The sequence below is a fragment of the Lolium rigidum genome, chromosome 6, assembly GCF_022539505.1.
Source record: "Lolium rigidum isolate FL_2022 chromosome 6, APGP_CSIRO_Lrig_0.1, whole genome shotgun sequence".
Classification (NCBI taxonomy): Eukaryota; Viridiplantae; Streptophyta; class Magnoliopsida; order Poales; family Poaceae; genus Lolium; species Lolium rigidum.
The window spans coordinates 34,972,089-35,044,177 of record NC_061513.1 but is presented as its reverse complement, the minus strand read 5'-3'; the positions used below and the strand labels follow the sequence as shown (position 1 = coordinate 35,044,177).

Sequence of the window (72,089 nt, the reverse complement as noted above, 5' to 3'; positions counted from 1 at the left end):
GTAGGATTACACGAACCCTCAATGCCGGAGTTAACAAGCTCCACAATAATGTTCATGTTTTAAGTAACCTTATAGTGTAAGATAGATCAAAGGACTAAACCAAGTACTAACATAGCATGCACACTATCACCTTCATGCATATGTAGGAGGAATAGATCACATCAATACTATCATAGCAATAATTAACTTCATAATCTACAAGAGATCATGATCATAGCATAAACCAAGTACTAACACGGATGCACACACTGTCACCATTACATCGTGCAGGAGGAATAGAACTACTTTAATAACATTGCTAGAGTAGCACATAGATAAATTGTGATACAAATACATTGCAATCATAAAGAGATATAAATAAGCACCTCACTATGCCATTCAACAGTGAATAAGTATTCTCGTGAAATATAGCCTAAGAGACCCACACGGTGCACACACCTGTCACCTTTACACACGTGGGACAAGGAGTCTCCTGGAGATCACATAAGTAAAACTCACTTGACTAGCATAATGACATCTAGATTACAAGCATCATCATATGAATCTCAATCATGTAAGGCAGCTCATGAGATTATTGTATTGAAGCACATAGGAGAGAGATGAACCACATAGCTACCGGTACAGCCCCGAGCCTCGATGGAGAACTACTCCTCCTCATGGGAGCAAGCAGCGGTGATGAAGATGGCGGTGGAGATGGCAGCGGTGTCGATGGAGAAGCCTTCCGGGGGCACTTCCCCGCTCCGGCAGCGTGCCGGAACAGAGACTCCTGTCCCCCAGATCTTGGCGTCGCGATGGCGGCGGCTCTGGATGGTTTCTGTGGGTTTCGTCGAACGTATCAGGGTTTTCGATCCAGGGGCTTTATATAGGCGAAGAGGCGGCGTCAGAGGGTCGAAGGGGCGACCACACCATATGGCGGCGCGGCCAGGGCCTGGGCCGCGCCGGCCTATGGTCTGGGGGCCCAGTGCCCCCCCTCTGGTCCTTCTCGTGTGTTCCGGATGCTTCCGGTGAAAATAGGAACCCGGGCGTTGATTTCGTCCGATTCCGAGAATATTTCGTTACTAGGATTTCGAAACCAAAAACAGCAGAAAACAGGAACCGGCACTTCGGCATCTTGTTAATAGGTTAGTTCCGGAAAATGCACGAATATGACATAAAGTGTGCATAAAACATGTAGATAACATCAATAATGTGGCATGGAACATAAGAAATTATCGATACGTCGGAGACGTATCAGCATCCCCAAGCTTAGTTCTCGCTCGTCCCGAGCAGGTAAAATGATAACACAGATAATTTCTGGAGTGACATGCCATCATAACCTTGATCATACTATTTGTAAAGCATATGTAGTGAATGCAGCGATCAAAACAATGTATATGACATGAGTAAACAAGTGAATCATAAAGCAAAGACTTTTCATGAATAGCACTTCAAGACTAGCATCAATAAGTCTTGCATAAAAGTTAACTCATAAAGCAATAATTCATAGTAAAGGCATTGAAGCAACACAAAAGAAGATTAAGTTTCAGCGGTTGCTTTCAACTTATAACATGTATATCTCATTGATATTGTCAACATAGAGTAATATAATAAGTGCAATAAGCAAGTATGTAGGAATCAATGCACAGTTCACACAAGTGTTTGCTTCTTGAGGTGGAGAGAAATAGGTGAACTGACTCAACAATAAAAGTAAAAGAATGGTCCTTCATAGAGGAAAGCATCGATTGCTATATTTGTGCTAGAGCTTTGATTTTGAAAACATGAAGAGAGCATAAAAATAAAGTTTTGAGAGGTGTATGTTGTTGTCAACGAATGGTAGCGGGTACTCTAACCCCTTGCCGGACAAACCTTCAAAGAGCGGCTCCCATTTTATTTTATTTTGGGTGGCACTCCTTCCAACCTTTCTTTCACAAACCATGGCTAACCGAATCCTCGGGTGCCCGCCAACAATCTCATAGCATGAAGGAGTGCCTTTTTATTTTAGTTTTATTATGATGACACTCCTCCCAACCTTTGCTTACACAAGCCATGGCTAACCGAATCCTTCGGGTGCCGTCCAACAATCACATACCATGGAGGAGTGTCTATTTTTGTTAATTAATTTGGGACTAGGAATCCCATTGCCAGCTCTTTTTGCAAAATTATTGGATAAGCGGATGAAGCCACTAGTCCATTGGTGAAAGTTGCCCAACAAGATTGAAAGATAAACACCACATACTTCCTCATGAGCTATAAAACATTGACACAAATCAGAGGTGATAAATTTTGAATTGTTTAAAGGTAGCACTCAAGCAATTTACTTTGGAATGGCAGGAAATACCATGTAGTAGGTAGGTATGGTGGACACAAATGGCATAGTGTTGTTTGGCTCAAGGATTTGGATGCATGAGAAGTATTCCCTCTCGATACAAGGTTTTAGGCTAGCAAGGTTGTTTGAAACAAACACAAGGATGAACCGGTGCAGCAAAACTCACATAAAAGACATATTGAAAACATTATAAGACTCTACACCGTCTTCCTTGTTGTTCAAAGTCAATACTAGAAATTATCTAGACCTTAGAGAGACCAAATATGCAAACCAAATTTAAGCATGCTCTATGTATTTCTTCATTAATGGGTGCAAAGTATATGATGCAAGAGCTTAAACATGAGCACAACAATTGCCAAGTATCACATTACCCAAGACATTATAGCAATTACTACATGTATCATTTTCCAATTCCAACCATATAACAATTTAACGAAGAAGAAACTTCGCCATGAATATTAAAAGCTAAGAACACATGTGTTCATATGCAACAGCGGAGCGTGTCTCTCTCCCACACAAGCATGATGTAATCCAATTTATTCAAACACAAACAAAAATAAGAAACATACGGACGCTCCAAGCAAAGCACATAAGATGTGACCGAATAAAAATATAGTTTCAAGAGAAGGAACCCGATAATTTGTCGATGAAGAAGGGGATGCCTTGGGCATCCCCAAGCTTAGACGCTTGAGTCTTCTTGAAATATGCAGGGATGAACCACCGGGGCATCCCCAAGCTTAGAGCTTTCACTCTTCTTGATCATAGTATATCATCCTCCTCTCTTGACCCTTGAAAACTTCCTTCACACCAAACTTCTCATAAACTTCATTAGAGGGGTTAGTACATAATCAAAAACTCACATGTTCAGAGGTGACACAATCATTCTTAACACTTCTGGACATTGCTCAAAGCTACTGGAAGGTAATGGAACAAAGAAATCCACCCAACACAAGCGAAAGAAGCAATGCGAAATAAAAGGTAGAATCTGTCAAAACAGAACAGTCCGTAAAGACGAATTTTTAATAAATACTTCCGTTGCTCAGATCAGAAAACTCAAAACTAATGAAAGTTGCGTACATATCTGAGGAACACGCACGTAAATTGGCATATTTTTCTACAGAGAAAACAGCCCAGATTCGTGACAGATAGAAATCTGTTTCTCGCGCAGAAATCCAAATCTAGTATCAACCTTCGATTAGAGGCTTCACTTGGCACAACAAAACACAAAACTAAGATAAGGAGAGGTTGCTACAGTAGTAAACAACTTCCAAGACACAAATATAAAACAAAGTACTGTAGCAAAATAACACATGGGTTATCTCCCAAGAAGTTCTTTTCTTTATAGCCATTAAGATGGGCTCAGCAGTTTTAATGATGCACTCGCAAGAAATAGTATTTGAAGCAAAAGAGAGCATCAAGAGGCAAATTCAAAACACATTTAAGCCTAACATGCTTCCTATGAAAAGGAATCTTGTAAGTAAACAAGTTCAAGAAGAGCAAAGTAACAAGCATAAGAAGATAAAACAAGTGTAGCTTCAAAAATTTCAGCACATAGAGAGGCATTTTAGTAACATGAAAATTTCTACAACCATATTTTCCTCTCTCATAATAACTTTCAGTAGCATCATGAGAAAACTCAACAATATAACTATCACATAAAGCATTCTTATCATGAGTCTCATGCATAAAATTATTACTCTCCACATAAGCATAGTTATTCTTATTAATTGTAGTAGGAGCAAATTCAACAAAGTAGCTATCATTATTATTCTCATCAAGTGTTGGAGGCATAGTATAATCATAACGAAATTCACTCTCCATAGTAGGTGGCACCAAAAGACCACTATCATTATAATCATCATAAATAGGAGGCAAAGTATCATCAAAGAAAATTTTCTCCTCAATGCTTGGGGGACTAAAAAGATCATGCTCATCAAAACCAGCTTCCCCAAGCTTAGAACTTTCTATATCATTATCAACAGTGGTGTTCAAAGCGTTCATACTAATATTACTACCAGCATGCAAATAAGATTCCATAGGTTTTTTAATTTTCGCATCAAACAATCCATGTTTTAAATCAGGAAACAGAAATAGAAGCTCATTCTTGTCCATTATGCCAAACTAGTGTAAACAAGAAACAAAAAGATGCAATTGCAGGATCTAAAGGAAATAGCTTCGAGTACTTACAGCGCCGGAAAATAGCTTGGTAGCCGAGGTCCGGAGTGTGAGTACCTTTTACCTTTCCTCCCCGGCAACGGCGCCAGAAAATAGCTTGGTGTCTACTTCCCCCTCCTTTTCCTGTAGACAGTGTTGGGCCTCCAAGAGCAGAGGTTTGTAGAACAGCAGCAAGTTTTCCCTTAAGTGGATCACCCAAGGTTTATCGAACTCAGGGAGGAAGAGGTCAAAGATATCCCTCTCATGCAACCCTGCGACCACAAAGCAAGAAGTCTCTTGTGTCCCCAACACACCTAATAGGTGCACTAGTTCGGCGAAGAGATAGTGAAATACAGGTGGTATGAATAAGTATGAGCAAGTAGCAACGGTGCCGTAAAATAGCTTGTTGGCGTGTAGTTGATGGTGGTAGTATTGCAGCAGAGTAGTAACACGAAGAAACAAGAAACAAGCAGTAGTAACGCAGTATTTAGGAACAAGGCCTAGGGATTACACTTTCACTAGTGGACACTCTCAACATTGATCACATAACAGAATAGATAAATGCATACTCTACACTTTTGTTGGATGATGAACACATTGTGTAGGATTACACGAACCCTCAATGCCGGAGTTAACAAGCTCCACAATAATGTTCATGTTTTAAGTAACCTTATAGTGTAAGATAGATCAAAGGACTAAACCAAGTACTAACATAGCATGCACACTCGTCACCTTCATGCATATGTAGGAGGAATAGATCACATCAATACTATCATAGCAATAATTAACTTCATAATCTACAAGAGATCATGATCATAGCATAAACCAAGTACTAACACGGATGCACACACTGTCACCATTACATCGTGCAGGAGGAATAGAACTACTTTAATAACATTGCTAGAGTAGCACATAGATAAATTGTGATACAAATACATTGCAATCATAAAGAGATATAAATAAGCACCTCACTATGCCATTCAACAGTGAATAAGTATTCCGTGAAATATAGCCTAAGAGACCCACACGGTGCACACACTGTCACCTTTACACACGTGGGACAAGGAGTCTCCGGAGATCACATAAGTAAAACTCACTTGACTAGCATAATGACATCTAGATTACAAGCATCATCATATGAATCTCAATCATGTAAGGCAGCTCATGAGATTATTGTATTGAAGCACATAGGAGAGAGATGAACCACATAGCTACCGGTACAGCCCCGAGCCTCGATGGAGAACTACTCCCTCCTCATGGGAGCAGCAGCGGTGATGAAGATGGCGGTGGAGATGGCAGCGGTGTCGATGGAGAAGCCTTCCGGGGCACTTCCCGCTCCGGCAGCGTGCCGGAACAGAGACTCCTGTCCCCTGGATCTTGGCGTCGCGATGGCGGCGACTCGGATGGTTTCGTGGGTTTCGTCGAACGTATCGGGGTTTTCGATCCAGGGGCTTTATATAGGCGAAGAGGCGGCGTCGGAGGGTCGAAGGGGCGACCACACCATATGGCGGCGCGGCCGGGCCTCGGGCCGCGCCGGCCTATGGTCTGGGGGCCCAGGGCCCCCCTCTGGTCCTTCTCGTGTGTTCTGGATGCTTCCGGTGAAAATAGGAACCTAGGCGTTGATTTCGTCCGATTCCGAGAATATTTCGTTACTAGGATTTCTGAAACCAAAAACAGCAGAAAACAGGAACTGGCACTTCGGCATCTTGTTAATAGGTTAGTTCCAGAAAATGCACGAATATGACATAAAGTGTGCATAAAACATGTAGATAACATCAATAATGTGGCATGGAACATAAGAAATTATCGATACGTCGGAGACGTATCACGCATCGCCAACTCCTTCGTCTCGAGGGTTTCTACCGGTAAGCATCATGCTGCCTAGATCGCATCTTGCGATCTAGGCAGCACAAGCTTATGCTCGTTGTTCATGCGTTGCTCGTATCGAAGCCTTTTTGATGGCGAGCAACGTAGTTATCTTAGATATGTTAGGGTTAGCATTGTTCTTCGTATCATATGCTATCGTAGTGCAACCCTTGCATATCTAGCCGCCCTTACACCTATCTTAGGTGTAGGGGGCGGCACCCCGCTTGATCATTATTTAGTAGATCCGGTCCTTTACGGTTGCTCCTTGTTCTTCAAGGATTAGTTTAATATCTGCAATAGTTAGGCCTTACAAAGGGTTGGAGGATCCAGCGGCACGTAGGGTGTCGTTTGCTAGTCCTAGACAGGATGTTCCGGGGATCAACCTCGTGTTGGTTTTTAGGCCTTGTCTAGGATCGGCTTACGATCACCGTGCGTGGCCGCGAGGCCCAATCGTGAGTAGGATGATCCGATTATGCGGTGAAAACCCTAAATCGTCGTAGATCATTTTAGCTTTATCTTGATCAAGCAGGACCACCATATATTCGTGCACCCCGTACGAATCATGGGTGGATCGGCTCCTTGAGCCGATTCACAGGATAACCTGAGAGCCGATCGAGGCTCGTATTTAATGTTTACGTGTATGCCATGCAGGAAACTAAGCGAGGCATCTCCATCACCTTCCCGACCAGGTATAGGTCAGGTGGCACGCCCTTGCACCAAGCATCGGACGTGTGTACCGCAGGCTTTGCGGGCCATCGCTCGGAGGGACCAGGGCCAGCCGCAGCCCTAAGTTGTTCCCGGCTCTACTGTGTTGCCCGTCGCTGCTCGCCTGTGGGTTTTGACCGCAACCCATTCTGGCACGCCCGGTGGGACAAGCTTCGACATCAACCACATCGCCATCTACATCTGAGATGGCGGACGGCACTCCGGCTCACGTACGAGGATCTGACCGACGAGCTCAAGAAGAAGTATGACGAGGTCAAAGCCATCCTCGAAGCCGACCTCATTGGCTCTTTCCACAGAACCCGTTCACATGGCATCAGGTGGAAGGGGTTCTCGCCTGATGGTGCACTCGATGGGATAGACCTCTCTGCCCCGTCAGAAGAACGCACCAGGTCCCTACGTCAGGAGATCAACTACTTGTGGCTCACTCGCTGCACCGCCACTCTGAGAACCTGGTGAACACTTTGGAGCGTGTCGCTCTCCGTGTGATCCAGGAGATCATGAGGCACCAGTACTCTCCGTCAGGACCAGCTCTCGGGACACACCAAGGAGAGATGCCACTCCGAGCCCCGTCCACCGCTGCCATTTGCGTTGGCAGCACCGAAGTGCCGAATTCACCGGCATTCGTCGTCTACAAGATTGGTGGTGACCCTAGTGACCGCCGTTCTTGCATGAGGCGCCTAAGGAGATCCCTCACGGGTACATGTGCACGTATGTGCCGGATTGCGGTAATCGGGCGCTCACAAACCAGGCCGCGACAAGCAGGGACTTCGGGAAAGCGGGAGGAACGTCAGCAACGGATCTTGAGAAGCGGACGTGGCTAACTAAATATGCCACCCCGACGAACCTCCGCAGCTCAGCTCCTGCAGCTTGGCTCGGAGCTGGAAAAGCAAGCATGGCTGGCTAAGTACGCCACCCCGGCGAATCTTCGCAGTTCAACTCCCGCAGCCCAGCACAGCCGGATCAGATCAGTACCATACTGAGAGACCAGTTCGGCATGGTGCCGAAAAGGAGGGCAATCGGCTATTCCAAGCCGTACCCCGATGAGTACGAGTTGATCCCGCTACCACCTAAATATCGGCTCCCTGATTTCTCCAAATTCAGTAGATCAGATGGTTCCAGCTCCATCGAGCATGTGAGCCGATATTTGGCACAGCTAGGAACGGCCTCAGTGTCGGATCCACTACGCGTGAGGTTCTTCTCACAGTCCCTCACGGGATCGGCTTTCGGGTGGTACACCTCGTTGCCACCGGACTCGATCCGGACTTGGAAGCAGCTTGGAAGAACAGTTCCATATGCAGTACCACTCAGAGGCTTCCGAGTCTGGCCTTGCCGATCTAGCACAAATACGTCAGAAGCGTGGAGAAACTATGACAGAATACATCCAGCGCTTCAGGAATCTTAGGAACCGATGTTATTCGGTTCGTGTGACTGAGAAGGAAGCAGTCGAGTTGGCAGTGGCAGGCCTTGCAGCGCCGCTCAAGGACATGGCCTCCCAAGCAGAATACCCCTCACTGGCGCACATGGTTCAGAAACTGTCGGCATATGAACAGCGCCACCCGGACTTGTACCAGGACAAATTCAAGCGTGCAGTAGTCCTGGTCGAGGCAGAGGAAGACGAAGTTTCTGCGGGAGATCAAGAGGTAGAAGTGGCTGAATGGACTCGGGGGGCAACCCCCGTGTCCTGCAAATGGGTAAAGCCACCAGGCCCGCCCAGGGGGTTTGATTTTGACGTAACCAAAACTGAGCAAATCTTCGACCTCCTCGCTCAAGGAGAAGCAATTGAAGATACCCGAAGGTCTCAAATTCCCCACGGTACAGAGAGCTGAACGGAAAGCCATACCGCAAATGGCATAACTCGCTCTCCCATGCCACCAACGACCGCAGGGTGTGGCGTCGGCAGATCCAAATGGCGATAGAACAAGGACGTCCGATTTTCAACCAAGCACGCCATGAAGGTCGACACCCAACCCTTCCCCGCCGTTAACATGGTGGAATGCACTTACCCCCGAAGGTTGCCAGCCAGGATCCTCGTTCAGCATCAACATGGTAGGACTTGGACACCATGTCGGCAAGGATGGAGACGAGGGTAGCTGCTCTCGTAGCAAGGACACGAGGAGGCCGCTCCACGCGATCGGCTCCGTCATGATGGCAAGCGCTACGTCACGAGAGGGAGAAGTGAAGAACATAAGATATCGGTGACCCCTCTCCGATCACCTCCTCAACAAGTATGTGAGTCGGTATGACCAACGCCGACGATCCAGCGATGATGATGAAAGAGATCGTCCGGCTAGAGAAGCCGGAAGACATCGTCGGCATGATCGCGATGAGGAGGAGCACGAGCGCCGTGCCAAAGGAAAATCAAGGGAGCAAGACGACAACGATAGGCACCGGGACTGCCCCTTCTTCGTACACTCGCTGGGATTCAGGAATGAGCCGATTGCCCACAATCGGCAATTGCCCGTAATGCAACCGAGAAGAAGAAGGAGGCAGCCAACGTGTCCGTGTTCAAACGTCTAGGGCCTCTCCCACCACAAAGCAAACGCGCTGAGTCCCCTCGGCTGGAAGATCTCGAGGATTCAGAAGACGAGGGACAAGAAGAAGAAGACAGGTACCACCGGCCAAGGTGGTGCCCTGATGGACTCAGCCGTTCCCAAAAGCGTAGGGTTCAGCGATTGCGCGGCTTGGAGGAAGCCGAAAGGTTATACCTGCATACGCTAAGGAAGGCGCGACCTGATCTGGCTGCGAAAGTTCAGCGAACCCTGGATGAAGAGGGTCGACCGCAAAAGATGGTGTGGCGCCCTAAGCAAAGGAAAGCCGATGATGAAACATCGGCTGGCACAAACATGGTGCTCGTCCTTCCGACGGAGCTTAGTGCTCCAGGATTAAACGATGCACTCAAGGTGGACGACGGCGAGTGCATCGACATGACAAAGGATGAGGTTAGGTTGGTTTTATCCACCGGCCTGACCAAGTAGCAAGAGCAAAACAATGAGCAAACGTGGCGAGGCCGATCCTTGGGATCGGCTCCAGGGATATATGAAGGAAAATTACAAAACCTTCATTGAGCGCTTCAATCAATATGAAGGCCGATTCCAGCAATCGGCCAAAATTATCTTCACCACATGTTCTGCTTGTGTTCAACATCGATCTACTGGGCAGCGGTCACGTCGGCGGATGAAAGTCAACACGAATCCTAGCGGAGCCGACGTGCAAGTACAGTGCCTTGGCTAACCACAGAGCCGATATCTGCAGTCACCTGGCAGATTCGGCTCGGGGGGCATCTAATCATCAGATGAACAGGTGCAGATGAACATGTGTGCAGCGAAATATTGAGGGCCGATAGAAAAATCGGCCAATAGACAAAAAAAAAATCAGCATCACGATATACAGCCGATGCAAGGACATCGACTTTAGAACTAAGAAGCGAAGCCGATGCGCAATCATCGACTCTAGTACAATTACACAAGACCTACTGGCTATGTGCTCAAGGCCCAGTTTCTCGCCAAGAGGGTTTTCAGTTCGGCTTCAAGGGCTTCTGTTTCCTTGAAGGGAATGTACAATGAGAGCAGCCTTGGCTGCAATGAGCCGACAATCCTTTGCGCCAGTTAAGCTGTTGGTGTTTCATCTACAACATCGGCGTGCAGTGGAAGAAAGCTGATCAAGGGAGGCAAGTTTGGGTGACTCTTCATGGTGGCTGTCTTGGATTACCAGATTACCTGAGGTCAAAGCTTTTTTGTTTGACCTGTGCATCCTCGCCGGTATTCTCGCCTTGATTAAGGCTCGGGGGGCAACTAACTTGGTAGATGCCCTGTTTTTGGAGCCGATTGGAGTTGCATCGGCTGACCCTGCATCGTAATCTTCTCTGAAAGCAGTGAGATGTTGCAGAAGAAGACTGCTAAAGCCACGGAGAGGAGCCGGAAAAGGAAGCCGTCGGCTTTTACGGGGTTTGGACCGTCCTGTTGCTGCGAGAAAAGGAGAGAGACTGGATTCTCAAAATAGCCGATGAATAGTCATCGGCTATGGGATTGCGAAATTTTATGGTCAGGTATCAAATCACAGTCTGAATCTGAAAAGTGCTTGACTGACGGTCTAAGCGATATTTGAGTCCGGCTTCACGGGCGTCTAAGGAAAAAGAATCCGATACGTTGCTATCGGTCTTGGTGTGGCAAGCGGAAGGATTGGAATTGGATTAATTGAAAGATGAATTGGAAGAACATTTTTCATTAATTCAAAGGAGCGGCTTTACAGGAAAGAGCCGATGGCTCTCAAAAGGGGGATCTGGTGCCTAGTGCACTGCTACTACTAGTCCTACTCTACTAGTTGTCGCTGTCCTCATCGTCGCCGTCGTCGATGTCGTCGGTGCTGCTCCCAGGAAGTTCCTCGTCGCTGCTGCCCCAGCCCTCGGCCGGAGCTTCGTCTTCCTCGTCATCATCATCATCCTCGCTGTCCGCCCAGGAGCGGAAGCGCTTTGTCGGCGGGTACCCGATGGAGGAGGAGGATTCATCCTCCTCCTCCTCCTCCTCCTCGTCATCATCATCGTCTTCGCTGTCCGCCCAGGCGCGAAATCGCTTTGCCGGCAGAAGCTTAGTGGGGGAGGAGGGGCCGCCCTCTTCCTTTTCTTCTTCTTCCTCTACTTCTTCTTCTTCCCCCTTCCCGTCGGAGAAGGTGGGGTTCACCCAGGGATGAAGGTCGTCTTCGCTTTCACTTATCAGCTCCCCTTCGATGAGGAACTTGAGGTTGTCTTCCCCATCGGTCAGAGGCAGGTCACCGTCTGGTACGTGATCGGAGTTCCACTCCGGCTCGCTCGAGGAAAAAGATTGGAGGGAGAGGCCGGAGGAGACGGAGGAAGAGGAAGACATTGCTACAGGGGAAGAGGGTTTTTTGGTGCCGATAGCTAGAACAGAGGAAGGGGATGAAGAGGGCTAATCGATCGGCACGGTTAAATAATGAGGAGCCTGGTGGAGATTTAATGCCATTGCAGTTTCCGAGGAGGTGATGCTAAAGCTATCGAATTTTGCAGAGAAGCTGAGAAGACAGGGCATCATGATGAAGGATACTGCAACGGTTCTGCTCTGCCACGACATGACCCTTCGAAGGAAAAACAGAGTGGTTTTGAAATTATCATTACCAAAACCAGGGGGGCATGTGTTATCACCAGATTTTGGCCAAATCAGGAGGTGGGCCGTAAAGGAGATGGGCTTGGAAGATTACACATGGAAGATTTCTGAAGCGGCCTTGCACGAAGAGTTTGGGCTAGATTGCCCGTGTATCTGTAATATAGTAGATCGCATCTTAGATTAAGAGATAGAGTTTTACCCGTGCACGGTTAGGTGCACGCCTAAATTAGAAGGTCCCCTGGACTATAAATATGTATCTAGGGTTTATGAAATAAACAACAACCAACGTTCAACCACAAATCAATCTCGGTGCATCGCCAACTCCTTCGTCTCGAGGGTTTCTACCGGTAAGCATCATGCTGCCTAGATCACATCTTGCGATCTAGGCAGCACAAGCTTATGCTCGTTGTTCATGCGTTGCTCGTACTGAAGCCTTTTTGATGGCGAGCAACGTAGTTATCTTAGATATGTTAGGGTTAGCATTGTTCTTCGTATCATATGCTATCGTAGTGCAACCCTTGCATATCTAGCCGCCCTTACACCTATCTTAGGTGTAGGGGCGGCACCCCGCTTGATCATTATTTAGTAGATCCAGTCCGTTACGGTTGCTTCTTGTTCTTCAAGGATTAGTTTAATATCTGCAATAGTTAGGCCTTACAAAGGGTTGGAGGATCCAGCGGCACGTAGGATGTCGTTTGCTAGTCCTAGACAGGATGTTCCGGGGATCAACCTCGTGTTGGTTTTTAGGCCTTGTCTAGGATCGGCTTACGATCACCGTGCGTGGCCGCGAGGCCCAATCGTGAGTAGGATGATCCGATTATGCGGTGAAAACCCTAAATCGTCGTAGATCGTTTTAGCTTTATCTTGATCAAGCAGGACCACCATATATTCGTGCACCCCGTACGAATCATGGGTGGATCGGCTCCTTGAGCCGATTCACAGGATAACCTGAGAGCCGATCGAGGCTCGTATTTAATGTTTACGTGTATGCCATGCAGGAAACTAAGCGAGGCATCTCCATCACCTTCCCGACCGGTATAGGTCGGTGGCACGCCCTTGCACCAAGCATCGGACGTGTGTACCAGAGGCTTTGCGGGCCGTCGCTCGGAGGGACCAGGGCCAGCCGCAGCCCTAAGTTGTTCCCGGCTCTACTGTGTTGCCCGTCGCTGCTCGCCGGTGGGTTTTGACCGCAACAGAGGAACAAGTGGCGAGAGAAGCTGGCGCGTGGTGTGGTGTGGTGTCATGTGCTGGACATGACTCCAAAATTTCATCGACTAATGGCCTTAGGTACACATCAATGTCGTTGCCCGGTTGCTTTGGGCCTTGGATAAGCACTGGCATCATAATGAACTTCCGCTTCATGCACAACCAAGGAGGAAGGTTGTAGATACATAGAGTCACGGGCCAGGTGCTGTGACTGCAGCTCTGCTCCCCAAAAGGATTCATGCCATCTGTACTTAGACCGAAGTATAAGTTCCTTGCCTCACCTGCAAAATCCGGGAACTCTCTCCCGATGTTTCTCCACTACCGACCATCAGCGGGGTGCCTCAACATCGCGTCTTTCTTACGTTCTTCCTTGTGCCATCGCAACAACTTGGCATGCTCTTTGTTTCTGAACAAACGTCTCAACCGTGGTATTATGGGAGCATACCACATCACCTTCGCAGGAACCCTCTTCCTGGGTGGCTCACCCTCAACATCACCAGGGTCATCTTTTCTGATCTTATACCGCAAAGCACCGCATATCGGGCATTTATTCAAATTCTCGTACTTCTCACCGCGGTAGAGGATACAGTCATTAATGCATGCATGTATCTTCTGCACATCTAATCCTAGAGGGCAGACAAGTTTCTTTTCTTCATATGTACTGACGGGCAATTCGTTATTTCTTGGAAACAGCCTTCTTTAATATTATCATCAATTTTTCAAATCCCGAGTCAGCCACACCGACCTCTGCCTTCCATTTCAGCAATTCCAATATGCTACCCAGACTTTCCATGTCCATCTTCACAACCTGGGTACAACAATTTGTGGTGGTCCTCTAACATCTTGTCGAACCGCAACCTCTCCTTATCCGTGGCACAGCTCTCTTCTTGCATCGAAATGGCCCGACGAAGATCATCATCAACAGGATCATCTCGCTGCTCGTTCTTCACCTCCTTCTTCTTCATTGTCGTCCATTGCGGTATCATCGCATTCGGAGAACATAGATCGGTACTCGGTCATCGTTATCTTCTTCTTCATCGCCGTCTTCCATCATAACCCCTTCTTCTCCGTGCTTGGTCCAAACATTATAGCTAGACATGAATCCAAACCGAAGCGTGTGGCTCTTAATGTCTCTTGAGCAAGAGTAATCCTTCTCGTTCTTACATTTTAGACATGGACAGCACATAAAACCTTGCTTCGACTTGTTGGCCTCGGCCACAAGCAGAAAGAATTCACGCCCTCTCCGAAAGCGGGAGCACATCGGTTACCGTACATCCATGGATGACTCATCCGCATCATAAGTACAATTATATATGTATCGGATGCAATCACCTTGCTAAAATTAGTATTGTACGGACTATGTATATATATACGAGAAAATAGTTGCTAACCTTTTAGGATCAAAAAGAGGAGAAATCTTATCAAATAAAATCAAGTGGCATCCCTCTCACAAGCATTCCATCAAACACCTCTTGTGCACATGTAGAAAAAATGAGCTAGCATACACCTCCACCTTCACCACCAAGGAAAAAATGAGGTGGGGGGGGGCTGGCTGCGTGTGTATATATATAGGCATGGCCTTTTGTCGCGGGTCGTAATACGGCCCGCAACAAAAGGGGTGCCGACCCCTTTTGTCGCGGGTCGTATTACGGCCCGCGACAAAAGGGCGCGACAAAAGGCCCTGCCCGCTCCAAACCGCTTCAGAGCGACGTGGCCACCCCATTTGTCGCGGGTGCAGGCGTGCCCGCGACAAAAGGATCCCACGAAAGCCCTATTTTCCACTAGTGGAGACTCGGAGGTGATTGCTATTGATCGTCGGAGCCAGAGTCGGCAACCGTATGCTCCCATTGCAAGAAAAAAAAACCCAGGAGGCCAAAGACCGTATTCGTATAATGCCACATGGACATGACGGGCGCAGACCCACCTGTCAAAAATCTCTAAAATAGGGTAAAATTTGGCAAAACTTTTCCTAAATAGGGTAACTAAAATAAAAAATTCTTTAATGGGGTAACTAGTGTCGAAATCGTCAAAATAGGAGGTAAAAATCGAAACTCACGGACACGCAGCGACTATTTCGGACCACGCGGTCGAAATATGTGTATGCACCTAGCCCAACGGCGTGACGCATAGTGACCGGCATGTATGTCGAGACACAAACGCGGTCCAATTATGTGCCACATCCGCGTATACGCGGGCGATGCGCGGTCGCGCCGAGTGGCCTAGTATTTTAACCCGGCCCCGCACGTCAGGGACAACGAAATCGACCGTGCGGATTTACTTCCTCCTCCCCGTCTTTGCTACCCTAGGGCGACGCCGCCACTCCAACCCCACTCCACTGCACCGTCGTAGTACCCAATGTTTGTTCGGGCCTCTCCACGCAAGAGAACATGATCGGATCGGAGCCGAGCTGGGCCGGGGTAGAATCTTGACCGCATCTGTCACGTCTTTGGTGGCCACACATCTACCAATTGCATCGGCCGCCCTTGGCGGATATTTTCTGGCCAATTGTGCCGGTAGGTTTCCTAATTCATTTTTGGGCGCTATTGTAGGCCACCATTGATCCGCAGCTTCCTACCCACGCAGATGGATATGTGGAAGTCGCTCGACAAGTTCCGCAGTGAGGTCATTGACTCCTCTTCTGACGACGAGTCCGAGTAGACGACACAGACCATGGTTGTTGCTGCCTCCATCCTCCACGAGTACAATGCTAACCAGATGACGGTGTACCGGGCTCTGTGAAGGGACGCTAAAAAAACCTTCGCAAGCAGTATAGTGGGTGGGCACCTATGGCTCTACGAGAACTACTTCGACCGCACCAATTTGGTGTTCGCAGAGAAATTGTTCCGGCGGTGGTACCGAATGTAAAGGGACCTGTTCATGGTCATTCTATGTCAACACCCGGATTTTTAAGTCCAGATGCCTATTATGCCATTCATCGCAATCCCAGGAATATTGTTTTTGCGAGACATAATAGATTAATATCACAACACATCATTCATTACAACGCATAATTGTCTTACAACAAGGAATCACATGATCCAGTCTTATTACAATACTAGTTGATCTATTGATCAATTACAAAACACATAGCGGAAGCGAAGTAGCGTAGTAGTAGTCCATCTATTTCACAGTAACTCGTTGACGTCGAGAGTGATCCTAGTTGTCGTAGACGTCCTGCTGTCCTTCTTCCGGGTTCTGGTACTCCTCTTCATAGTCTGGCCATTTGAATAGCCAGGGACACAGCCATGAGTACTTTAAAGTACTCGCAAACTAATACTAATGTAAGTACTATCAACTATAGTAAGGGGTTCTAAGCTCTAGTTTCATTTGCATAAAGCCAGTTTTATTTCATAAACACTTTAATAATCAAAAACCTTCATTAGCTCGACTAACTCAAGTGGGAACATTAGTGTCATTCCCACAACTCAGTTGTGATTCAAAGTCAAAGTCACCTTTCAATTCAAAATCACAAGTCACCCTTCACATGTCACATTTTTGAAAATGGTCTGATGACGGAACAGTATGGCCTTTCCAACCGTCCATAACCGTGGACGCGGCTATTCGAATAGATCTACACTCGCGGAGGTCGTACACTTGTGCCACAACATTTGCAATAATCCGTCAGGGTTAACTGGCCCTGATTTACCACACTCCGTGTGCGGACTACCAACCATAACCTTTCACTTACATATCCTAGTATAGGCATCTCTCCCCATGAGCTTGGCCTCCCAGTGAAGACAAACCTGTCGACCGGGAACCGCACGAGGCTTGGGCCGGACATTCACCTCATTTCACGTCATTTCATATCACTTCACTTTTGTAGAGGCAGCCTCCAAGCATAACCCCGATGACGCTTGTTTAGAGGGAACCCATACTAAGATACATAAACTTCTAGTTAAGCCCTACCCATATCAGGTATTGTGGGGGTACTTGCAAAATTGGAAAGGTATCGCATCCAAACCCAACCATCAGTTTTGGTAAAATTCACCAAGTCATTCACCAGTCATATTCACCTTCAAAATCTTTCAATAGAATGCCTCAGCATTCCAAGGTTTTCAAAGTCATTTCATTTCACAAGTTCCCATCTAGAGTAGTCAATTTTATTCACTTAGCACTAGCAACTAGTCATGAGGGGTGCTAACTAGCTTTGATTGCTCTAGGCTAACTTTGATACTCTTGTAGTATTCTATCTCTAGACCAAAGTTAACTATAAAAGCAAGTTATAAATAATCAAAAACAAAAGCTTGTAAGAGTAAAACTGGGAAGTAGGATCATTAAGCATAAAGCAAAAGGTAGTGGTGCCTTGCTCTTGTAGAGCTTTGCACTTGCAAAGGTATTTTCTTGCAAGAAGATTAGCTTGCAATGGTGGTAGCTTGCATTGGTAAAAGCATGCAAGAATACTAGCTTGCCTTGGTTGGTGTATTGATCAAAGTGGTCTTCTTCTCCTTCTTCTTGGTAGAATACCTCCTCCTCTTGATAGTCTCCGGTACTAGCGTCTATAAACGAATACGAGGATACAATCACCAAACAATTCATTGGCTATTCCAAACCTCACATATATTCACACCAACTATTTTATTCCCACAATTAAAACAATTTGGTGCATGGGTGGTCTTGCTTTGAGGAAAAATAATTTCCTCTCATTTTATATGTAAATGATAGTTTCCATATAGTTCTTGAGGAATAATTTCCTCTCATTGAATCTTCTTAAGATTTAATTTCTCAAACCATCACACATGAATTTATGTTGACCTAAGTCAACCATCCATCATCATCATTTGAAAAAATGATTTAAATGAGGTAGGGATACCTCATACCATTTAATAAGGCCTATTATGATTTAAAATCTCCAAGTATTTCATGTGAGAGTATTTGACCAGGGGTTCAAACTTCATATGAAAATACTTGGGACAAGATTTAAATGAAGTGAAACACTTCATATAATTTACACAAGTAAACTAGCATCACTCATTACTATAAGTGGGTAAGTGTGTTGTTTTCTTATTTAGGAAGAAGAATTTCCTCTCATACTAATTAAGGGGTTACTTTTAATTACTTAGAGAAATAACTTCTTCTCATTGCCTTATTTAAGATTTAATTTCTCTTATGCATAATAGGTGACCTAGGTTGACCAAAGTCAACCTCTTCACACTTATCATTCAAGAAAATGATTTAAATGAGGTTCCATACCTCATGCTATTTAATCCCTATTAATAACCTCAAGGGAGCATATATGAGACCAAACCATAAGGGTCATCACATTACTTTAGGCCACTTGGTAAGCTGATTTAAATGAGGTGCTACACCTCATAGATTTGAATCCTAATTTTGAACAAACTTTAAATGAGGTGGTGCACCTTATGCACTTTTAAAATAACACAAGTAATAAATTAATATCCTCAACTAATTTAGTATGAGATTTAACTAACCATGGTATCTACCTCATGTTGAATTAGTTGGGTCAAGATTTAAATGAGAAGGAATTTCTCATACATTTTAATAAATTATCTTGCCTAAATTTAAATGATCTAGAACTAGCCATATGGCCAATCTTTAAACTAGGCCATGATCATACCCAGAACCTATATCATATTTTTACATAAACAATTAGAGTTTGTGAAATGTGAATTATGAGAGTTGGAAACACCTCAAAATCATTTATGGTTGATTTTTAATAATTATTCTTAGGCAGAAAAGTACCTGCCTTGTTTATTTTCTCACTTTAATTCTATAACAGATCTAGGTTTGAATCCAGTGGCATTGGATAGAGTTTTTGATGAGCTTTCCAAAAATATAAAGTTTGTTGAATTTGGCTCAGTAGATTTGGATCTATTAAATTTTGAATCTAGCATCAGATTGCAAAATAAATGAAAAAGAATTAAACCATTTTGAATTCAAACGGGGGCGGGAAACTAAATGGGCCGGCCCAGCTACGCTGGCGATGCGAGCGGGCCGCCTGATAGTGGGGTCCACTGTCAGGGCGTTTAAAACGCCGAAGCGGTAAGCTGTGTTGTGGACCGTAGGATTAGATGCCGATCGGACGCACGGCGTGCGTCGTCGTCTCCGACGAGAATGGAGGGCACGGGCGGCGCTGGCAGGGGGTCGGCGGCTTACCGGCGGCGCGGCGAGGGTCGGCGAGGCGCGGAGAAGACGTTGTCGAGGAAGGGGAGGCAGCCTGTAGCAGTTTCGTCGCCGGGGGTGCGCTGCAACGACGGCGCCCTTCTCACTACCTCCACGGGCTCCGGTGGTCAAATTGGACGGCGGCGGTGGTTAATCGAGCAAGGCGAGTAGACGAGGAGCTTGAGAAGAGGGAGGAGAGCAAGATTGATGTGGAGAGTTGAGCACGGGAAGGTCTGCTTTTATAGCGGGCGAGGGAGGGCAGCGCGGCATGGTTCGGTCGATCATGGTGACGACGGTAGGGGGTCGCAGGGGTACTGGCGATGATGCTCTCGTGCAGGCGACGTCATGGCGGAGCTGTAGAGCGTGATTGTGGTGAAAACGAGGGCCGATGGCGCTCGTCATCGTCTTCGCACCCTGGCGTCCGTGGCGGATGGTCGTCGTCCTTGGCGACGGTGACAGGGCTCTGGCGAGCCAATGGGGTTGTCTGGGAGGTAGAGGGTACCGTGGCGAGGCGACGGGTGCATGGGGAGAGTGAGGGGAGGTGTGAGGCGATGGGGCACAGCGGCGTCCTGTCGCGTCCAGGGTTGCCAGCGTGCGCGTCCTGGCGCGCGTGAGCGTCTCTGGGCGCGTCTGGGCACGGCTCGGGCCGGTCAATGCCGACGTCGTCTCGGTCAAGGGCGTGCAGGGTCAACATCAGGAGGGTCAGGGGAAGCTAGGTGACATGTTGAGGTGGCCTGGATGTGAGAGGAGAAGAGGTGAGCATGTGGGTGTCAATGGTGGCCGGCATGGGTTGGGTTTTGGTCATGGTGACCAAGAGAGAGGGGTGCAGTGGCCTGTACTGGTGCCCAGAGGTGTGGTGAGTCTCCAGAGCAGCAGGCAAGGGCCAGGGTTGGACCAAGTCCAACCAAAATTGCAGCATGGGCACAAATCTAAGTGCTGCCCACAAGGTGTTTGTTGATATGGCCGAAAGAGAAAAAGTTTCAAAATTTTGAAATTCCTTTGGTGGGTCTCAATCATATAATCTTGGAGATAGAATGGTGGTGGTGGGGTTCAATTTGGTGAAGGTTTGCAAGAATTCAAAAAGTGGAAGAATCTTCTCTTTATTTCAAAGTCATCACTTGGCAACACTATACTGGTCAACCTGGTCAACTTCAGCAGGGATGGTCAACATGGAAGTTGTTGACCTTGACATGGTCTTGGATGACATGGTCATAGTTGACTAAGTTTGGTTGAGGAATCAGAAGATAAAAGGGTGCAAAGTGGTGAAGATAATATAAAAGTGACATATGACCATTATCATATGTGAATTGAAATTGAGATTTCCTTTGATTGGATTCTTGTTTCTTTGATGCAATTGTGTTTGTTTATCATATATAAGAGTTTTACAAGCAATTGATCAAGCCATGGTGGCCTTGCTTGAAGATTTGCAACAATGGCTAAATGTGTATGTGAGTAAAAATGGGATTTTCTCCCTATTTGATTTCTCTCCCTTTGTTTTGACTTTGGTTGACTCTAATGTGATTCTTATTAGTTTAGAAACATTTTCAAACCATTGAATCCATTTCAAAAGTCTTGATCAAAGATTTGCAAAATTGGCCATAACACATAAGGGGTGATGTGTTAAGTTTTATTATTTTTGTAAATTGTTCACCATGCTTTACTTGGGCATGGGTTAGGGTCAATTTAGGGTTATATTAGGTTTGGAGATGGTCTCACACCATTTGGTCAAGGTTTAATGTCATAGGGCAAAAATTGGTGAAATGGCTATGTGTCTCATATGCCTCTATGCATATGTTGCATTTGATTTTTGATTTGAGTGTTCTTGGCCCAAAGGGTGTTGTTGAGGGTTGAAATGGTATATGGAAGTGATCCATCCATTCACAACAAGTCCTAGGGTCAATCTTCTCAAATTCCCAAATTTTGCTATTTTACTCTCATATGCCTCTATGGCATTTTTAGTTTCTTTTTAAATTTCTTTGGAAACCACTTGGAATTGGTTTGGTAGGTACTAGGTAAGGGGTATGAAGATTTTCCAAACCTCTAAGCAAAGTAGAAAGGCTTGGGGTAAAGTTTTATAAAAATAGCCATAGGCATATATACCTTTTTCTTATTAAAAACTTTTTATTTCATTTTAACTAGTAGTGGTGAAAAGAGGGGTGAGGTTTAGGGTTTAGTGGGGTTCACAATGGTTCACCACCATTGAGCATAAAGAATAAAGGTAGGATTCAAGATTTACCTATTAGGGCTATATGTTCCCATAGGTCTTTTATTGTATTTTGGGTTTCGCAAAATAGATCCAAATGATTGTTGGAGAGGATTAGGGTTTGAGGTTTTTCTTTCTCTTTTATTTTATTGGGTTGGGGATCTTCACTAGATCACTTTAGGGTTTTAGGGTTTAGCACAAAAGCATAATCACACTCATCATAGCAAAACACAAGATTTAAACAAGGTCTATATGTATCAATCTTATTTTAATAAAAGTTTTTGTTGGTTCCAAAATTTGGAACTAGGGAAATTCATTTTGTTTGTTTTGAAATTTTTGGGTTGTTACATTCTACTGGGCGTCAGAGACTATGACCCATACTTCCAATGCAGGCCCGATGCCACAGGTGCGCTAGGCTTCACCTCCTACCAAAAATGTTCTGCACCTATCGCATGCTATCGTATGGAATGGCTTCTGATATCTTTGGTGAGTATCTGCGAATGAGTGAGAGCACCTGCCTTAACGCCATGTACCGGTTTTGTCGAGCCATGATTCTCGTGTTCGGAAAATATTACTTGAGGGAGCCAACTGTTGAGGACACAAGATGGTTGTTGTCTATCAAAGAGTCTAGAGGGTTCCCTGGCATGATTGGTAGCACAGATTGCATGCACTGTGAGTGGAAGAACTGTCCATTTGGATGGCAGGGTCAGTTTAGCGGTTATTCTGAGGGATGCACTGGCATTCTTGAAGTAGTGATATTGCAAGATTTGTGGATTTGGCACTCGTCTTTGGCATGGCCAGTTCCAACAATGACATCAATGTGTTGCACCGCTCTCCGATTTTCAACCGGCTTGTGGAAGGCAAAGCTCCTCGATGTGAGCTAGGAGCTCAATGAAAATGAATATGACAAGCCATATTATTTTGTTGATGGTATCTATCCTAACTCGGGACACACTGGTGAAGACTGTCTCGTAATCCAAACACGAAATAAACAAAGAGATTTGCCAAGATGCAAGAAGCTACCAGGAAAGATGTGGAGCGGGGATTTGATGTGCTTCAAGCTCGGTGGGAAGTTGTTCGTCACCCGGCTAGAACATGGTCGCTGAAGACCATGCATGAGGTAATGATATGTTGTGTGATCATGCACAACATGATCGTTGAGGATGAGCGTCCCGATGGCCTCAATGAACACATATGGGATTTCCAAGGTGAGATGGTTGCACCAAGCCATGGGGCATAAAGCTAGCAGCAATATCTGCATATAAATATTGAAGTCACTAACCACAACATGTCCAAATGCCTACATAAGGATTTAATTGAGCATCAATGAGCATTGGCTGGCTATGAAGACATTGAGTAGTCGTCAGTATCACCTCATTTTCATGCAGACTTTGAAATATTTGGATGTAATAAATAAGTACTTTGAACCTGTTTATTTTGGTGTTTCAACAACCAAATTCGTGTCCGCAGGCCAAATGCGTCGGGCCGCTGGGGCACCCCCATGCGCAAACGGATGCGCGGTAAAAGTGACCATTTTTCGTGTCCGTGGACCGACGCAATCGGACGCGCGCAGCCACTTTGGGCGTCTGATTTGTGTTGCCCCGTTGGAGATGTCCTTAAAGGAGGAACAACTCCAAATCAGCCCTCAAATATATACGTAGGCAATGACAAGGAAGCGAGATCCCTTTCATGTGTGCTCGTTCTGAAGAGCATCTCCACCGGCGGCCCCAATAGCGAGCCCAATAGCTTTATTGGGGTCGACGTCTTGATTTGGGCTACACCGGCATGCCCCAAAAAGCATCGGTCAGATTTGGAGCCCAATAAAAGCGCCGGCAACCCTGTGTCGGCCCCTACGGAGAGGGCGTGGATCAGGCGCGCTAGTGCCTCAAGCAACGTCGGATTCCGCGTGTGGGCTCCACCTGTCATCCGCACGACCCCAAACCCTACAACATTCTCCCAAATCTCCCCCGCCCACCCGCCGCTCATTTTCTCCCGCCCACCACTCCATCTCTCGCACCCATCCAGCTCTCGCGACATAAAACCCTCGCCGTTGCCATGCCGGCGAAGAAGAAGGTTGAAGCCGCCGAAGGCGTCGGTAAAGCCGCGCACGGTAGCGCCGATGGAGAAGTCACCGACCATGCCGCAAGAGGAGTGGAACGAGGAGCAGCGGCACTGCATCATCTTGATGACGAACCGTAGAAGGCGCGGCCTCGCCAGTTAAGTGAACAAAGCAGCAGAGGCCGCGGCCGAGGTGTGCCTCGGCTTGGGTGGCGCGCCGTCCGAAGCTCACACCGACATCATGAAAGCCATGAATGAAGCGACACAGCTTTCAATGGCTAAGATGACTGAAGAATACAAGATCTTGATGGCGGACATAGCGACCATGGATCCATTGGTGAGGGTGTGGCACAAAATGTACCGTGAGCGAATCGGCAAGGAGGTGATGGCTGCGCACGCTGCGGCGGCGTCCATGCCAGCATCGACACACCATCGACGTACATGCTTGCGCAGGCCTCCCTGCCGACTGCGACACCGGCGTACAAGCCGACAGCGACATCGACATACATTCCTGCGTCGGCTTACATGCCTCCGCCGGCGTCCACAGAGCACGTCCCGGATATCGAGGTGTCGCAGGTGATCGTGAATGAGGAGGGCGTCGTTGAGGTGCAGCCGTCGTTGACGCCTTACATGTGATCATTTGGACTTGAAGCCCAACCTATTTTTTTGGCAGCCGTACTATGAATGACGGCGATTTGGTGGCCGGATGTTGTCCTAGACATTTTAAATTCGTATTCGAAAACCTAAATTCGAATTTCTATCCATGTTCGTGAGTTTTTTTTGTTTAATAATCTATTAGGCTTGCCGTATTGGGGCCGCCAGTGTGGGGAATCCTTCCCCAAACAGAGGAGAGACAGCATCCCCGATAGAGCACTGCCGACACCTATTTTTTGAGGGACGCCGATGGAGATGCTCTAATTCTAAGCACTCCACCAAGTGGGAGATAGTGCATTGAAGGAATCTTTAAATCTAAGGGATCTTCGCACACGATGGAATCCATTGTCTTTTTGAACTTGGGTAGGAAATTAAGTAACTCTATAATGCTGGTACACACATTAATTAGTACAACTAAAACAACGAGTTGGATGATAATCAACTTCACAAAACATAGCCAACTATTGTACCTACCTAAACCTAACTGCATCCATTGCACATGGACTGCTGCAGCTAACAAGCGCACGATACAAGGTTCTGTAAATGAAAATTAAAGAAATGCCTCAGAAGCAATTAACAACAGTAACTAGTACTACTAGTACTAGCAGAAGATGCATGGAGTGTCAAGAAACAAGAAAGAAAATCCAAAACATGAAAACAAGAAGAGACAAACAGCTTGTGGGCTTTGGCTGGTGCGTCCAATCTGGTGGAGGCGGGACAAGAGTTAACGCTGGCTGCTTCACCATAGTAGGTGGAGAATCTAAATTATTTATTGGAGGAGCATGCGATAATCAGGTAGTATCCATCAAAAAAACTCAGGTAGAAAAACAAGATTCCTGGTATACAGATTCTAGATTCTATTCAACGGGTTTGTGCTGTGAATCTAGGACCAGCATTGTAAAAAAAAAATGGAACCTTGGAGCCCGGAGTTTTGTTGTTTTGCGTGAGGTGTGTGGTTTGTCTCCATGCTTGGTTAAACCATAAAAGATTGGGAAAGTTTAATTAGTCTCCCTGTCAAGCATCAAGCAAACTCACTCAAGACTTGAAGAGAGATCGATCTACCTTTAGAAAAAGGGCTTGATAACCGACAACGGTTAATTGGTGTCAATTATTGACAACTTATGTATGGTCGATCGGATACATATGCTGATATGCTATGCCTCAGGTTGTGGAGACCGACGATGCATTCGTAGCAGTTCTACTCAACGCGATTGTCGTCCTCCACGGCCGTGGTGTGATGGGTGTTTTTATCGAAGATTGAAAGGGTTTGACGGCACTTATCATGGAGAGAGGGAGACTAGGTCACTAGGATCTCACATACAAAGAGAGGACATGTAATATAGCATTCTCTAGCGGTCGGCCGAGATAGGCCACCCGGCAATAGCGTTAGACAAGTCTTATTAGCTTTGGCGCACACATATTGCCAACGTTTAGAAGCCATATGCCCTTAAAAAGTGCTCCCAATATATTTTAAGAAAAATAAAATCTCTAAATTGAAACGAATCAACGAAATTTCATTCAAATATTTATGATTTATATGAATTTAAACAATCAAATAAAACTAAACCAGATTAAACCTAAACCTAGATCTAGTGGAGCAGGTTGAAGACGCTCATGTGGAGATTGTCATTGTTGATGTCCGCACAGCCATCCTCATCGTTGATGTTGGAGGCGTAGAGTACTATGTTGGTGGCGCCGGAGATGTTGATGATCCTGGAGTCCACCGCCGACCACCTCTCAGCGTACTCCTCCTTGGACGGGAGCACCTTATCCACAGACTCGGGCATGTTCTTGAGCCCTTGAGCCCCGAGCCCCCGACTACCTCGGCGGGGTCGTCGTGCAAAGTCACTTGCACCCGCAGATTTATCTAAAATTTATCTAAATGTGGATGTGTATAGATATTATTTAGTGACTGAATGCACTTAGATTTAGACAAAGTTGAGATGTGTTTCATGGTTGCATACGAGGCCAAGTTTACTCCCTCCATCCCATCAAAACACATCTCAAATTTATCTAAATGTGGATGCGTATAGATATTATTTAGTGACTGAATGCACTTAGATTTAGACAAGGTTGAGACATATTTTATGGAGTAGTAAAAAGGCATGCATGTGCATGAGCAGGAAAAAGGACCTTGATCGATCTATCCATCCATCCACCGAGCCACCGAGGCGATGGAGAGAAAGAAAACGTGCGCTCTGCCCAGTTACGACTGTTGATCGACGCTGTAGCAGCTAGCCTAGCCTGTCACTCCTGCATGCGACGGTGGAGGCCACCGCCGTACGTGCGGCGCTATTTGTGAACAGCCCGCGCCACGGCAGCAGTGCTGCGACTGGCGGCAGGGCGAGGCTTGCGCGCATATATACATCATGCATGTGATTCATGGATGATGCAAGCATGCGTGCATTAGTGAGACAGGCACGGACCAGGACCATACATGTACAACTGCTAGTTCCTTTGCGATGTTGATATGTTTATTTCCACGTTTTTGCACCATCATAAACCTAAATTTCAAACGGTCGACCGTGTCACAAGAATTTGATAAAATTCGACCAAAATGGCTTCAAAGGAAACATGAAATAGACATTTAAAAACTCGATGAAACTTCAAACTGGTTGTGAGAATGGAATTGCAACATCAAGACACATCTTTTTCATGTAGAACTCATCTCGATCAAAGCACCGTTATGTAGATCGGGGAAGGATTAAGATAAACTAGATAAGATGCAATGCTATTTATAAAGTGTGCGCTCGCTAGCGATGATCGGAAAGACAAAAATCGAGCCTGCATCGCAGGCCAGATTTTGGGCGTCAATGTACTGCTTTAAGAACTGTGTTGTGCATGGAAGAAATTTTCCATGGTCAAGCACTCGCACTACAGGAAACATACAAGGTGCCGACGGGCCATTCTCTATGCCGATGGCTAGTCGGCTCAGGGCCCGTTCCGACCAGGCTAGCAGGCAAACCATCGGCACAGGAATGTCGTCGGCACAGGAAGACATGTGCCGACGGCCGTCGGCACAGCCTCTCCGCCTTAACGGCAAGGTAATAGCGTTAGCCTCTGACCACGGCTTAGCTATTTTTCATTTTACCACATTAATCTTAGAAAAATCATAACTAAATCATTATAATTCAGCAAAATACAAATAATATATCAAATTCTTCAGAAAAAAGGATCTATCTTGGAAAAAATATAAAACTTGGAATAGAGAAAATATCTAAAAAAACCTTCTCAAAAATGAGGTAACATGTGCGATGTTTCATGGCTTCCACGCCGACCGATCAATGTTATGGCAAGAATCGTCGCATAGTTTGTGATAATGTGTCTATATTGTGCAAACATGTGCATCTTGGGATGGCGCAAAATGTTGCTAAAGGAAGCTTTCATTTTCGTTGCACCAAAAAGCTATTTTTCATTTTCCGAGTCCCAAAAACGGGGGTGTTTTGTGAAGCAACCACCAAATGAAAGTTTCACAATGGTACCACTCCATTTTTCAACAATACTAGACCACCTTACACACACAATTTCCCAACCGGGATATCTGAAACATTTTCGTCCACCTCTCGTGAAAAAGATAAATTCCTGCCAAATTAGGAAGTCAGTCAGATTTGAACTACAGGTACATGATCTAATGCTCGTGATGTTTCAGAAAATTCAATTTTAGGTTCATAATATACTATTTTATCAGAGATCCACTGCAAGTTTAGCAAGGCTCATCCCCGAGCTAAGAATCTTCATGCCGGCAGTTTTGACTATAGTTTGAAACAGGCATAAGAAATTCAAAAACGATCAAAACAATGAAAAACCTTCATGTGGTGTCATATTATGTGACATAGTTAAAAGGAAAAATATTAAACTTGGAATATTCAAAATATCTCAAAAACCTTCTCAGAAATGAGCTATCATGTTCGATGTTTCATAGCTTTCAGCTGAACGACCAATGTTATGGCTAGATTCGTGGCATATTTTGTGATAATATGCTCATATTGTGAACATATGTGCATATTGGGATGGCGAATAATATTGCAGGAGGAAGATTTCCTTTTCGTCGCACCAAAAAGCTATTTTCTATTTTCTGAGTCCAAAAAATAGGGTGTTTTGTGAAGCAACCACCAAATGAAAGTTTCACAATGGTGCCACCCCATTAAAAAAACAATACCTACATGCACAATTTCCCAACATGGGTATCTTAAACATTTTTGTGCACCCCTCATGAAAAAGTCAAACTCCTACCAAATCGGTAGGACATCGCGAGGCTAGATTTTTAGGTTCAAAATATGATATAGATTTCATATTTGGATTCCTATCATTTTACGGACCGATTTAGACATATGATTTGTCAAATTCTGATTTAAAGATTTAAAGATATTAATTATTCCATATTAAATAGAAAAGGACAAAAAATAAAATATTTTTATTGTCATTTGAATTCAAGATTAATATTACTTATTCATTTTACATAAGTGATTGTTTGGAATTCAGAAAAAATAAAGAGGTGCGACATCAAGAAATAGGGGTTAATAGGATTGATATGGTAGTATTATCAACAAAGTGTCATTTCTTTCATGGAAGCTCGTTCGCAAGGAACGAGAAGTTAAGCGTGATAGGACGGGTGATCGACCGAGAAGTTTTACCACGAATGCAATGTGACCTAATATTTAAGTGTAGTTAGAGTTAAAATGGTCCATGTGAGAGATTTAAAAAAATACAAAACAAATGAAACTTTTTTTAAGAAAAACATCAAGCCAGAATTACCAAACGGCCGCTAGTTCTATGCCGACGGCTTTGCTGTCGGCACAAGATGCTGTGCCGACAGCCAACCTGTTGCGATGGCAAATGGATTGCCGAGAACATATTATGCCGACGACGAGGTGCCAACAGCGACCGTCGGTATAGAGCTATACCGACGGCAATTCTAGATGTGCCGACGGCATGGCGGTCTTCGGCACCTTAACGGTTCCCGTAGTGTCGCCTTTTTGCCCACTAAATACGGGGTAACAATCTCTTACGAGCAACGAAGCTCGCTCTAGTTAAATGCTGAAATGCACGAATATGCCTGCATGATACGCGTGCACCACAATGTCACTAGTAGAAAAAAGGTCTTCCATCCCAACCCATTAGTCCCCAAATACTTTGACCCGAGACTAATGGGGTCTTTAGTCCCGGTTCTACTGGTGAACCGAGACTAATGCTCACCAACCGGGATTAAAGGGCTATGGTGGGCTGCCGGCCGACGCGAGCCTCTTTAGTCCCGGTTGGTTTTTCCGGTTTTTGGCTCCCCACGCACCTTCACCACCCCCCCCCCGTGGATCGCCTTTTTTAGCACTGTAAAATAGAAAATAAAATGATAGAAAACTCAAGAAAATAAAAAAATTTCAGATTCTTGTATGTTATGCAACCTAGTATTAGGGAAAATTAACAAATTTTCATTTTCATTTTTTTTGCAAAAAAGGTTTGAAAAATGGTAAAACCGCATTAACTTTTGCATACGACTCAAAAAAACGTATAATATATCAAAATGATCGTGGGATTTTAGATTCTCAAAATTCCAAATGAAAATACGAAAGCAGGAAGATTTTAGTTTTTTCTATCAACTACGGATTTTTTATTTTTTATTTTTTAAAAAATTAAATTAATAATTGCATCCTGCATAAAGATTACTATTACTTTTACCCAGTTTTTAGATTTTCAAATTTTTAGGTTTTATGTTTGGCAAAAAAATTTAAAAATTTAAAATAATACAAATTAAAAATTTAATGTTTATTTATTTATTAATGGTTATTATTACATCATTACTTTTATTTATTAAAAGAATAATTTGAAATTCAAACAGTAAAGAAATGTGACATCGACCAACATGTTAATAGAATTGATATGATATTAGTATCACATACATGCGCGCGAAGCACTTGGATGCGGGACGGGATGAAACTCGGAAGTTAAGCGTGCTAGTGCTAGAGTAGTGGGAGGATGAGTGACCGAGCGGGAAGTTTGACCAAGAGTAAGTAATTTAACTAAAGATAAGTGTAGTTAGAGATAGAGACTAAACTATGCAAATAACTGAAATAATAGAAATTCTGAAAAAATAGAAAAAAAATTGAGTGGAAAAAAATTTAGAAAAACTAAAATTAGAAAAATTCAAGTGGATATATTTTCGCCCAGACACACAGAACCCACGTGGCCGGGACTAAAGCTCGTTGTGAACCGGGACTAAAGGCGCTTTTTCTACCGGTGTGTGAGCACGTGTTCTGAGTTACTGACACCACGCGGAGCTAGCATAGTATGCATGCGTCAACATAGATGGCTCCAACAGGGGTAGCAGAGCCGCCGTACGGCCACGAGTGAGTTTTCCCTGAAACTCTGTTGACGTGCACAGTTCACTAACCGACCAAACAAACATGTTGTACAGTATTATTACTAGTAAATGGCAACGAAGATGATCACCGTTCGAGTTTAATCCAAGTTAGATTTATAAGCATGTGGTCGGTCCAATGCTTACTAGTAAATACGGAGTATAATCTTGGTTCGATGCTTGCTAGTTGCTAGTACCTCAGACGTTGAGTAAATTATGTGGCATGCATGCATATTTGACAGACTCACGATGGGGGGCTAGGAAATGCATGTGCTGGTAAGCGGGGAAATCCTATTCATCGCTCCGCTGCGGCGCGTATTAACGCCTCCACGCGTGAGGCAGCACACGGGCCGCGGCCCATGTAACTTCTAATTTCAATATTTAGTTAACTTTCTGGTTCCTTTTCACGTTTTTCTTCGGCTTCCCACTGGTTCGGTCGGTTCTTTCAGTTTTTGCTGTTTTCTTCGGCTCTAGCGGTTTCTCTGGTTTTTTCTTTTTCTGATTTTTTCTCTTTTTCTCTTTCTTAAAACAAATTTCAAATTCGAGCAAATTTCAAATGTAAGCAAATTCCAATTTTGAGAAATTTTAAAATTTAATAAAATTCGAAATTCGAGCAAATTTTAAAGGTATAGGCAAATTTTAAATTTGAGGAAATTTCAAAATTAATCAAATTTTGAATGTAAGCAAATTACGTCTCCGCCCGCGCATGCATGACAACCAAACCAGGCCAGCAGCACACCACGCGCGTGCATGTCTCCGCATGGGCCCAGTTGATACATCCCTAGCTGCTTCCCTATCTAGCTACCTAGCTTCGCCTTGCTTTTTATTTTCTTTTAAACACTCAAAAAATATTACTACGTCAAATCCGAGATGTACAAGTTACACTACAATGTCTAGCATAATTTTTAGAAATACATATAAAATCAGCGGTGTGGGGATTTGAACTCAAGACCTTAGATTTAAATGCAAAAGCTTCAACCAGCTGAGCTAGCATTCCGTTTTGTCAACTCTAGACAAACAATATATATAAAGGGTAGTGTGGCCCCATTGCCATTGGCATCCCACATGGCTTTCACGTCGGTGGTTGCACGCCACGCATACAATATGTGTGGCGCCCATGCACAGTGATGTGTGGCGCCCTTCGCATAGGCATCACACAAAAAGGTTAGTAGAGTGAAATATTTTCGCCGGAAGGTCATTTTATGCAATACTTTCACTAAAATGTTATTTTTGTGTAAATCGCCGCAAATTACAAATCTGAGCAATTTTCAAATCTGATTTTATTTTTAATTTTAAACATTTTGAAATCTTACATTTTTTTGTTCGAATTCAAATTGTGTTCATACTTTTATTTTCAGATTCGAAATTTGCTCAAATTCAAATTTTATTTAGGTTTATTTTCCTTTTTTAATTAAAATTTGCAAAAAATGTTTGGCAAACCATGTGGAGGCTAGGATTTGAACTTGCATCACCGCTGACGTGCACAGGTAACCGCTAGGCCAGAGACCACGTGATGTTCAAAGAGAAAAAGAATGGTACTTCTTTTGAACCTAACGAATAACTAATGGGCCGGCCCACGCGGGATTACCTTCAGGCAATTCGTACAAACGCACACTAATAGGAGATGTATAGGCGCGGGTGTTTCCACTTTTGTGGGTTTAGAAAGCTAAGTTCTGCCCCGCCTAGGGGCCTGCGCTCTCTCAAGCCTTTTCAAACGTGTTCTTTCTCCGTGGTAATACTCCATATGGGCCACCAAGATTCTATTGGCAGGTTCCGACGCGGAAAGAGACAGGAAAATTAACTCAAAAAAGGGAAAGAGACAGAAAAGGTCACTACACCTCCAACAAGTTAAGCCTTTATTATTCTAAAAAAAAGAAGCTAGGGCTTCAGGTTTTTTTTTTTTTTTGAGTTTTCATGAATGGCTTGAGTCTTTGGCAGTAGTGGAAGTGCATCTAGGATTCATATAGGGGGTTTGGATGATCCATGGCAATGCAATTAGGTAACTTCCAATTTTGTGCAAGGATTTGCATGTTCTTTTATAACATCATTTCATTAAGAAAAGTACAAAATGGATTGTTCTTGATGGCCATTAATTTTTTTTAGAAAAACTCGTATAGCCATATATGCTCCTATGTTATGCAAGGTAATATAATTTTTTTATTTCTTGAGTCATAGATATGTCGTACTATAAAGAGGATCACTTGGGAAAGCAAGAGGAATAAATCCCACAAAATTTTCCTTCAAAATACACTAAATCTCCAAACTCGTCCTTTTATACTTGCACGATACTACGAATAATTCTATCTTGGTACATTGGACCTTGTGAGTTTGAGAGTCTCGCGGAGGCATGCGTTTTAGTGTTTAGGGTTTGGGCAAGTATTTTTGTTTGCATATACTATCGAACATAGTATTGTCGCAACCATCGAGTCTTTATCAAACTATGTCTAAAAAAGTTAATGTCTAGGCCCGTCGGCTCTAGATCAATTAAGTCTTTTACCTCCAAGCATAAATTTAGCAATTCTTGCCCAAACTAATTTTCAAGGGTGTTCTGTTTGATTATGTATCACCGATGTGATTTCCGCTAGCACTTACGAACGCTCACATTTCATCGAGGAAAATTAGATTTTTTGGGTCGAACCTCCAAGCTTGTGAGTCTTCATTTCAGTTCCGAGTTAAAACCATCTTTAAAGCATTATGTTCCATACGGTACCTCCGAGCCTTATGCTATGGTATCTTCAAGATACAATTTTCTCGCTCAAGAATTCATAATTTGCACATGTTCGCTAATTGTGAGTTTTGGTATTTGGCACTAATGCCATAGATACTTTTCATGTAAAGGTCATATTTATGCCTTTTACTATAAATACCCCTGATCCCATAACACAAGTCAAATTCTTTTGGAGCGGTTTTATGAGAGAAGAGAGAGTTTTACTAACTTACTCTTATGATCTATCTCTCACACACCTTGATCTACCCCTCAAATCCATACTTCATGAGATCTAGAGTGAATTGAAGCTATTTTTGTCGAGATCTTTTGGAGGATTCAAGATCCAAGTGCTAGCCTTTGTGTTGCTACTTCTTGAAGGGTTGCGCCTCCTAGCCTCTAGGTGTCACTTGGAAACTTTAGTAGTGATTTGCAAAGGAGAAAAGAGTTCGCAAATGTGAAAATCCGATGTTAGTGGTTGTGCATGGAGTAATTGTCCCAACACAAGGAGAAGTAGTGTGATCAAGAACTTTGCGTTCTAGCCTTCTCCAACAAGGATTTAGGATAACGCCAACTACATACATCTTTGTGTTTGTGATCCCCTTGCTTTGTTCCATTAGTTATGGTAATCTAGTTTTTCACCAAGTTATATCTTTGCATAGTTGAATTCCTAGAGTGTTTCATGCAATCATACAAAACAACTTTATAGAAGTGCCAACTTTCATTAAGAATTATGAACATCGCCTATTCCCCCTCTAGTTGGTGTTTAAGGTCTTAAAGATGTATCCAAATCCTTATATAAAGACATTTTGTTTATGATCAAATTTCATATCTCCAATATGATCCAAAAGCGGTATGGTAAATCTCCTAGTTATGTGAATATCTCAAGATCAGCACCCTTGCCCTTTTTTTCCATGAGTAAGTGTCTTTGGCACAACTATGTGTTACCTCTAGAGAACCCTCGAAACCAGTCGGTCGATACGATCCTTCCATACCTTTGTATTACACATTTCAGGTTTCTTCACTACTCACTGACATTATGTGCATATATATGCACAATTTATTTGTGTAAGAAAAGTCACATGGTTATTTTTTAAGATTCTTGAAAATATTTTAAAAAAATTGTGTAAAAAGTTAAGCATACCTAAATCATAACGAATAATGGTCATCCCGTTATATTTTATCTTAAATGATCATGAACGATAAGATACTTCCTCTTCCATGGCGGTTCCACGCACTAGTTGACAAATGTTGTATTTAAGATATAATATAATGTCCTATATAAATCCATACCCCTTTGCTCAAACCACAACGATTTGGGCATTGTATATGCATTTATAGTAACCCCACCCACCTAAGTGGATCATTGGTGGGCACATGTGTGTTTGGGCCCATGACGGGCTTTCCTAGACCTTGGAAAGCGTCATCGGAATTGATGAGTTGATACGTCCAAAATGTATCTACTTTCCCGAATTTTTTTGTTATTATTTACCCTCAAACTTGTGTGTTTTGAATGCAACTAACATGGACTAACGTTGTTTTCAGCGGAATTGCCCTGGTGTCTTGTTTTTGTGCAGAAAATCAACTTTCGGGAAAAATCCTAGAAATATACCCAAATGCCTTATTTTCCCGGGGAACTCACGGAGCCAGAAGGTGAAGAGCAGAGGGGGCTGGACCTGGGAGTACATGGCCCAGGCGCGGCCCAGGCCTGGTCGCGCCTGGGGGTTGTATTCCCGACCCCTTCGTCGTTTAGGCCTCCCCTTTCGGCTATAAGATCCTCATCACGAGAAAACCCCAGGGGGTCGAAGTTATTCCAGAGAAAAGTCTATAGCATCGCCGCCTCGCAGAACCCTATTTTGGAGGCAGGAACTCCATTCTGGCACCTTGTCGGGATGGGGAATCGGAGGAGATCATCACCATCTCCATCACCGACGCCTCTCCATCAACCATCCATGATTCTCCCATCCATGTGTGAGTAGTTTCCTCGCTGTAGGCTGAAGGGGATGGTCGGGATTGGATGAGTTCATTCATGTAATAGCATTAGAATTGTTTGGGGCATATTGCCTAGTATCCGTTGTGAGTATTTTATGCATTGTTGCAACTTGTTATTTGTCACTTTGGGCCCGAGTGCCATGATCTCAGATTTGAACATATTGTGTTTTCATGATGATGCTTTATATATTGTTCTTGATCATATCTGCAAGTTGTATACACATGTCATTGTCCGGAACCCGAGGCCCCGAAGTGACAATAATCGGGACAACCGGAGAGGATGGCTTTGATGTGAGGATCACGTGTGTTCACGGAGTGTTAATGCTTTGCTCCGGTACTCTATTAAAAGGAGTACCTTAATTACCAGTAGTTTCCCTCGAGGCCCCGCTGCAATGGGCTGGTTGGACAAAAGATGTCGCGCAAGTTTCTCATTGCGAGCACGCGCGACTAAATAGGAACATACGCCTATGATTATTTTATTCTTTGATACTTGTATCACTTCATCTGCAAATGCCCATGTTAGCTATTATATGAGTCATCTCATTCATGCAACGCCCGGTGATCCATCCATGTGCCTACAGTATTTTAATCCTGTTGTTTACCCGCATCCACCACTGCTGCTGTTTTTTACTTTATTTCCGATGTTACTTTATTACTGTCACTGCTATAAAACTGTTGCTACTGATAAACCTCTGCGAGCTAGTCTATTTCCAGGTGCAGCTAAATTGACAACTCAACTGTCAAGGCTTATATTTATTCTTTGGCTCCCCTTGTGTCGAATCAATAAATCGGGTAATACTTCCCTCGAAGACTGTTGCGATCCCCTATACTTGTGGGTCATCATGAGTCCAAAATCAACATGTTTTCCATTGCATAAGCATATATGTTTGTCTCATTACATGCCCCATCTAGCTATTAACCAGTCTTAAATGCTTAGTTATGCTTAGTTACAAGTTTTGATTCATTTTCATGAAAGATTTGCACAATTAGTAGTTCTAGTAAGATTTTATTACTTTTCCTTGTCTTTCATGTGTGTAGGTGTTCTGAACATTTATGAACAAAGCACGAAGAAAAGATCCAAGAGGAGTCAATATTGAGGAGTTATAGGCACTTGGACTTGGCCATTTCAAGGTTGGAAGAGTGAGATATTTGCATAACAAGATAATAAAGATCTAATACCATGGTGTTGTAGCCCTCATCGATACAAATCCAACAAGACAAAGAATACCTCAATCAGAGTTCGTATGAAGAAATAGCAGACAAAATACAAATGAAGAAGGAAGTTTCAATGAGCAGCGAGTAAAAACGCACGGTTCGCCCATACCGCATATTCTTCACGACGAAAATCACCATAACTTCCGCTATTCTTCACCGATTTTGGTTATGTTTATTCCTAGATCTTCTTTAGGTGTTAAGGTTGGTTGAGGGTTGTTGGAGACCTCTCCTAGGCCTATATAAAAGAGGGGAGAGCCACCTCAACAAAGAACACTTCATCACATCTTCACACGACGGAGCCCTGCTGCCGTGCCGCCGCCTTATATCTTCATCACCACCATCGCACCATTGAAGGGAGAGAAGAAGAAGGCTTGGGACAAGTAGGCCTCGATATCAACGCCATCACCATCTCCGCATTCATCACCGATCCCTTCATTCATCGCGTTGTATCCAAACTCTATTGTGGGTCCTATTCTCATTGTTCGAGTTTCAAAAATTGTGGAACCTATACATGTATCATATTCATTCATCCTTGTTCATTCATACGATGTCTTGTGCCCTTTTCTTGAGTACCTTAGTTGGGGATATGGATGAACCCTAGTACAACTATGAAATGAAATAAAGACTTCTGTTGTTTCTTTACTATTAAGGTGAAAGATGTGGTGGTGTCACACTTCAGACAAATTACATCACAAATGCCACCACGCCCTCCATCCCGCGTTTTAATCTTATCTCTTAGAGCTAACTATCCTTTTTCTTCGCACCACTCAGTAATGCGACTAAAAACGAACTGCACCTCTAACAACCAGAGCGTATCTCAAAAAGGTCCACCAGAGGTCCAGAGTCACATCTACCGTCAAGATATTGCTGTGTGTGCGTGGAGTATGTTATTCATGCATGCCAAGTTTGATTTTTAGAGATTAGAGTTCAAAAATCGGTTTGTTGGTCACGCATACAGAATTTGTTATTCATGCATGCAGAGTTTGTTGGTGCTATTCAGGCATGCAGAGTTTGTTGGTGCTATTCAGGCATGCGGAGTCTGTAATCAAGCGCTAGAGAGATGCGACCGAAACCAAGTAGTGGGTTTATCACGCCTCCTACACACTGTCGACGGACATCGAGTCGCCTGGTCCAACAGATCAATCCCAGGCGAGCGTCAGTGGGGCCCAGCGTCAACGAGAGGAACAAGTGGCGAGAGAAGCTGGCGCGTGGTGTGGTGTGGTGTCATGTGCTGGACATGGCTCCCAGCTGTAAGCGTGGTGTGTGCTTTATAGGGACGAATCGACCCTGAGTCTGAGGCATGCTTGTTATGAAAACTCTGGAACTAATCCCATCTATTTCGTCTAGCTCCCACCCTCTTGTTCGTCTCCTCATCTCTGATTCCGTTTTTCCCATCTCCTTGCTCGCTGATTCGGGTGTGTTCGATCCCTCCTTGATCGGGACACTACAGGGTTTGGGTGCCCCGATCAGGCACCAACGTGAAAAGGGGTGGTTGACCATGTCCCTTGTTTTCGCTTACAGTTTGCTACCAGAGGTTGCAGCCTGCCAAATGTGGCAGGAGATGGCAAGGTGTATTTGTTCGATGGCCAGGAGAAGCTGTAGCGTGAGCCGTCGTCAATGGCCGACGGCCGTCCTCAAGGTTAGCGATGGTGGCGGAAAACCTTACCCCTTGTTCAGTGGGTCTTGTGTCACCAACGGGATGAGGCAACAACAGGGGAAGTAAGGATAGCCGTCTGGCTCTGTTTTTGTTTCGAGCAGGCCTGTAATTAAAGATGTGAAGTGGCATGTTCGCCTCTTACCTGTAAGATCTCCGCTTCAGGGCGCACATGATCTTACCCAACCCCTATTTGTTCCTCATTTGATTTCTTCCTATTTTGGCGCTCTGTCCTAACAAACAAGTTGGCATCGTTCAATCAGTTTCTCTGTATATACAGTTCAGGTTTTCATGTACGCTACCTGGTTGTTTAGATTTTGTCAATTGTGTTTTCATGTAGACTACCTGATTTGGGAGCATCTCATTTGAGGCGATACTTTTTTTTTTTCAGAACACTGAACTAGAATCTCTCAGATCACTGAACTAGAATCTCTCAGATCAGGTGAACGCACCTGCAATGACCGAGCTTGCCACACATTGTCAAAACATAATGTAGATGGCAGTGGCACGGCGAAGCGTGCTTGCCAAACTAGTATTATTGATGCACCTGTTTTCTTAGATTGCAAATGTGTATCACCATGTACAAATTGTTTACTGCAGCTGTGGACACTACTATCACAAAATTGGCAGGAACAACAAAAGTTTCCGAACATGATAACCCGACAATACAAGATATTCTTTCTCAGTCCGAGAGTGACAAGTCCATACATCCCAGGAACAATGCTTAGAATCGGCCCTGGATGAAACCCGACTTGCACTTTGCCACCATCTAGTGTGACGAAATCAATATGACGATCCACCTTACCAGCTTTCTATTTTCTCTACAATTCCTGCCAGTCCAGCAAATGGATCAATTTGGTTAAGCAAACAGCACAGTAACTTCAAGCATGCCAGATTTGCTGGACAGCAAGTCAGCAACTCACCCTTCATTTCTACAACATTATAAGCAAAATATTCCAGGGCACTTGACAAGAATTTCACAGCTGTCTCTCATAAGTAGTAACTAGAGTTCAGTACCGCATATACAGGGAAACAAGTTACAAGAGTTCACATTCTCACAAAACTAGAGCTGCTGGGACAGGAAACAACTTTGAGCGACAAAGTGGTGCCCAAGTATTATTGACCAAACACGCTAAAATCCATACTTATGTCTACCCTAGGGAAGCTTAGTAATAATTGACGGAGCTCTCTCTCATTGCTTTCGGTGATTGGTTCATGGAAACTTATTTTCGCCCGTCTCAGTACTGTTGCCCAATGGAATATCCGTTGCACAAGAGCAACTTCATGTTCAGTTCCCCTCATGTGGATTTTTATTTCCTCAAGACAATTCAATGCAAGCTCCTCCGTTCTCCAGTTTGCTGGCTGATCACATATGCAACCTGATGGGCATGGCTCCTGAAGCAAGGGTTATATCACATAATAAAATTACCTTATATGGTTTTATGACATAAATTAAGAGAGGTATTAAACTGAATTATTGAGCTTAATGAATACTTTGAGATATACCATTAACGAACTCTACAAGAGAATAAGACTTGCAAATTAGTTTGAACTTTGAAGCAAACCTTACCTCAGAAATTATGATGATCATACAAGTACAATGAACATCACTACTCCCCTCTGTTTTTTATTAGTTTGCGTTTTGGCTTTTTTGAAAGTGAAGCACTACTAAGTTTGACCAAAATAATAATGGAAAATATCAACAACTATAATACCAAATGCACATAGCATGAAAGTATAGCTTATGATAATACTATAACTTCTACATTGTAGATGTTGATATATTTTCCAAATATTTAGTCAAACTTTACAAAGTTTGACTTTGACTAAACCCAGAATGCAAACTAATTGTGAACGGAGGGAGTACTAACATGCACACAAATCCTTAGTTATTGAATTATTATCTCTGCTCCATACCCCCTTCATTTAAAATTTTACGGTTTTGATGCAAATGACGGTGAGGATTAGAACTTACCTCTTTGTTGTAAAGGGCACCATAGTCCGCTAAGTTGTTGGTGTGTTATCCCCAAGAAAAAAAATGTTGTCCTGATAAGTGATTAGCATGCTTTTCGGCTTGGACCCTTCAAACCTTCACATGCGAATTACAATCCCCACTGTTCGTGCTCGCGGTGGACGTGCTCGGCAGGCTGTCGACACCGGCATCATGCAAAAACTGCACCTGAGGCGCACGATTCCTTCCGCCTCGCTATACGCGGACGATGTGATCATGTTCTGTCATCCATCGATCGAGGACGCCATGACGGTCAAGGGAATCCTAGAGCTCTTTGGGCAAAGCTCTGAACTCAACATTAATTACACCAAGAGCTCTGCTACCCTGATTCGCTGCGACAGTGAAGACACCACAGCGACTATCGAACTCCTTGGCTGCCAGGTGGTTGAGTTCCCCCTCTCCTACCTTGGAATCCCACTCACGATCAGGCGACCGACCACAGCCCAACTACAGCCACTCGTCGATAAAATGGCTGGGAAGCTACCTTGCTGGAAATCAATGCTCATGCAGAAACCGGGAAGGCTCGCCCTGGTGAAATCGGTCCTAGGGGCAATCCCGCTGCACCAGCTGCTCGTCCTCACGCCGCCGAAGAAAATTTTGAAGAGGATGGAAAAAATTGAGTGAGGTTTTCTCTAGGAGGGGCACGCCGCTGCCAATGGTGGCAGTTGCCACGTGAACTGGCGGCGTCTGTGCCGGCCAACCTCCCTTGGTGGCCTCGGGCCTCGGCATCCAGGACCTTGAGTGCACAGGCCCAGCGCTGCACTTGCGGTGGCAATGGCTTAGTAGAACCGACAGCAACAGAGCGTGGAGTGGCCTTGATCTTCAATTCACTGCCGAGGAAAAGGACTTCTTCTTCGCCTCCACCAGTATGGCCCTCGGCAACGGACAGAACGCCAAATTTTGGGAGGACCGCTGGATCAACGGCCGGTTTGTCCGCAAGTTTGCGCCACAGCTATATGCTTGCATCCCTAAAAGGCGACGCAAGATTCGAACGGTGGCTGAAGGCCTAGATGCACACCACTGGGGGGACATCCATGGCACCCCCGGTGTTCATGAAGTGGAGCAGTACATCCACCTATGGCAAATGATCGAGCACAGACAATTGAGCATGGAGGACAACAAGCTGCTCTAGAAATGGCATGCTACTGGCAAGTACACGGCCAAATCTGCCTACCTGGCGACATTCCAAGGTTCTACCAACTGCGCCTCTTGGAAACTCATATTGAAAAGTTGGGCCCCGAACAAGGTCAGGTTTTTCCACATGGACAGATGCTGGACATCGGAAAGGCTGGCTAGGCGCGGGCTTCAACACCATCCCAGGTGAGGCAATGGAGACTATCCACCACCTTTTCATCACCTGCCTGTTCTCCCAACAAATCTGGCATGAGATCCTGTCTTGGCTTGGCATGACCTGCAACACACCCTCTGCCGAAAACCGCCTGGTCGACTGGTGGCATGCAGCCAAGCAGAACACTCCCAAGGCGATGCAAAAAGAGCTGGCAACTGCAACGATGCTGGTGCCCTGGATGATTTGGAAACATCGCATCGCCTGTGTCTTCAAAGGAGCACCGCCCTCCACCCAAGACCTGTGCGCCAAGATCAAAGAAGAGGCAAGGCCATGGGCCACGACAGGAGCAAAGGGGCTCAGGGATCTCCTGCCTACAACCTGGGATGTTCACTAATTTCGGATTCTGTACTAACACTGTGTAAACCTCTTAGGAGGCGTGTAACAACTTCTATCTATTCAATGAAACGAAACCCAAAGATTCCTTTGTGTTTTCTCGAAAAAATACGATCCCCACATAGGTCCATTAGGAGTCTCAGCAGATCTCCATGAGGAAGAGAAAGATCTCTCATTTCTTTGCTGCAAACAAGAACCCGTCCACTAGTTTGTCATTTCTATCAGATTGATGATTTTTGAAAAATAAAACCTATTACCATGTCAGCAACCCTTGTAATGTACTCCCATATCCTGATTTGTCATACATGAAGAGCTAAGTGTTTTCATTTGGATATACATACGTCATACATTTAATACAGCCATTATCATGGAGCAAAATGTTAATATCAAACCAATAAAGGAGCTCAAACCTCTCTATGCCTAGAAATGCATATCCTTCTTTCGAATCTCTAGAAATGCTTATTCTCATATTCCTTCATATGACTTCTCTGATAACTCTAGAATTTGAAAATCAAATTAACAATAGTATTACCTCGGATTGATTTTCTGGAAAAAAATCAAGATGCAGCTTTTTTACACCAGTACACCTCCTTAGAACATCAAATAAACTGGCTCCAAAGGAATGTCCCCATACAATTAGACTCAACATCAAAAATGTAATATTTGGAAGGCTTGGCATGTTTTCCGTCAAGTATGGCCCAGTACATATGACCTGTAGATTTGTAGGAAGTCATAGAAAAACAAATCATACAACAGTTGGGAAAAGACAAAAAAAAAACTCATTTTCTACATCAACTCACTAAAAGGAAACAAGTACACATTTGTGTGTGTGATTGGAGAGTTTTAGGTTGGGGGTATTCAAGGGACTACTGATGATCGAATTCTCCCAACTCTGAGGAAGAGTTCAAGTCACCCTAAATAACTAATAGTAGATTAGTAGTATAATACACTCTATGTTTAATGTCAACTGCTGGAAAGAATAGGATTTGGTGTACTAAGCCATGTTGCACGGACATGAGCACACCAAAACAAGTGAGAGCTTTCTGAATATACCATGGCATATTCCTTAAGTATTTCTTTAAAATCTTGAATATTCCTTAAGTTGAAACTCTATGTTTTCCTCATTATATTGACACACTACAATGATGGCATGAGGAAGGACTAACCGACGGGTAGGAAATCATGAGATCAAGACTGCGGATGTGCTCATAGCGCTGCAAAAATGTCAACCAATAGTGATTGTGTTCAAAAGCCTCCTCCTCCTCCTCATCTAGAATATAAAAATGGATGCCCAGACTTTCAAGATGTGCCATGGCGTCAAACTGGATAGAACTTGGATAATAAACATCCATCCACTCAAGCGACATCAACAGAGGGGCTGAGATATTGGCAACTGCTAGTTCTGTATTCCGAGGATCCATGGAGGTGCTCAGTTGTAGTTTTCTGAGTTCCGGTGCCACGACAGTGAGCTGCGGTAAGCGATGCAGATCCAACAGCTCCATACACATAAGAGAGTCGGATTGGATGTTGAGGCTGTCCAGACCCCGGGCATCGCTGACACGGAGGAACCACAAGTATGGGCACCGCTGGGAGGAGAGAAGATCACCGAACCCGGACTGGCCATGTAGCCGGATGCCAATTAGTTGCAGCTCTTGGAGCCGGGCGAATACTCCGTTAGGCGGCAGCGCGAGGTCAAGAAGCCCAAGATTGAGCACGATGGAGGTGGCCTTGTGGAAGCAAGGCAGATCGACGGCAGCGCCTCTTTCCTCGGCCCCCCGCTGAACCTCCTCGAGGTCGAGGCGCATGTGGCCCGAGAGGACGCGCGCGGCGAGGGGGAGCCAGGCCGACAGGGACTCTGGGGACGCGTCCTTGGTGCGCGCGATCAGCCGGGTTAGGTCCGGCGCTTCGTGGGCTGCGAGCACGGCGCCTATGCGGTGGTGCTCGATGGAGTTGAGGTTGAGCTCCGGGAGGAGGAGCCAGAGGCGGCGCCAGCGGCTGGCAAGGACGCTGGTCCGAGCGGCCTCGGCGGCGGCGTCGAGCAGGACGAGGATGTGTATGAGCAGGTCGTCGGGCAGAGCACTGAGGCGGTCCTCGCCGCCGGCGTCGGCGTCGGAAAGCTTCTGCCGCTGGACGCTGAGATCCATGGAAGGATGGAGGATTGGGTGCGATTCACATCAGCTTCATACTTGCAATCGCCGGTGAGGTCTTGTTTGGTATAGTGTATCAGTAGGGATTACTGGGATAATACTCTAGAGTATTGGGTGAATTACTGCTGTCACCCAATCCCCACAAAACCCCATCCCCAATCCACTAGGTAGGGGTAGAGTATTGGGGATTGAAAAAATTACACTAAAATTTGGGGGGAAAATGGGGATAAGTGAGGATAAGTGGGGATTAAATTCTCTCATACTCTAGCACCAAACATGCATTGGGGATAAGTGGGGATTTAAAATTTCGAGCCGATTATCCCCGCTAATCCCCACTAAAACTCTAGTACCAAATAAGGCCTGAGGAGGATGAGCAGTGGGATCTGGGGGCTAGGGTTCTTGGGGCTTTGGAAATTGGGGGATAAGCCCAGATGCTAGGGATTGATGGCCTGATCGGGGGACGGGGGCAGAGACTGAAGAAAATGGTTGTAAACTAGCGCTGCCCTAAAATAATTGTCAATCTACAGCGCGGAATGTGTTTTTCACCCTCCAGCAGATGTTGTAAAGTAGGTCGCGCTATCCAAACCGGCATACGTGGTGCGCCGGCTAGCGCGCGTTGTAAACTAACACCGCGATTTTTCCCACCACGCGAAGAAAAACGGTTCTGAAATAGAGCTTCTTACTTGCGCTGTAAAATAGAGCCTCCGGTGAAGCTCGCGCGGTATCGAATTGAGCGCGCTGTAAACAACTTTTACAACGCCAAATTTTAGAGCCTCTGTTGGAATGCTCTTAAAATGGGGCATGTTAACCCTCGGTGTAGGACATGTTGTAAATGAATTCTGAAACCTCGTCTCCTCACCCTTGCTTGCTGTGATATGTGTGTGTTCGATCCCATCTTAAATGCAGACAATTTGGTATCACAGCCTTTAGATCATTCTGCTGCGCTCAGAAATCCGAGATCTAGTCTGTAAAATTCCACATCGACATGTGCTGATTTGCCTCGGTGAATCGGCCCAAAATCCTTAGCGGGTTTAGATTCGATTCAGGACGAGCCGCGACTACGTCATCTAGACCCGCCGTCCCCATGATGTAGACCAGTTTCGTTTTGGAGAAGATGGAAGGGATGCAGAAATCACTCGACGAGGTGCTGCAGCATTCACCGCCATGGTGACGGACATGGAGGGTTCATCGACGAGGTTCATGGTCTCCGATAGGACATAGGCTATTTCGGTGAAGACCTCGATAGTGTCAAGCGTTGTCAGTAGAAGATGCAAAAAAAATGGAGGGTGGGTACACCTCAATTTTTTGCGCTATCACAGTTGTGATAAAAGTTCGCCAAATGAGCAACATATGAGGCCAATCGATTGTTAATGTTGAAATTCAATACATATATATCAAACATGTACGATTACAATACAAATAGTTCAATACATATATATCAATTTCAATCTCACTCTCGGTATCGAATATCTCCATAGGTGTGGAATCAACGCAAGCCGGCAAAAGACCACCATCTTCTATGTTGAAGAAGGTGCAATCTTCTATTCTTCTTTGTTTCATGTTTCGGTAAATGCCAAAACATGGGATTTCCTGTACATTTCTACAATTGCAATAGAAAAATATAAGTGGCACAAAGAATAGGTGTACAATGCCTTATTGACCAATTTCTATTTGTAAATATAAATCATCCATTCTAGACACAACTACCAAACTACCAATTGATTCAATGCAAATGTCATTTTAACATGATACGGGCATGGAGGCCAAGGTGAAGCCCAACTTCAGGCCAATTAGGGATTTTATTGAGTTGAGTCAGTTTGGTTTGGGCCTGTCCAAACCAAGGTAGAGAGGCCCACTAGGGCTGGTCGGCCACCCCCTCATATAAGGGTGGGTGCGGCTAGGGTTTAGGTTATAACTAGTTTGAGTTAATTCTAGACGCTATCGCGTGTGTGCTTGGTGAAGCATCCCTCCGGGGACGGCACCGCCGTTTATCTATTATAGTTGTTGCGGAGGTCCTTGTGTTCATCAAGGATTGTCATGCTTTGGTCTTGAGGTGTGGTGATCTCCACCACGTTTCTTGCTAGATTTATCCCCTACTTCAGGTTGTGTTTCACACGTAATTGGAGGTATCGATCTACCCGGGTTCTCGTTGTGAAAGATCGGGCAACACCTTAGGAGGATCGGTTGGGATCCCCTTATCATGTGGATATAACCTTTGTCGAGTAGCGCTTGTACCTATTTCTGAATTTCTTTATCATGTGGTATCAGATTTCTGGGTTGCTCACGGCGAGGTTTTGTTGATCGATCTCATCGGATTGGTTTGCATAGGAGGAGTTTGGCTCGAGGTTGAAGAAGGTTGAGGTGGAGGAAGTTAGGTGTTGTTGGGGCGCAGATTTTCCACCGTCTAGAGTAGATTTTGCTGGCAGAATCACGAATATCGAGGTTTGGAATCGGGAAGAAGATGAGTTTCGGACATCATCCGCTGCCAGGGCCGGCTAACAGGCCCTACGACCGGCCCACCCAGCCGCAGGCCCGGCCAGACCGACCCTACCACCGGCTGGCCCGGCCAAAACCGACCTGCACGCTGGTGCCAACCGGGGCGATGTATTGAGAGATCCACCCATTCACCGATCTTAGGCCCGGTCCAACCGGCTGCTAGGCCGGACCAACCGGCCCCAGGCCCGCTTCAACCGGCTACTAGGTCGGACCAGCCGGGCCTGGGACCGGCCCAATCAGCTCCCTGGCCGGACCATCCGGTTCCCAGGCCCGCGCAACCAGTTCCGAGACCGGCGGTTCAGCAGTCTTCCGCAACGGATTTTCCAGGCGATGTTTTGGGCATGCGGTGTTCTCTAAGGAAGATACCCAATGTTGTTTTCAATGATTATATTGACATCCGAAAGGGAGTAGAGCGTCATGCATCCAAACTTCATTGGTATTTACACCATTACGCGGCAGTTGAGGAGTATGAAGATTGGGAAAAGCACATGGAACTGGGTTTCAATCGATGTCGCCGATACAATGGAAAGTTCAGTGGGTATGATGCGTATGTCCTTCCTCACCGGCGAGTGGACGAGGAGTTAGACAATTGCTGGTGCGATACGGTTGACGAAGGAGAATTTGCTTGTACTTGGGAGGACTTCAAAACTTTTCTTCTTGATGGTTTCGTGTTACCATATATGGAGGCAAGTGAGCAGCCGTCCGACGTTGTGCATGCAATAGAGGAAGTTGGCAAGTGGATAGTTCCTATTCAGGAGGTTGGTCCAGTACCGACAGACACTGAGGGCGAGGTGGTATCTTCAAAGGAGAAGGAACCTGGCTCTGATACCATGGGCACTACTGTGGTTATAGAGGAGGATGTACCATTGAGCGGGCTGAATATGCAACTCAAGAAGGTACACGGTGATGCTTGCAAGACACTTGACAAGGTTCAACGGTGGAGTTTGTTTCAGACTCAGTGCATTATAAAGGGCAAGGCTTGCAAGTTGATGATTGATGGTGGTAGCTGTACTAATGGTATAAGCAAGGCGATGATGGCAGCATTGGGGTTGTCTACATGGCATCTTCCTGAACCTAAACGTATTGAGTGGTTGAATAGTTGTGGTATGCTGAAGATTAGTCATAAGGTGCGTGTGCCATTTACAATTGATGGTTATGTTGATCAGATAGAGTGTGATGTGTTTCCATTGGAGGTGTGTGGATTGCTACTTGAGCGTCCATGGCAGCATGATCGTAATGACATATGCTGGGAGAGCAAATACATATTTTTTTATGCATGGTGGCAAACAGCAGACTTTGAAGCCTATGGGTGATGATCATATCAAGTCTGATGTGGAGTTGGTGGTACGGAAGGAGAATTTGCATAAGCCTAAAGTGCAGTGATACGTCCATTTTGCATCACTATTTTATATCATAATTTACTGTTATTCATTGATATATTTCATATTTAGAGGTGATACTTATGTTATTTCATCTATTTTGCATGTTTCATGATTATTGGAAAATCGCTCACCGGAGTCAGGATTCTCGTCGGAAAAGCACCGTCAGAATGCAATATTTCGGAAGATCAGCAATTGACGGAAATTACACTGAAGATCTTATTTTTCCAGAAGACGAAGCCAGCCAAAAGGAGGGACCGAGGAGGGCCGCCATGGGCCCCCCCATAGGCCGGCGCGGGCCCTGGCCTGGCCGCGATGCCTTGTGGGGAGGGGGCCTACAGCCCCCTTCGGCCGCCTCTCCTTTGCGTACTTCTTCGTCCCGAAAACCTAAGCTCCAGAGAATAATCGCGAGGAGTCACAGCCGCCTCTGCGGGGCGGAAAACACCAGAGAGAAAAGAGCTCTCCGGCAAGCTGAAATCTGCCGGGGAAATTCCCTCCCGGAGGGGGAAATCGACGCCATCGTCACCGCCATCGAGATGGACCTCATTGGGATCATCATCACCATCATCTCCACCATCCTCACCGTCATCTCCACCGCTGCACCTCGTCACCGTTGTAACATCTAGGGTTGAATCTTGATTGTTTGATAGGGGAAACTCTCCCGGTATTGATTACTCCTTGTTATTGATGCTATTGAGTGAAACTATTGAACCAAGATTTATGTTCAGATTGTTATTCATCATCATATCACCTCTGATCATGTTCCATATGATGTCTCGTGAGTAGTTCGTTTAGTTCTTGAGGACATGGGTGAAGTCTAAATGTTAGTAGTGAATTATGATTGAGTAATATTCAATGTTATGATATTTAAGTTGTGGTGTTATTCTTCTAGTGGTGTCATGTGAACGTCGACTACATGACACTTCACCTTTATGGGCCTAGGGTAATACATCTTGTATTCGTTTGCTAATTGTGGGGTTACCGGAGTGACAGAAACCTAAACCCCCGTTGGTATATCGATGCAGGAGGGATAGCAGGATCTCAGAGTTTAAGGTCGTGGTTAGATTTATCTTAATTACTTTCTTGTAGTTGCGGATGCTTGCAAGGGGTATAATCACAAGTATGTATTATTCCTAGGAAGGGTGGTGCATTAGCATAGGTTCACCCACACAACACTTATCAAAACAATGAAGATTAATCAACTATATGAAGCGAAAGCACTAGACTAAATTCCCGTGTGTCCTCAAGAACGTTTGGTCATTATAAGTAAACAAACCGGCTTGTCCTTTGTGCTAAAAAGGATTGGACCACTCGCTGCAATTATTACTCTCGTATTTTACTTACTTTTACTTTATTTATCTGCTATATCAAAACCTCCTGAAAACTTGTTTGTGAGCATTTACAGTGAATCCTTCATCGAAACTTCTTGTCAACACCTTCTGCTCCTCGTTGGGTTCGACACTCTTATTTATCAAAAGTACTACGATACACTCCCTATACTTGTGGGTCATCAAGACTATTTTCTGGCGCCGTTGCCGGGGAGTGAAGCGCTATTGGTAAGTGGAATTGGTAAGGGAAACTTTTACTGTACGTGCTGATTTTATTTCTGCCTGCTGCTATAATTCATTATGGAGAGATCTTCTCTTGAATTTCTGTTTGGAAAATCTACTACTACTGCAAAGGTAGTGGATGAGGCGCCAGGTGAGAAAGAAGTTCCATACAAAATACCTATGAAAATTATTAAACGTGTTGTGGATAACCGCTATGAAGGGGATGGAACTGTCCATCCTGGAGATCATTTATTATTTTTACATGAATTATGCGGGTTATTCAAATGTGCAGGTATTGCTATGGATGAAGTTAGGAAGAAACTATTCTCTATATCGCTGTCTGGTAAAGCAGCGCATTGGTATAAATTACTGAAGAATGGGGATTCTCTTGATTGGAACGATATTGTGCCTCTATTTTATTCTAAATTCTATCCTCCAAGTGAAATTCACAAAGACCGGAACCGCATATATAATTTCTGGCCTCATGATGGAGAGAGTATTGCCCAAGCATGGGGGAGATTGAAGTCTTTAATCCTCAAATGCCCCATTCATGAGCTTCCTGGTAATATCATCATTGATAATTTCTATGCAAGACTTTCTTTTCAAGATAATACCTTGCTGGATACTTCTTGTTCTGGATCATTTACACGCAACAAAGAAGAGTTTAAAAGGGATCTTCTTGATCGGATTCAGGAGAATACTGAAGGATGGGAGAACGACAAAGATAGAGAGTCAGGTATAAATTATGATTATAAATGCATTGAAGTTTTTATGGATACTGATAAATTTCGTAATATGAGTGCTACTTATGCTTGATACGTCTCAAACGTATCTATAATTTCTTATGTTCCATGCTACTTTATTGATAATACTCACATGTTTTATACACACTTTATGTCATATTTATGCATTTTCCGGCACTAACCTATTGACAAGATGTCGAAGAGCCAGTTGCTGTTTTCTGCTGTTTTTGGTTTCAGAAATCCTACAAAGGAAATATTCTCGGAATTGGACGAAATCAACGCCCAGGGTCTTATTTTTCCACGAAGCTTCCAGAAGACCGAAAGGATTACGAAGTGGGGCGACGAGGCGCCGCCACGCCAGGGCCGCGCGGCCAGGGCTGGGCCCGCGCCGCCCTGTTGTGTGGGGCCCTCGCGCCACCTCTAGACCTACCCTTCCGTCTATAAAAAGCCTTCATCGAGAAAACCCCAGTGGCCAGTACCGAGAGCCACGATACGGAAAACCTTCCAGAGACGCCGCCGCCAATCCCATCTCGGGGGATTCAGGAGATCGCCTCCGGCACCCTGCCGGAGAGGGGAATCATCTCCCGGAGGACTCTTCATCACCATGATCGCCTCCGGATTGATGTGTGAGTAGTTCACCCCTGGACTATGGGTCCATAGCAGTAGCTAGATGGTTGTCTTCTCCTCATGTGCTATCATTGTTCGATCTTGTGAGCTGCCTAACATGATCAAGATCATCTATTTGTAATGCTACATGTTGCGTTTGTTGGGATCCGATGAATATGGAATACTATGTTATGTTGATTATCAATCTATCATATATGTGTTGTTTATGATCTTGCATGCTCTCCGTTGCTAGTAGAGGCTCGGCCAAGTTGATACTTGTAACTCCAAGAGGGAGTATTTATGCTCGATAGTGGGTTTATGCCTCCATTTAATCCGGGACGAAGTGATGTAAAGTTCTAAGGTTATGGTTGTGCTCGTTGCCACTAGGGATTAAACATCAATGCTTTGTCTAAGGATATTTGTGTTGATTACATTACGCACCATACTTAATGCAATTGTCTGTTGTTTGCAACTTAATACTGGAAGGGGTGCGGATGCTAACCTGAAGGTGGACTTTTTAGGCATAGATGCATGCTGGATAGCGGTCTATGTACTTTGTTGTAAGGCCCAATTGAATCTCACAGTACTCATCATAATATGTATGTGCATTGTTATGCCCTCTTTATTTGTCAATTGCCCAACTGTAATTTGTTCACCCAACATGCTATTTCTTATTGGAGAGACACCACTAGTAAACTGTGGACCCCGGTCCATTCTTTTACATCGAATACAATCTACTGCAATACTTGTTCTTTACTGTTCTTCGCAAACATCATCTTCCACACTATACATCTAATCGTTTGTTACAGCAAGCCGGTGAGATTGACAACCTCACTGTTACGTTGGGGCAAAGTACTTTGATTGTGTTGTGCAGGTTCCACGTTGGCGCCGGAATCCGTGGTGTTGCGCCGCACTACACTCCGCCACCATCAACCTTCACGTGCTTCTTGACTCCTATTGGTTCGATAACCTTGGTTTCTTACTGAGGGAAACTTGCTGCTGTACGCATCACACCTTCCTCTTGGGGTTCCCAACGGACGTGTGCTTCACGCGTATCAAGCTCATTTTCTGGCGCCGTTGCCGGGGAACAAAGAAAAGCTACACCACAAGAGATTCCTATCTCCCACGTCAACTGCGCGCCAGCAGTAGACAGCAAGCTCATTTTCTGGCGCCGTTGCCGGGGAGATCAAGACACACTGCAAGGGGAGTCTCCACTTCCAATCTCTTTACTTTGTTTTTGTCTTGCTTTACTTTATTTTATTTACTGCTTTGTTTGCTCATTATATCAAAAATACAAAAAAAAAATAGTTACTTGTTTCACTTTATTTACTATCTTGTTTGCGTTCTCAATATTAAAAACACAAAAAAATTAGTTACTTGCATTTACTTTATCTAGTTTGCTTTATTTACTATTGCTAAAATGGGTACCCCTGAGAATACTAAGTTGTGTGATTTCACTATCACAAATAATAATGATTTCTTATGCACACCTATTGCTCCACCTGCTACTACAGCAGAATTTTTTGAAATTAAACCTGCTTTATTAAATCTTGTTACACGAGTGCAATTTTCTGGGGTTAGTTCTGATGATGCTGCTGCCCATCTTAATAATTTTGTTGAACTATGTGAAATGCAAAAGTATAAGGATGTAGATGGTGACATTATAAAATTAAAATTGTTTCCTTTCTCATTAAGAGGAAGAGCTAAAGATTGGTTGCTATCTCTGCCTAAGCACAGTATTGATTCATGGACTAAATGTAAGGATGCTTTCATTGGTAGATATTATACTCCTGCTAAAATTATATCTTTGAGAAGTAGCATAATGAATTTTAAGCAATTGGATAATGAGCATGTTGCCCAAGCATGGGAAAGAATGAAATCTTTGATCAAGAATTGCCCAACCCATGGACTGACTACTTGGATGATCATCCAAACCTTTTATGCAGGATTGAATTTTTCTTCACGGAACCTATTGGATTCAGCTGCTGGAGGTACTTTTATGTCCATCACTCTAGGCGCCGCAACAAAGTTTCTTGATGATATGATGATTAATTACTCTGAATGGCACACGGAAAGGGCTCCCACAAGGTAACAAGGTAAATTCTGTTGAAGAATCCTCCTCCTTGAGTGATAAGATTGATGCTATTATGTCTATGCTTGTGAATGGTAGATCTAATGTTAATCCTAATAATGTTCCTTTAGCTTCATTGGTTGCTCAAGAAGAGCATGTTGATGTGAACTTCATTAAAAATAATAATTTCAACAACAATGCTTATAGGAATAATTCTAGTAACAACTATAGGCCATATCCTTCTAATAATGGTAATGGTTATGGTAATTCTTATAACAATAATAGGAATGTACCCCCTGGTCTTGAAGCCATGCTTAAAGAATTTATTAGTACACAAACTGCTTTTAACAAAACTGTTGAAGAAAAGCTTGGTAAAATTGATATTCTTGCTTCTAAAGTTGATAGTCTTGCTGTTGATGTTGATCTTTTAAAATTGAAAGTTATGCCTAATGAAAATAAAGATATTAAGTCATTTGCTACAGCAAACGCCATCCAAGTTAGAATTGATGAAAATATTAGATTGATGGCTGAATTGCGTGCTAGGTGGGAAAAAGAAGAAAATGCTAAAGAGAATAATGTAGCTAAAGTTTGGACTATTACCACCACTAGCAATGATAATGCTTCACATGTTGATACACCTCCTACTATCAATGGTAAAATAATTGGTGTTGGCAATGTTTCTACTCCTAATGCAAAGCGTGCAAAACTGCCCGAAACTGCTAAAACTGCTGAAACTGCTTGTGATAAAACTGCTGAAATTTTTCAAAATATTGGGGACAATGATCTCATTGCTGTAGATAATTGTAACACCCCAAATTTCAATAAAAAGAAAGTTAGAGAATTCCAGAAAGCAAAAATTTCAAACCAACAAAAACTTTTCTTTTGCATATAGTACCATGCATAGGACTTGTGCATTTGAGTGATATGCCATGATGATTGCTTTTACTTGTATTTGATATGCTCTAGAACCCTAATGTGATCATGTGAAGATCACCAACCAAATAAATCCAATAGGAAGAAATTCCATAAAATGCAAAACCCTAAAAACCCTCACATATGCCCTATGGCATTTTTATAAATTTTGACCCTAGACCTATTTGGTCTTCCCCATTAGTTGAATAATGTTATTAAACCCTTATTACAACTTTTGGAATCAAAGTTTCACAATTCAAAGGAAATTCAAACACATTTCCCACTCACATATGATAATGGTCAAAACTGAAATTTATAGTCTGATCACTACTTTGAGCCCCTGCAATTCAAATTTCTCAAACTAAACCTTGCTAACTCTTTGCACCATTTCAAAGTCAACATCAAGGTGAACAACTTTGATGAAGATCACCATGCCAAATTCATCTTTGATCATTAGCTATGCTCATCAAAAGTGGCAACATTTTAACAAGTGGAACAATCTCACACTTGTCAATTTTTGCAATTCTTTGAATTCAACAATTCCACCACCACCTCTACTCATCCCTGGTCAATTACAACTAATAACAACACTCACATTTCAAAAACTTTCACCTTTTGAATTAATTCAAATTTGGACAAATTTGCAATTTTCCAAATATGGCACTATTTGCACTATTTGCAAATAGTGAATCTACTCAACCTCATCTACCCTAACCTACCCCATTTGGTTCCCTGGTCCCCTTAAACCATAATTGATACATAGTGAGGCTAAGGAGATGAGGAGAGCAACTAGGGCATGGCCATGCCGGCCATGTCCCCGAGCCCGACCACCTCCACCTCTCTCCCTCCTTTCCCCAACCTGGCCACCGTGCCATAGCTCGCCACCTCGCTCCTCTACATCACCTAGCACAAGCCACGGTCGAGGAGGAGCTCGACACTGGCCAGACCAGCGCGCGCCCATGGCGGCCAGCATGTCGTGGACGTCGCACGAGAGCGCGCCCTGGACACGCGCCGCGCCACAACCTCGAGCACGCCCTGGTCCCTCCCTCGACAGGTTGAGCACCGCCGTGACACCTCAGCCACGCTAGACACGCGCCCAGCACCAACCCGCGACCACCGGCGCCGGAGACGACGACCTATTCCCGTAAACGCCGTGGCCGTCGTGGAAGCAATGCGACCAAACCAGACGCCGCCCGACCGTGCCAGCGCCACCCCTAGCTTCGCCTGGAAGAGGAGAACCCGACAGCATCCTCGCCTAGCCCAACCGCTCGCCGGAATCGCCACGAGCATGTCGACCACCACCCTGCCCCGCAACCCTTGCTCAATCCTATAAATAGAGAGTTCCCTGGGAGCAACTGAGCACCCCACCTCACTCCCCACCTTTCACCACTTCGCCTCGCACCGTTAGCCACCTCAATCGTCGCCGGAGCAAGGCCAATTGCAAGATCGGAGCCGCGGAAGCCCTGGAGCAATCGCCATTGATCCAGGCCACCTCGAGCTCCGCCACTGCTACCAGCTGCTTCGCCGTCGTCCACATCTACCTCGCGCACACCGCCAACCCTTGCCGGAGCCGCCGTAAGCTCTCCGACCCCCTTCCCTCGCCGCCGGACCCTCCGCCTCTCGCCGGAGAAGACGATGCACCGGCACCGTCCGATCCTCGTTCTAATCCAACGCACCACACGTCTCCTTACCGTTTCGGGTTTTAAAAGAGACTGACGGGTGGCCCCCACCCTGTCAGCAGGCCCGCGCGCACTGGATGCGTTGCTGGGCCGTTTTCCCTTTTTCAAACCGTTTCGGCCCACGTTGGTTTCCCGCCGGCCTGTTAAATTCAAATCCAGTTTAATTATTACAAATCCATTTCAATACTGCCTCCACTTTGAATTTGAATAGTTTCAAATTGGCTAAACCAAATTTAGTGAACGTTATATGGTTGGAAAGCTACTGAAATTATCTAGCCAATGCCACTGGCCTCATGGCCAGATTCTTTGTAGAATAAATGTGATGAAAATAACAAGACAGGGACTTTTCCCTATTCAAATAATTCTTAAAAATCAACCAAAATAGATATTAAGTTAATTCCAACTCTAATAGCTCACATTTGACTTACACTAATTGTTTATGCAATAAAATGGTGTGGTCACCTTGTATGATCATGCCATGGGTTAATGAATGGATCTTATGGCTAGTTTAACTAGTGGATATTGTCCAAAACTATTAAGTTAAATTATGTGGAGTCTTACACTTCACTTAAACTTGTCTCACATGAATTCATGGGATGTTTGGACCCCTGGTCCCAAACTCTCTTATATGAATTACTTGAGATTTAAATCAAATATAGTGTTATTTAAATAGTATGAGGTGATCCACCTCATTTAAATCATTTTCTCAAATGATGATGATGAACATTTGACTTAGGTCAACATGAGTTCATCTATGATTGTTTGAGAAATTAAATCTTAAGAAGATTTCAATGAGAGGAAATTATTCCTCAAGAACCCTATGGCAACTATCATTTACATATGAAATACAAAGAAGTGAAATCTAGTTAAACCCCACAACCCATGTACTCTAGTTAATTTATTTGTGTGCATAGAGTAGTTTGTGTGTATATGTGATGTATGGAATAGCCATTGAATTAGTGAGTAATTATACTCGTATTCAAATTTAGACGGTAGCACCGGAGATTACGCCGAAGAAGAAGGTTGCTACCAAGAGGAGGAGGAGGAACAGTTTGAGAACTACCAAGGCAAGCTACTACCAATGCAAGCTAATATTCTTGCAAAGGGCAAAGCCCCTTGGGGCAAGGCACCATGTTTCTTATCTTTGCTTATATGAACCCATCCCAAGTTTTTACTTTACAAATTTTACTTGTTTTCTAAATGAGTTACTTTTATAGTTAACTTTGGTCAAAGTATAAGTTGGATACTAGAGTAGTGAGTAGTCCCTTCCAAGCAAAGCAAGATAGCACCCCTCATGATTTAGAGCTAGTGCTAATGATTTAAAACTTGATTACTCTAGATGGGAACAATGTGAATTTGAAATGAATTTGAAACCTTGGAATGAAGATGCATTCCATTGAAGGATTTTTGAAGGTGAATATGACCAAGAGAAGATGGTGATTTTTGATAAACAATGATGTTGGTTTGAATGCGATACCTTTCCAATTATTGAGTACCCCCACAATACCTGATTATGGGTAGGGCTTAACTGGAAGTTTATGCGTCTTAGTATGGGTTCCCTCTAAACAAGCGTCATCGGGGTTATGCCGAAAGCTGCCTCTACCACAAAAGAAATGATATGATATGATGCGAAATGAGGTGAATGTCCGGCCCAAGCCCCGTGCGGTTCCTGTGTTGACGAGTTGGTCTTCACTGGGAGGCCAAGCTCATGGGGAGAGGTGCTCATACTAGGATTCGTAAGTGAAAGGTTATGGTTGATGATCCGCGTATCGTGTTACGATGATTCGGGGAAATCCCGACGGATGAAATCAAATGTTGTGGCACAAGTGTGCAACCTCTGCAGAGTGTAAACCTATTCTAATAGCCGCGTCCACGGTTACGGACGGTTGGAAAGGCCATACGGCTTCCGATGTCATATCTTTGAAAATGATGTTGAAAAGGGTGATGGTGAAATGACTTGTGGTGAATTGAATTGAAATCACCACTTGAATAGTGGGAATGACACTAATGTTCCCACTTGAGTTAGTTAGCACTTGAATAAGTTTTTCTCAAAACTTTGTGAACTAAAACTAGCTTTATGCAAATAAACTAGAGCTTAGCAAACCATACTAGAATGTCTAGCACTTACATTAGTATTAGTTTGCGAGTACTCAACGTACTCACGGCTTTGTCCCCGGCTATTCAAATGGCCGCAGTATGAAGATGACCAAGGAGATGACCAGCAGGACGCCTACTACAACTAAGCGCCTTCCGACGTCAAGCGTTGGCCCGTGGACTAGAGAGTCCTTGTATCTTACGCTTCCGCTATGTTGAACTATGAACTTGTGTTTGTTCGTTGATCAATAGATCAACTATTCGTGTAATATGGATCAAGTGATTCCAATTTGTAAGACTTATGGTTTGTAATGAATGATGACTGTGATACTTAACTATTATGCCTCGCAACAACAATATTCCTGGGATTGCGATGTATGACATAATAGGCACTCGGACTTAAAAATCAGGGTGTTGACAAGTTGGTATCAGAGCCATTGTTTGACCTTAGAAGACCTTAGTTAGAATGGGCGTTCTGAAAAACTTAACTTTGAAATCAAATGAAGGAAACTATTTGTGAAAATGTACTACACTCTTGTCTTTGAGACTTTGCCAAAATTTGATGAATCATGTTCTATCTTATTTGAATCAACTTAAAACTTTGCCACACTATGCACTCTCTAACTTACTCATCCAATTCTCTTTCAGATGGCGCTGAATGAAGCCATCAACACCAAGTTTTATCAGCTTGGGAACGGAGGAAGCTTGATCTTCGAGCACGACCTCAACGCCCTCTCTGACTTCCTTGGGCGCCCACACCCCGAGTTTCACGGGGTTCAGCTGGACGACACGCCCGGAGGAGAGTTGCAGTGGGTGATCACGGCCGACTTGAGGGGCAAGATGGAGCCTCCCACTTCGGAGAGGATCCTCTTCTCCTTCCGCGAGAGCAACTGGCTCGACGGACTCGCACGTGGCCTTCAGGAGGCACTTGCGCGCCTCTGTGGACAGAACGTGGTGAGCATCCTCGCCTCTCGCTACGCCCACCTTGTGAGGCGTGATGCCGCGGGAGTGCCCATGGAGCTGCAGCCGCACCCGGAATTGAGGCACCATGCTGAGCACCTGGACTTCATGCTCTACCAGACTCAGAGGGATCTCGACGCCTCTCGCGCTTACGCGAACCGGACCCATGCTCACATCACCGAGCAGGGTGAGGCGATCAAGCTACTCAACAACGACCGCAAGAGCCTTCTCCAGCAGCGTGCCAAGAAGGACGCTACGATTCGTCGCCTTCGCGCCCGGATCGCGTCACTTGAGGCCACTGTCAAGGCCCGGGAGGATCAGATTCGTCGACTGGAGGATGACGATGGAGGCATCGACATTCAGGGAGGAGACGCCTTCCTGAGCGACGACAACGACTTTGAGGAGGACGAGAACACCGAGGAGGAGGACTACGAGTTCCTGGAGGCAGGACCCGACGACTATGTCCCGGTCGATGTCGATGATGAGGAGTAGTGCACTAGTTCACTTATAGTAGGTGTGAGTTGTATCCCGTCCTTTGTATCGTAGCATGAGAATGGTTCTTAAAACCATTGGAGTATGTGTGTAGTTTGTACTATGTGTTGCATGAATGAATGAATGTTATGTTTGTCATGAAAAGATTACAAGTTTTCAAATGTTTTCAAACTTAACCAAAATGAACCATAGAATGTTCCCTCTTATCTCATGATCTTCTATATCTTCAGATGGCCCCTCCCAATCGCACCAACGACGCGATGCTGCAACTGCTGCAAACCATGCTTGCAGACCGGAAAACCGAGAGAGCCGAACGCCAAGCCAACCTCATCGCCTTGCAGAACATCGCCAACCAAGGCCATGGAAATCATGACCACCCCGGATCTAAGCTCAAGAACTTCCAAAACACCAACCCTCCGGTGTTTAGCAAGACCGAGGAGCCCCTCGATGCCGACGATTGGCTCCAGACTATGGAGAACAATCTGGAGGTAGCTGGAGTGGAAGCCAACGAGAAAGTTCTGTTCGCCACTCACTATCTCGCTGGACCAGCCCGCGCTTGGTGGACAAGCACCCGTGCCATGAACGGAGGTCAATTCATGACTTGGGAGGATTTCAAACTCAAGTTCAGCAAGTACCATGTACCCCCGGGTCTTATCAAGAAGATGAGGGATGAATTCCGTGAGCTGAAACAAGGTCGCATGACGGTGGTGGAATACCGCGAAAAGTTTCTCACCTTGTCAAGGTATGCCCCTGATGAGACCGACACCGTTGAGAAAAGGAAGGAGAGATTCCTGAACGGACTGCATGATGAGATGCAGACTGTCCTCGTCAACATCCCCTTCGCCGACCTTGAAGCCCTTGTTGACTCCGCCATCCAGATGGAGGGCAAGTTAAACCAAGCCAATGAGAACCGCAAGCGCCGCATGGCAAATCAAAGTGGATCAAGCCACCCCCAGAAGTTTCGCCCTAGCTCAAGCGGAGGTTTCACTCCGAGAAACAACAAACCCCAGATGCAGAACTCTCGCCCCGGTTATCAGAACCGGAGTGGAGGAAACTCCAAGCCAGGAGGCTACAACAACAACTACAACAACAACAACTACAACCGCGCTCCACCCCGAGCCCCTAACAACAACAACACCAACAACCACACCGCTCCCAGAACCGGAAGCAATGCCGTTCCCGTTGCGAACAAGCAGGACAAGACCACTATCACTTGTTATGAGTGTGGTGTAGTGGGGCACTACTCCAACGAGTGTCCCAAGCGTCTTGCCAAGCTCGCCGGCAACACCGCTGCACCTGCTCAGCAGCAACGTCGTGTCTCCACCGGCAAAAAGTTCGCCCCCAACAACCCCAACAACCGCAACGGCCGCCTCTACCACATGAATGCTGAAGAAGCCCAGGAAGCACCAGACATTGTACTGGGTATGTTTTCTGTCAATCACATCCCTGCCAGAGTGTTGTTTGATTCCGGAGCATCTCATTCTTTTATCACCGAAGACTTTGCATCAACAAGTAAAATTCAACCCTTCAGTTTGAAGCATGTCATGATAGTCCAAATCCCCGGATCAACCACCAAAGCCAGAAAATTTTGCAAAAATGTGCCAATCAAAATCCATGATGTAGATTTCTTTGCAAATCTAATCATACTTGGAACCAAGGGTTTGGAAGTTGTCCTAGGAATGGACTGGATGTCCAAGCACAATGGATTGATAGATCTGCGCCAAGAAAGCCATAACCATGACTAGCAGCACCGGTATCGTAGTTGAGCACGTCTCTGCAAAACTACCCAGAAAATTTACCTGCAACCAAAGTGTATCCAAGCCAACTCTAGATCAAATCAGGGTCGTTTGTCGCTACCCTGATGTGTTTCCGGATGATCTACCCGGTATGCCCCCGGATCGGGATATCGAGTTTATCATCGAGTTAATCCCCGGAACTGGACCCATAGCCCAGAGAGCCTACAGCATGAACGCAGCTGAGCTTGTGGAACTGAAGAAGCAAATAGATGACATGTTAGCCAAAGGTTTTATTAGACCAAGTGCATCCCCCTGGAGATCCCCCGTCTTGTTTGTCGACAAGAAAGATGGTGCAAATCGTTTATGCACGGACTATCGTAAACTTAACGATGTCACCATCAAAAACAAATACCCCCTACCCAAGATCGAAGACTTGTTTGACCAACTCACCGGATCCCGAGTTTTCTCCAAGATTGATCTTAGAACTGGATACCATCAACTGAAGATCCGAGCCACCGACATCCCAAAAACTGCCTTTACCACCAGATATGGGTTGTATGAGTACAACGTCATGTCGTTTGGACTGACCAATGCCCCCGCTTATTTCATGAACCTCATGAATAAGATCTTCATGAACTTTTTGGACAAGTTCGTCGTTGTTTTCATCGACGACATCCTCGTCTGCTCCAAGTCCGAAGAGGAACATGAACAACATTTGGAGATTGTCCTAGAAACCCTTAGACAGCACAAGTTGTATGCTAAGTTTAGCAAGTGTGAGTTTTGGCTGGAAGAAGTTGGATTCCTGGGACACATCTTGTCCGCAGGAGGAATTGCCGTTGATCCCGCCAAAATCAAAACTGTTATGGAATGGCAAGCCCCAACCACACAAACCGAGGTCCGCGCTTTTCTTGGATTAGCCGGATACTACCGCAGATTTGTAGAAGGTTTTTCGAGCATCGCTCGACCAATGACCCAACTGGCTGAAAAAGGACGAGAAAGTTTGAGTGGACCGACAAATGCGAAGAGAGCTTTCAATAGCTCAAGAGTAGACTGACAACAGCCCCAATCCTGATCATGCCAGATATCGCAAAGCCCTTTGATGTATATTGCGACGCCTCCAAGACTGGACTTGGATGCGTACTTATGCAAGAAGGCAAGGTTGTATCCTACCTTTCAAGACAACTCAAGCAACATGAACAGAACTACCCAACCCATGACCTCGAGCTTGCAGCCGTGGTCTTAGCCTTGGAAGTTTGGCGTCATTACCTCATGGGTAATCGATGCGAGATATACTCCGACCACAAAAGCCTCAAATACATATTCACCCAGAAAGAGTTGAACATGAGACAACGCCGATGGATCGAATTGATCAAGGATTACGACATGGAGATTCACTACCACCCCGGCAAGGCCAATGTGGTAGCGGATGCTTTGAGTCGATCGCCGTGCCGCTTGAACTCCATGCTCGCAACCGAACAGCCCGAGCTTGCATCAAGAGTTTGAACAGTTCGGACTTGAACTTGTTAGTGAAGGTTTTCTAGCCAGCATAGAACCGCAACCCACCTTGGTTGGTCGGATCAAGGAAGCCCAGAAAGACAACGCTAGCATTGACGGAATCAAGAAACGAGATAGCCGCAGGAAAAGCCCCCGGATTCACCGTAGACGAAGCCGGAGTGCTTTGGTACAAAGAACGTCTCTGCGTACCATCGGACTCTGACTTGAAACAAGTCATTCTGCAAGAAGCCCATGACACCCTTTATTCAATCCACCCCAAAGGTACCAAGATGTACCAGGACCTGAAAGAACAATTTTGGTGGCACGGAATGAAGAGAGAGATCGGTAGCTATATCGCTAAGTGTGACATCTGTCAGAGAGTCAAGGCAGAACATCAACGACCCGCCGGATTGTTACAACCCCTCCAGATTCCGGAATGGAAATGGGACTCCGTAGGAATGGACTTTATCACCGGACTGCCCAAATCCAGCAAAGGCAATGATTCAATATGGGTAGTGGTCGATAGATTGACCAAAGTCGCCCATTTCATCGCCGTCAAAACCACCTATCAAGGCCCAAAGTTAGCTGAACTTTACATCTCCGTAATAGTCGCTCCGCACGGAACCCCCAAATCGATAGTGTCGGATAGAGGATCACAATTCACCTCAAGGTTCCGGCGAGAAAGTGCATGAAGGACTAGGCACTCGCCTAAATTTCGAGTACCGCCTATCACCCTCGGACCGACGGACGGACCGAGAGAGTAAACCGGATATCGGAAGACATGCTTAGAGCATGCGTACTGGAATACGGATCCAAGTGGGAAGACTGCCTACCTTACACAGAATTCTCTTACAACAATAGTTACCAAGCCAGCTTACAGATGGCCCCCTTTGAAGCCTTGTACGGAAGGAAGTGCCGTACCCCCCCTGAACTGGTCAGAAGTCGGAGAAAGCCAAGTTTTCGGCCCTGACGTTCTTCGTGAAGCTGAAGAGAAAGTCCACAAGATCCGAGAGTACCTCAAGACGGCGCAATCCAGACAGAAGAGCTACGCCGACAAGAGACGTCGGGAGATGACTTTTGAGATCGGCGATTTTGTCTATCTCAAGGTATCCCCTTTGAAAGGAATGCAAAGGTTCCAACTGAAAGGAAAGCTTGCACCCCGCTATGTCGGACCTTTCCAAGTCCTCAGTCGCCGAGGTGAAGTATCTTATCAACTGGAATTGCCTGAAGAAATGTCGGCTATGCACGACGTGTTTCACATCTCACTTCTCCGGAAATGCCTTGAAGTCCCGGAGAAGACCGAAGTGTTCAAGAACATCGATCACAGATCGGTGGATATCAACAAGGATCTGACTTACCGCGAAGTGCCGATTCGCATCTTGGAAGAAGCTTACCGAACCACCCGCACCCGAAGCATCAAGTTTCTGAAGATCCAATGGAGCAATCATACCGAGGATGAAGCCACATGGGAACGCGAAGACTTCATGAAGAAGGAATACCCGGATCTCTTTAGTACCTAACTTTCTTTTCGATCTCGGGACGAGATCTTTTGTAAGGGGGAAGGGTTTGTAACACCCCAAATTTCAATAAAAAGAAAGTTAGAGAATTCCAGAAAGCAAAAATTTCAAACCAACAAAAACTTTTCTTTTGCATATAGTACCATGCATAGGACTTGTGCATTTGAGTGATATGCCATGATGATTGCTTTTACTTGTATTTGATATGCTCTAGAACCCTAATGTGATCATGTGAAGATCACCAACCAAATAAATCCAATAGGAAGAAATTCCATAAAATGCAAAACCCTAAAAACCCTCACATATGCCCTATGGCATTTTTATAAATTTTGACCCTAGACCTATTTGGTCTTCCCCATTAGTTGAATAATGTTATTAAACCCTTATTACAACTTTTGGAATCAAAGTTTCACAATTCAAAGGAAATTCAAACACATTTCCCACTCACATATGATAATGGTCAAAACTGAAATTTATAGTCTGATCACTACTTTGAGCCCCTGCAATTCAAATTTCTCAAACTAAACCTTGCTAACTCTTTGCACCATTTCAAAGTCAACATCAAGGTGAACAACTTTGATGAAGATCACCATGCCAAATTCATCTTTGATCATTAGCTATGCTCATCAAAAGTGGCAACATTTTAACAAGTGGAACAATCTCACACTTGTCAATTTTTGCAATTCTTTGAATTCAACAATTCCACCACCACCTCTACTCATCCCTGGTCAATTACAACTAATAACAACACTCACATTTCAAAAACTTTCACCTTTTGAATTAATTCAAATTTGGACAAATTTGCAATTTTCCAAATATGGCACTATTTGCACTATTTGCAAATAGTGAATCTACTCAACCTCATCTACCCTAACCTACCCCATTTGGTTCCCTGGTCCCCTTAAACCATAATTGATACATAGTGAGGCTAAGGAGATGAGGAGAGCAACTAGGGCATGGCCATGCCGCCATGTCCCCGAGCCCGACCACCTCCACCTCTCTCCCTCCTTTCCCCAACCTGGTCACCGTGCCATAGCTCGCCACCTCGCTCCTCTACATCACCTAGCACAAGCCACGGTCGAGGAGGAGCTCGACACTGGCCAGACCAGCGCGCGCCCATGGCGGCCAGCATGCCGTGGACGTCGCACGAGAGCGCGCCCTGGACACGCGCCGCGCCACAACCTCGAGCACGCCCTGGTCCCTCCCTCGACAGGTTGAGCACCGCCGTGACACCTCAGCCACGCCAGACACGCGCCCAGCACCAACCCGTGACCACCGGCGCCGGAGACGACGACCTGTTCCCGTAAACGCCGCGGCCGTCGTGGAAGCAATGCGACCAAACCAGACGCCGCCCGACCATGCCAGCGCCACCCCTAGCTTCGCCTGGAAGAGGAGAACCCGACAGCATCCTCGCCTAGCCCAACCGCTCGCCGGAATCGCCGCGAGCATGTCGACCACCACCCTGCCCCGCAACCCTTGCTCAATCCTATAAATAGAGAGTTCCCTGGGAGCAACTGAGCACCCCACCTCACTCCCCACCTTTCACCACTTCGCCTCGCACCGTTAGCCACCTCGATCGTCGCCGGAGCAAGGCCAATTGCAAGATCGGAGCCGCGGAAGCCCTGGAGCAATCGCCATTGATCCAGGCCACCTCGAGCTCCGCCACTGCTTCCAGCTGCTTCGCCGTCGTCCACATCTACCTCGCGCACACTGCCAACCCTTGCTGGAGCCGCCGTAAGCTCTCCGACCCCCTTCCCTCGCCGCCAGACCCTCTGCCTCTCGCCGGAGAAGACGATGCACTGGCACCGTCCGATCCTGTTCTAATCCAACGCACCACACGTCTCCTTACCGTTTCGGGTTTTAAAAGAGACTGACGGGTGGCCCCCACCCTGTCAGCAGGCCCGCGCGCACTGGATGCATTGCTGGGCCGTTTTCCCTTTTTCAAACCGTTTCGGCCCACGTTGGTTTCCCGCCGGCCTGTTAAATTCAAATCCAGTTTAATTATTACAAATCCATTTCAAGACTGCCTCCACTTTGAATTTGAATAGTTTCAAATTGGCTAAACCAAATTTAGTGAACATTATATGGTTGGAAAGCTACTGAAATTATCTAGCCAATGCCACTGGCCTCATGGCCAGATTCTTTGTAGAATAAATGTGATGAAAATAACAAGACAGGGACTTTTCCCTATTCAAATAATTCTTAAAAATCACCCAAAATAGATATTAAGTTAATTCCAACTCTAATAGCTCACATTTGATTTACACTAATTGTTTATGCAATAAAATGGTGTGGTCACCTTGTATGATCATGCCATGGGTTAATGAATGGATCTTATGGCTAGTTTAACTAGTGGATATTGTCCAAAACTATTAAGTTAAATTATGTGGAGTCTTACACTTCACTTAAACTTGTCTCACATGAATTCATGGGATGTTTGGACCCCTGGTCCCAAACTCTCTTATATGAATTACTTGAGATTTAAATCAAATATAGTGTTATTTAAATAGTATGAGGTGATCCACCTCATTTAAATCATTTTCTCAAATGATGATGATGAACATTTGACTTAGGTCAACATGAGTTCATCTATGATTGTTTGAGAAATTAAATCTTAAGAAGATTTCAATGAGAGGAAATTATTCCTCAAGAACCCTATGGCAACTATCATTTACATATGAAATACAAAGAAGTGAAATCTAGTTAAACCCCACAACCCATGTACTCTAGTTAATTTATTTGTGTGCATAGAGTAGTTTGTGTGTATATGTGATGTATGGAATAGCCATTGAATTAGTGAGTAATTATACTCGTATTCAAATTTAGACGGTAGCACCGGAGATTACGCCGAAGAAGAAGGTTGCTACCAAGAGGAGGAGGAGGAACAGTTTGAGAACTACCAAGGCAAGCTACTACCAATGCAAGCTAATATTCTTGCAAAGGGCAAAGCCCCTTGGGGCAAGGCACCATGTTTCTTATCTTTGCTTATATGAACCCATCCCAAGTTTTTACTTTACAAATTTTACTTGTTTTCTAAATGAGTTACTTTTATAGTTAACTTTGGTCAAAGTATAAGTTGGATACTAGAGTAGTGAGTAGTCCCTTCCAAGCAAAGCAAGATAGCACCCCTCATGATTTAGAGCTAGTGCTAATGATTTAAAACTTGATTACTCTAGATGGGAACAATGTGAATTTGAAATGAATTTGAAACCTTGGAATGAAGATGCATTCCATTGAAGGATTTTTGAAGGTGAATATGACCAAGAGAAGATGGTGATTTTTGATAAACAATGATGTTGGTTTGAATGCGATACCTTTCCAATTATTGAGTACCCCCACAATACCTGATTATGGGTAGGGCTTAACTGGAAGTTTATGCGTCTTAGTATGGGTTCCCTCTAAACAAGCGTCATCGGGGTTATGCCGAAAGCTGCCTCTACCACAAAAGAAATGATATGATATGATGCGAAATGAGGTGAATGTCCGGCCCAAGCCTCGTGCGGTTCCCGGGTTGACGAGTTGGTCTTCACCTGGGAGGCCAAGCTCATGGGGAGAGGTGCTCATACTAGGATTCGTAAGTGAAAGGTTATGGTTGATGATCCGCGTACTGTGTTACGATGATTCGGGGAAATCCCGACGGATGAAATCAAATGTTGTGGCACAAGTGTGCAACCTCTGCAGAGTGTAAACCTATTCTAATAGCAGCGTCCACGGTTACGGACGGTTGGAAAGGCCATACAGTTTCCGATGTCATATCTTTGAAAATGATGTTGAAAAGGGTGATGGTGAAATGACTTGTGGTGAATTGAATTGAAATCACCACTTGAATAGTGGGAATGACACTAATGTTCCCACTTGAGTTAGTTAGCACTTGAATAAGTTTTTCTCAAAACTTTGTGAACTAAAACTAGCTTTATGCAAATAAACTAGAGCTTAGCAAACCATACTAGAATGTCTAGCACTTATATTAGTATTAGTTTGCGAGTACTCAACGTACTCACGGCTTTGTCCCTGGCTATTCAAATGGCCAGAGTATGAAGATGACCAAGGAGATGACCAGCAGGACGCCTACGACAACTAAGCGCCTTCCGACGTCAAGCGTTGGCCTGTGGACTAGAGAGTCCTTGTATCTTACGCTTCCGCTATGTTGAACTATGAACTTGTGTTTGTTCGTTGATCAATAGATCAACTATTCGTGTAATATGGATCAAGTGATTCCAATTTGTAAGACTTATGGTTTGTAATGAATGATGACTGTGATACTTAACTATTATGCCTCGCAACAACAATATTCCTGGGATTGCGATGTATGACATAATAGGCACTCGGACTTAAAAATCCGGGTGTTGACAATAATAATGGTTTAGATTTTGATGATTGTCACATCTCTGAAGTTATAAAGTTTTTACAAAAACTTGCTAAAAGTCCCAATGCTAGTGCTATAAATTTGGCCTTTACAAAACATATTACAAATGCTCTCATAAAAGCTAGAGAAGAGAAACTAAAACTTGAAACTTCTATTCCTAGGAAGTTGGAAGATGGTTGGGAGCCCATCATTAAGATGAAGGTCAATGATTTTGATTGTAATGCTTTATGTGATCTTGGTGCAAGTATTTCTGTTATGCCTAAGAAAATCTATAATATGCTTGACTTGCCACCATTGAAAAATTGTTATTTGGATGTTAATCTTGCTGATAATTCTACAAAGAAACCTTTGGGGAGGATTGATAATGTTCACAGTACGGTTAACAATAACCTTGTCCCCGTTGATTTTGTTGTCTTGGATATTGAATGCAATGCATCTTGTCCCATTATATTGGGAAGACCTTTTCTTCGAACTATTGGTGTTATTATTGACATGAAGGAAGGTAATATTAAGTATCAATATCCTCTAAAGAAAGGTATGGAACACTTCCCTAGAAATATAATAAAGTTACCTTTTGATTCTATCATTAGAACAAATTATGATGTTGATGCTTCATCTCTTGATAATACTTGATTCACACTTTCTGCGCCTAGCTGAAAGGCGTTAAAGAAAAAGCGCTTATGGGAGACAACCTATTATTTTACTTCTGCACTTTTATTTTATATTTGAGTCTTGGAAGTTGTTACTACTGTAGCAACCTCTCCTTATCTTTATTTTATTGCATTGTTGTGCCAAGTAAAGTCTTTGATAGTAAGGTTCATACTAGATTTGGATTACTGCGCAGAAACAGATTTCTTGCTGTCACGAATTTGAGTAGTATTCTCTGTAGGTAACTCAGAAAAATCTGTCAATTTACGTGAGTGATCCTCGGATATGTACGCAATTTTCATTTAATTTGAGCATTTTCATCTGAGCAAGTTAAGTGCCCCAGAAAAATTCGTCCTTACAGACTGTTCTGTTTTGACAGATTCTGCCTTTTATTTCGCATTGCCTGTTTTGCTATGTTTGATGGATTTCTTTATTCCATTAACTTTCAGTAGATTTGTGCAATGTCCAAAAGTGTTAAAGAATGATTATGTCACCTCTGAACATGTGAATTTTGATTATGCACTAACCCTCTAATGAGTTTGTTTCGAGTTTGGTGTGGAGGAAGTTTTCAAGGGTCAAGAGAGGAGGATGATACAATATGATCAAGGAGAGTGAAAGCTCTAAGCTTGGGGATGCCCCCGTGGTTCATCCCTGCATATTTCAAGAAGACTCAAGCATCTAAGCTTGGGGATGCCCAAGGCATCCCCTTCTTCATCGACAAATTATCAGGTCACCTCTAGTGAAACTATATTTTTATTCCATCACATCTTATGTGCTTTGCTTGGAGCGTCTGTATGTTTTTATTTTTGTTTTTGTTTGAATAAAATCGGATCCTAGCATTCATTGTGTGGGAGAGAGACACGCTCCGCTGTTGCATATGAACACATATGTTCTTAGCTTTATTCTTAATGTTCATGGCGAAGGTTGAAACTGCTTCGTTAATTGTTATATGGTTGGAAACGGAAAATGCTACATGTGGTAAATGGTATAATGTCTTGAATAATTTGATACTTGGCAATTGTTGTGCTCATATAGATCATGTTTAAACTCTTGCATCATATGCTTTGCACCTATTAATGAAGAACTACATAGAGCTTGTTAAAATTTGGTTTGCATGATTGGTCTCTCTAGAGTCTAGATATTTTCTGGTGAGGTGTTTGAACAACAAGGAAGACAATGTAGAGTCTTATAATGCTTGCAATATGTTCTTATGTAAGTTTTGTCTGTACCGGTTCATACTTGTGTTTGCTTCAAACAACCTTGCTAGCCTAAGCCTTGTATTGAGAGGGAATACTTCTCGTGCATCCAAAATCCTTGAGCCAAAAACTATGCCATTTGTGTCCACCATACCTACCTACTACATGGTATTTCTCCACAATTCCAAAGTAAATTACTTGAGTGCTACCTTTAAAATTCTATTCTTTGTCTTTGCAATATATAGCTCATGGGAAAAATAGCTTAAAAACTATTGTGCTATTGAATATGTACTTATGTATCTTATTTCTTAATAAGTTGCTTGTTGAGTGGTAACCATGTATCTGGGGACGCCATCAACTATTACCTTTGTTGAATATCATGCGAGTTGCTATGCATGTTCGTCTTGTCTGAAGTAAGGGTGATTTATCATGATCCAATGGTTTGAGTATGCATATTGTTAGAGAAGAACATTGGGCCGCTAACTAAAGCCATGATCCATGGTGGAAGTTTCAGTTTTGGACAACAATCCTCAATCTCTTATGAGAATATTATTTGTTGCTGAATGCTTATGCATTAAAGAGGAGTCCATTATCTGTTGTCTATGTTGTCCCGGTATGGATGTCTAAGTTGAGAATAATCAAAAGCGAGAAATCCAATGCGAACTTTCTCCTTAGACCTTTGTACGAGCGGCATAGAGGTACCCCTTTGTGACACTTGGTTGAAACATATGCTATGCAATGATAATCCATGTAAATCCAAGCTAATTAGGACAAGGTCCGAGCACTATTGGTAATCTATGCATGAGGCTTGCAACTTATAGGATATCTTATACATAACACATATGCTTTATTACTACCGTTGACAAAATTGTTTCTTGTTTTAAAAATGAAAAGCTCTAGCACAAAAATAGTAATCCATGCTTCCCTTTGCGAAGGGCCATTCTTCTACTTTTATGTTGAGTCAGTTTACCTACTTCTTTCCATCTTAGAAGCAAACACTTGTGTCAACTGTGCATTGATTCCTACATACTTGCTTATTTGCATTCATCATATTACTTTGTGTTGACAAATATCCATGAGATATACATGTTGAAGTTGAAAGCAACCGCTGAAACTTATATCTTCCTTTGTGTTGCTTCAAAGCTTTCTACTAAGAATTTATTACTTTATGAGTTAACTCTTATGCAAGTCTTATTGATGCTTGTCTTGAAAGTACTATTCATTAAAAGTCTTTGCTATATGGTTCAGTTGTTTACTCATTGTCTTTACCATTGCTTCGAATCGCTGCATTCATCTCATGTGCTTTACAATAGTATTGATCAAGATTATGATAGCATGTCACTTCAGAAATTATCTTTGTTATCGTTTACCTACTCGAGGACGAGTAGGAACTAAGCTTGGGGATGCTTGATACGTCTCAAACGTATCTATAATTTCTTATGTTCCATGCTACTTTATTGATGATACTCACATGTTTTATACACACTTTATGTCATATTTATGCATTTTCCGGCACTAAACTATTGACAAGATGCCGAAGAGCCGATTGCTTGTTTTCTGCTGTTTTTGGTTTCAGAAATCCTACAAAGGAAATATTCTCGGAATTGGACGAAATCAACGCCCAGGGTCTTATTTTTCCACGAAGCTTCCAGAAGACCGAAAGGATTACGAAGTGGGGCGACGAGGCGCCGCCACGCCAGGGCCGCGCGGCCAGGGCTGGGCCCGCGCCGCCCTATTGTGTGGGGCCCTCGCGCCGCCTCTAAACCTACCCTTCCGCCTATAAAAAGCCTTCGTCGAGAAAACCCCAGTACCAAGAGCCACGATACGGAAAACCTTCCAGAGACGCCGCCGCCGCCAATCCCATCTCGGGGGATTCAGGAGATCGCCTCCGGCACCCTGCCGGACAGGGGAATCATCTCCCGGAGGAATCTTCATCACCATGATCGCCTCCGGATTGATGTGTGAGTAGTTCACCCCTGGACTAT

The 72,089-nt window shown here is 44.5% G+C and overlaps 1 protein-coding gene across 1 annotated transcript; it reads right to left on the bottom strand.

Annotated features, from left to right (window-relative positions):
* Positions 1–42,259: 42,259 nt before the first annotated feature.
* Positions 42,260–44,162, bottom strand: LOC124662444 (putative FBD-associated F-box protein At5g56820). The gene is made up of 2 exons (XM_047200282.1): positions 43,185–44,162; positions 42,260–42,730 (listed from the first exon to the last, which is right to left on the bottom strand). The coding sequence occupies exons 1-2, from the start codon at positions 44,160–44,162 to the stop codon at positions 42,530–42,532; spliced, it is 1,179 nt and encodes a 392-aa protein (XP_047056238.1). The 3' UTR covers positions 42,260–42,529.
* Between the last annotated feature and the right edge of the window lie 27,927 nt (positions 44,163–72,089).

Coding starts and splice junctions, on each gene's coding strand:
- LOC124662444 (XM_047200282.1), bottom strand. CDS start 44,162: ATGGATCTCAGCGTCCAGCGGCAGAAGCTTTCCGACGCCGACGCCGGC. Junction 42,731..43,184: donor TCATGATTTCCTACCCGTCG/GTTAGTCCTTCC, acceptor ACAAATCTACAG/GTCATATGTACTGGGCCATA.